Here is a 72,089-nt window from a genome sequence, read left to right on the forward strand (position 1 = left end):
AATCTGGAGATATCGTTCCGCAATCCTAACGTGCACGTGCAGCGGTTAAGCAACGGCCAGTTTCCCGAACCTCTCACCAAATATGGATGTTTCGGAAACAATGTGCCAGGCGAAGTTATCAAGGAGAAATTCACTACGGGTTCGTTCAGGACTGTAGAACATCATTGTCAACCAGTACCCCAAACAGCTGGAGTATGCCCTGTATTACAAAAATATCTGAACCTGGTTAACAGAAAACGAGCTCTTTTGTGTGTTAAACATCCAGTTTACTAGTATGTCAGTTGAATACCATATAAATATTGATATAATGCAATTATGAAGATAAATTAGAGAAATACTATTGGCAATCTAATAATCTATTTATATTATATTACATGATATATTATGAATATAATATAATATATAACATAAACAATTATTTTAAAAAACATAAAAGGCAAACAAATTGTTTCGACTATGTAATAGTTTATATATATTTTGATACAGTTATACATCCGGGAAGACTTAGATACTAAATTATATACATATATATACATACACATCTTATTGTTGCATATTTGGTGACCAGGGGCTATCTTGGACATGAAAGGGTTTCGATTGGCATGTGTTTGAGATGTAATGATGTGTCTTTCGATGGATATGGATTGCACTTACTTGCTTGTATCGTCCGTTAGAATGTTTTTCTTTTTTTCTTTTTTTTTAAATTTAAATTGATGCATGATTGAATAGTTAACGCTCACGCTCATAATACAAAGACAGTTGAATTAAGTTTTACAATCCAGCCGTCCTTTCACATGGAATTTCGTATATCTTTAAACCATTACGCTGAAGTCGCTTTATATATAAATGAACTGTTATTATATATGTACATCAGAAAATATATATCAGCTGAAACAATTTGTTGGTCTTTTATGGCTTTTTAATATAATTGTTTATGTTGCATAATATTATGTTAAATGGTATTAATATTATATTATGTAAGATAATATAAATAAATTATTGGATTGCCAATAGGATCTCTCTATTTATCTATGTATATATATATATATATATATATATATATATATATATATATATATATATATATATGTATATATATAGAGAGAGAGAGATTGATAGATAGATAGATAGATAGATAGATAGATAGATAGGTAGGTAGGTAGGTAGGTAGGTAGGTAGGTAGGTAGGTAGGTAGGTAGGTAGAAAGATGCTTGTATGTATGTCTATCTCTGTTTATGTATATGCATACCCAGAAACACGCTAATAGCTTAGGAGTGAAATTTAGGATTTCTCGTTTTTCTGTGAATCGATTTTGATAAAACTTTTCCTAGATAGTTTGCCCATTATGACAACATCATTTTAATGTTTTCATTATTCTGGTTGACGTCCTCTGTTTTTTTTTTAAATTCAGATTCTTCAGTTTACGGGTGAACCACGCTAGTATCGTTTGAATGAAAATAACCCGCCTCGACATACTCGTTCAGAAAATGAAGGCTAATGATACATATTAAGCATAGATTGGGTATGCATTTAACAGAAAACCCTAATAATATTACAACATTTCTTGACATAATGGATTATTTAGCCATATGAGCACCATTTTAACGGAAAACATCAAAACTTTATTAGTCATGGGATCTGTCAATTCCTTAATAGTAGTAGGCTGGACTGCCTCAGATGCAGCTTTGATGGTTGCACATAAGAATCTTTCGACGTAATCTGGCGTCCATCGGCATAAACATCTTGTTTAATGATGGACCAAAGATTTTCGATAGCGCTGAAATCCGAAGATGCCAGCAGCGAGACAAGCATACAGACACATGTATAGATATATACATGCATATAGACATGCATATAGATGTGCATATAAATAGAAATAAATTCAATCCCCTCTTTATACATATGCGCGAGTGCGCCGGTGTGCGTGTGTATGGACTTATATTTATAAATACGCGAGTATTATACTGAAAGTGCGTAGTTGTATCTGACAATCATTTATCATTTGAATGTGAGCATTTATTCCGCTACAGTAACTTCATTACGTCCCATTTGTAATATCACTACCCGCTTTTACGTCTACCACAGAAGTACGATTTTAATTGTAATGCCTCTAGTGAACATCAGAGAATAAAATAAATATGTCTCCGAATATAAATTATATAACATATCTTACAATCTATTTCTTTTCAGCATTTAATATATTTGCTAATCTCGTCACACATTAAACCGCTAAAGCGCAGCGATGGAGAAGAATTCAATGAATGCGTGTTTCGTTTACTTGATTGTCATGCAATTAAATCCGTACATTAGACTTTTTCCGTGACAGGATGAACATGTCAGCTCTATTTGCTATATGTACAATTAATGAATATGGAGTTGGCAAATAATATCATCACAATTTAATTGATTATGAGTCTGACTTTCTAGATTTAATACTTTGTGAACAGATGTGGCTGTGTGGTAAGTAGCTTGCTAACCAACCGCATGGTTCCGGGTTCAGTCCCACTGCGTGGCATCTTGGGCAAGTGTCTTCTACTATAGCCCCGGGCCGACCAATGCCTTGTGAGTGGATTTGGTAGACGGAAACTGAAAGAATCTTGTCGTATATATGTATATATATATATATATATATATATATATATATGTATGTGTGTGTGTGTGTGTGTGTGTGTGTGTGTGTGTCTGTGTTTGTCCTCCTAGCATTGCTTGACAACCGATGCTGGAGTGTTTACGTCCCCGTCACTTAGCGGTTCGGCAAAAAAGACCGATAGAATAAGTACTGGGCTTACAAAGAATAAGTACCGGGGTCGATTTGCTCGACTAAAGGCGGTGCTCCAGCATGGCCGCAGTCAAATGACTGAAACAAGTAAAAGAGAGTAAAGAGTAAAGAGAGATGTAGCTGTTTGGTTAGGAATTTTGCATGACAACTATGTTGATTTCCGATCGAATTCTACTGAACGAAAGCTTAGGCATGTATTTTCAACAGTAGACTTGGAAAGCCCAAAGCCTTTCAAATGAAATTTAAGGGAAGAAAATAGTTAATTATGCAGGGAAAATGTTCCAGTTCTTGGGGATGGATATAATCCTGTGCGTGTTTTAACACCTGCTATAATCTTGTGCATATTTTAACAGCCAACGTCTAGAGAAATCGCTCTTGTCTGACGAGAACATACTTCCATCCTCTCACCTGTCACCAAATCACTGATAAATAACGTGCGTGTTTGTATTGAATTGCGTGTCATTTTGCAGAAGCGGATCGTATGCACTGTACCTTACTCATAATCACAAATCGTAACCAATTATCCGGTTTAGAAAAACCGCTCATGTTCTCCCTATTCATTAAACAGTTTAATGTGACCTTACAAAATGTAATGTATGAACTCGTTATTCCTTTGATTATGCCATGAAAATGAGGAATTCTGAATTCGTTGGCTTTTTCGAATATTCATTGATGATCAAATTTTATATATTTTTAGCGTATTGTCCTCGGTAAATTCGTTAAAACTTTTCTGAATTTAAATTTCATCTTGAATAGATATATATATATATATATATATATATATATATATATATATATATATATATATATATATATATATATATATATATATATATATATATATATATATATATATATATATGTATATATATATGTATATATATATATATATATATATATATATATATATGTATATATATATATATATATATATATATATATTTGTGTATATATATATATATATATATATATATATATATATTTGTGTGTATATATATATATATATATATATATATATATATATAAAATAATATTAGAGACAAAACCACTATTTTGCAAAACAAACAAGGAAAGACTTAATCAATACATAAAATTTTAATAATAGTCAAAAAAACCGCCACTACAATCGTTTCTTGTCTTGATCGACAATCTTCAGGTGGACTTCCAATAATTCAATGTCATAATTTGACACTGAATTATTGGAAGTCCACCTGAAGATTGTCGATCAAGACAAGAAACGATTGTAGTGGCGGTTTTTTTGACTATTTATTAAAATTTTATGTATTGATTAAGTCTTTCCTTGTTTGTTTTGCAAAATAGTGGTTTTGTCTCTATATTTTATAATATAATATTTTACTATAAAATCGATTTAATCCTAAATCTGATTTTTTCCCTGTAAATTTGGATTTTTTCCCTAATATTTATTATTATATATATATATATATATATATATATATATATATATATATATACAATATGTTACATTACTCGGTAGTCAAGATAAAACTCTGAGTTTCAGATGCCGAAGTGGAAATCCACAACACCATCTCTTCGGTTATCTGGCTATTTGAAAACGTTATGAAAAAATACCGTTAAAAATGAAGGGAAATTACTCTGTTATAACTCTGCTTGCCTGCGTACTTATACATCGCTCGCATTTTTCGTCATAAAAATTATATAAAAATACATAAAAATATATAAAAATATATAAAAATATATAAAATCTTCTTGGGACATAACACAGAAAGCATGTTCTATCCATTTTCTTTAGGGGACCAAAAACGTAACAGAAATTTAGTCACATGTGGGCATGATCCGAAAAGCTCTGTCCTTGTATTTAGACATGTGGTAGGGTCTAAGCTGCTTTTCCAGATAAGCCATCTCTCCATGTCGCATAAACCGCACCTTCCGCTGCCGTTAGTATAGGGCTTACATCTGGCCAAAATCTTCCATTGTATGTTATAATCGACACCTTTATCTCTTAAAGACCAAATATGAGAGGCTAGAAATCCTCTTACTAATATTTTTAACTAAATGGGGGATGGCATGAACCTACATTAATATAACTTAGTCTATCATTGGGCTTCCTATACGGCTTATAAATATTATTATTAAGATCTAAGGAAACGTCTAAGAAATTGACAACCGTCAGGTTAGTGTCTATAGTTATACTAAGTCCGAAGTGTTTCATTAACTGGATAATATCCTTCCTAAAACGATCTTGTGCTGGACTTAGTATAACTATAGACACTAACCTGACGGTTGTCAATTTCTTAGACGTTTCCTTAGATCTTAATAATAATATTTATAAGCCTTATAGGAAGCCCAATGATAGACTAAGTTATATTAATGTAGGTTCATGCCATCCCCTTATTGTATTCAAAAATTTAGTTAAAAATATTAGTAAGAGGATTTCTAGCCTCTCATCTAATGAGGACATCTTCAATAGCGTTGCCCCAGTTTATAGTAAAGCTTTAAAAGATAGTGGTTTTAGCGAAAAAATAAAATATACACCTATCACCAGCCCAACAATAAGGAAAAGGAATAATAGAAATAGGAAGGTCATCTGGTTTACGCCCCCTTACTCACCCGAGGTGGCCTTCAATATAGGTAAATATTTCCTAGCACTGATAGATAGACATTTTCCAGTTAACCATGCTTATAGGAAACTCTTCAATAGACACAATTTAAAAATGAGTTTTAGTTCAACTACCAATTTTAAAAACATAATCAATCATAACATACAAAAAACACCAGAAGAAAACAGCTGTTCATGCAGGAATAAAGAATTGTGCCCGCTAAATGGAGCTTGCATGTCCAAGACCATCATATATGAAGCTACCGTAAACTCTATAACCACTAAAGACACCGTTTCGACGAAGAAATACGTGGGCCTGACAGAGGGCAATTTCAAGGCCAGGTTCAATAACCACACTTTGAGCTTTAGGCACTGGAACAAAAGAAAAGCGACACAATTATCCAATCATATTTGGTTTTTAAGAGATAAAGGTGTCGATTATAACATACAATGGAAGATTTTGGCCAGATGTAAGCCCTATACTAACGGCAGCGGAAGGTGCGGTTTATGCGACATGGAGAGATGGCTTATCTGGAAAAGCAGCTTAGACCCTACCACATGTCTAAATACAAGGACAGATCTTTTCGGATCATGCCCACATGTGACTAAATTTCTGTTACGTTTTTGGTCCCCAAAAGAAAATGGATAGAACATGCTTTCTGTGTTATGTCCCAAGAAGATTTTATATATTTTTATATATTTTTATATATTTTTATGTATTTTTATATAATTTTTATGACGAAAAATGCGAGCGATGTATAAGTACGCAGGCAAAGCAGAGTTATAACAGAGTAATTTCCCTTCATTTTTAACGGTATTTTTTCATAACGTTTTCAAATAGCCAGATAACCGAAGAGATGGTGTTGTGGATTTCCACTTCGGCATCTGAAACTCCGAGTTTTATCTTGACTACCGAGTAATGTAACATATTGTATAGATAAATTTCCTCTATTTACATAATATTGAGGTCTCTTTCTTTCTTTTGTTATCTTACCGTTTTATCAATATATATATATATATATATATTTGATGTATGAAATTTTTATTTCTAAAGTTTTATTTATGTAAACTAATTTTGTATCAGATTTATTTTATTGTCGGATTTTAAATGCTTAGTATAGCTTTTTTGTAAAAATATTATATACAATTTATATGAAATATAAATTCAATTTATATTTACTGCTGCATACACTGAAAACACATATGAAATGATATTCATTCATCATCAATATTAAGATTTAATCATTATTTTGCATATTCCATGAATTTATACATGAGACACCATAGGCAATTTCATTTTATTCTATGAAGTAAATTGCTGGATAGACATACAGGTTTTTACTTCGACAGTAACTCATATAGTAAAGGAAAAATATATTATTTTGCAAGAATTATAAGGTGAAACACATTATTGCATGTATATTTTCAAGTCAACGTAACTCATTTTATCATTGAAATCTTATGTGACATATTCCGAACAATATGAGGATTGTTTCTCGTCGAACATTTTTTTAAATTAATATTTTCCTTGTAGTCTCAATGGGCATTTTTGGCATAATATGAATGCATTACAGTGGAAAGGTTTCCACAATTAGAAATATATTTTCTGCAAATGGCTTCCATTTAAACGTGATCATTTGCTGAGAACTTATTTAGAGGAGTACACTCTTTCAATATTTTGTATGTGTTGGAGAAGGCATTATTGAACTCCCATTCTTCTCTTAAACATACATAACTACAAAGTTTAAAGAAAGTACATGACGTACTCCGTTTTGTATACAAAATTCCTACTTATACATAGCTGATCAGTACCCATTTATACATTTCAGCATGCATGGAGAAAGGGAAGCTTCCACCAGTCTTCAGCGTTCGTGCGTAACTTCCTAGTATCTACAATAAATACCAGTATAGATCAGATAACATTTAGATTGGTTACGTATATTTTCTCAATATTTATCTTCAACTAAATTAAAAGATTTTAAATCCCAAATCTCAATTTAGAGATATGGGACTTCATAATTCCTGATATTATAAATTTTGCACACATTATGATGGATTGCCACAAATATCAAATTAGAAACTATGCTACACAAAAGGCAGGAAGCTGCTTACTACACAGCTACTCCTGCACCTATATATATATATATATATATATATATATATATATAAAGAGAGAGAGAGAGAGAGAGAGAGAGAGAGAGAGAGATATGTATGTATGTATGTATGCATATATATATGTATGTATGATATATTTGCATACATACAATGTTATATACACATGTAATAAGTCTACATACATACACACATACATAACCCAGTTCATACATACATGAGTGTTTGGCGAATTTAACAAAAGTAAATAACCCCAGATGTGATCTTTTAGTAACTGAGTCGGCTCCACCTCTATGAATTAATCAGTATCGCTGTTTTCCTGTATACCAGGAATCAATGCTCTTTACAACATCTTGAACATATACAGGGAGATATCCAAAATGTCCCGTACTATTTCTGCAGTGCGCCAACTGATAGCAGCACACGGTTGCGTGCACAATGAGAGCTAGCTGTGATTATCATGAGGCAGGGCGCCGAGTGTAATTGCTGTGTTTACTCTGAAAGCTTTTAAATTTGCGTTTTTGTGATCACGTGTATGTTGCAGTTTGCGACATTTTCATGGACAGAAACAAAAGCCAGGTGAAATTTTGCTTTAAACTTTGGAAGTCTGCTATAGCAACATTGAGCGTGCTTTGGCAAACTTACAGCAATGAGGCAATGGGTCTTACGCAATATTTAGAGGGGCATGTGTGCTTCAAATGCAGAACATCCCTGGAGAAGATGGGCGATCTAAAGACCTGCCATGAGCGTTACTCCTGGAAATATTGGGTAAATTCATCAGCTTTTGCATGACTATCGTCGGGGGACAATCAACGTCATTGATGTTGTTGGTTTGTGGCATGGGCCCATGCAGGAGCGTGCCACTGATGACTCATTCTTCATGTAGAGGATCATCACCGGTGACCGGATTCAGGTCTATGGGTACGACCCTGAGACGAATCAGCAGTCGTCACAATGGATGAGGTTTTCATCTCCACGACCGAAGAAGTCATGGCAGAGCCACAGCTCAATCAGGACTATGCAAACGTTTTTTTTTTCGACATCGGCGGTATTGTGCATCGCAAATATGTACCCCAGACAGTGAATCAAGAGTTCTATTGTGACGTTTGGAAGCATTTCACGAGGACATACGGCGAAACGGATGGGATCTGTAGAGCGCGAAGGATTGGATTCTTCACGATGACAATACACCCATCACCGCGTTCTCCTCACTCGTGAGTTTCTCGCCCAAAACAACATGGTATCCGACTTCCACACCGGATTCCAAAATGGAAGGAACGCTGGGACCGATATATTGCAGTGCAAGGTAACTATTTCGAAGGAGATGTATTTAAAGCGTAGGTATATATCAAACATAACTGGTCTGAGAACCTTTTGATATCAACTCGTACCACTGGTAGCAGTTTCATTGGAATAGCTGTAACATGATTGCTTATGTTAGATGAAATATTCAGAATAGATATTCGCTTCATTCGGAAGAGTTTGAGCAAAGTCATAGGAGAAGAATATATTCTTCACGTTGTTACTTTAACCACCGTTAAGATTGCTGTCAAGATTTTGTTAGCACCAGTTGCAGAAGCTGGATGATATTTCATGTATGAAAGACAATAGAAACTCAAAATATTGCTCGTTAATGAGAAAATCCAAGCTACATATAAAAATAATCTGCACGTTGATCATTATTATATGCTTTTTAAGTTTTAAAAATGGATTATTTTTCTAGTAGAAGAATATATCAAAGCGTAAACAAACACATATTAGTACTAGTAGATCACGACTGAAGTGCAGCTCCCCAGTTAAGGTGCCAAAGAATAAATGAGAGGCCAATCTAAGCAAGTAGTAACTGGTTGTTTGTAATTTTTCGGTTAGACTCCTAAAAATATTGGAAATATATGTAAGGGTTCAGCTTTAAATGGCTGCCAGGTACTGCTCTCCCGATCTGTAACGGATGTAAAAGGCTTTAATGAACAATGAACAAATAAACCATAAACGCAAGTAGGGAAAATGGTGCGTTATATATTATTATCTTCGTTTTCGCTTAAAAAACAATACAATGTAATTAATAAATCGTTTTTTGCTGTCTACATGTGTGATACATTGAAATCAAGATAGCAACTAGAATGGATAAGTAAGGCATATATAGGTGAATGGAAATATTAATTACTTTATTGTTCGTACATTGAAAAAGGAATTTTAATTAAGCTCAAGAACAACTCTCTTCTTTGGAACAGAAATGAAGTACATATATACAGACATACGCACACGCGCACACACACAGACACACACACAAACACACACATACACACACACACACATATATATATATATATAAACTATATAGCTCACATTAAACAGAAAACAAAAGACGAAAACAGGGGAAAGAATAACAAGCAGGTGTAATAGTTTAACGCTCGGGAAGAATGGAAAAGTTCTTTACGTCTCAAGCCTACGCTCTTCAACAGAAAGGATTAAGGGGGGAAAAACTGAGTGAAAATGAAAACAGTGGAGAAAATGTGTGAAGCTTAACTATATAAACTGTACATACATGTGTGTATGTATGTGCACGCGCGCGTGTGTGTAACGGTAAAAATCATTTCAGTTGTATGTTATTTAATTTGGGATAAATCCTATCCACCAGACTTCGGCTGAAAGATATTTTAGCAGTGTTTATCACTTCGTAAACTGATATAGGTTTCTTTTTTTATTCTTTCGAAGGGTCTATGATATAATTCTTTTGAAAAGTCTATAATTACTGTTGAATGATGTGGTGGATTTATGGGAAGTAACTGTGTAATAATTTTTTCGAAAACTCTTTAATCTAAGTAAGAATAGGTAAACACCAAATCAGAGATACAAAAGACAATTTTCTGAAACCTAATTATAATTATTGTGTATCTAGTATTATTATATAGTAATATAAACATATCTGATTATATATTTAACAAGATAACTCCGGTGGATAATAGGGCATTCCGATGATATATGCATTATTCGCTTCAGGAGTGAATATATAAATATATAAATAAGATTAAATTTGACTTAAGATATGGCATTAATGTTTGGATAGATATATGTACTGAAATGTTTTCTCTCTGTGTTGAAATGAAATTACTGCTCAATGCATAAAAATGAAGATATTGAATTAGAATGTCCGGTTAACTAAATTAAAACTTGGTGGAATCTAACACCTGCAGGAGGTTAACGAGATTAAGTGGGATAGAGAACTGTTTCAGGTGAGCTTAATATTGTCCTTGGGTAGCTTATCCATATATATATATATATATATATATATATATATATATATATATATATATATATATATATATACTCTTGCCTGTAGCTAAATATATACATATATATATATAATTATTATTATTTGAGGGAATAAAATCCAAATTTACAAGGAAAAAAGTTCAATTTAGAAATACTAAATCAAATTTCTCACGATATAATATATCTATAAAAAATCAGAAAAAATTCACCTTTTATCAATTCAAAATGAACAATTAAATTACACCATCTAGAAAAGTACATATAATAGAAAAGTTAAAATTAAAATAACAATGAAATGTAAAGATTAAGTAAATTGCAAAGATAATAATAAAAACGTATATAATATATATATTTAGCTACAGGCATGCATACATATATACACGCATACATATATACACGCATACATATATACACGCATACATATATACACGCATACATACATACGTGCATACACAAATATAAATGAGTGTGTGTGTATGTGTGTGTATTGTTAGATGTAGTAAGATACATATATACTTATGCACATGTGCAAATACATATTCCAGCATATATATGAGAACAGGCATAAATGTATTTACAAACAGGCCCGCACTCAATTATGTATGTAGCATAGATGCTGCAAATTGTTAAATGTTAAGTATATTAGCATGTCGTACATGCACACAGAAAAATTTATAAATTATAGTGCACGCGTGTACACTCACACAAAATTATATAACTCTGTATGTGTTGTTTTGCACTTTCATGTTGGAATTACAGGGGTGCCCATTGGACATGTGGTTATGGAAATTTTACAACATGTAGAGCTCATATCTATTCCTGCATATCCACAGGCAATTCTTTCGACAGAAATGAACAGACACAAAGATTGAGGGAAATTATAATTCTTCTTTTTTTTCTTTTTGCCTCGGTCATACATATTTTCCGAAATATTCAACGACCATGTCGTACTTATTGCATCTCTGTTAAGAAAATGTAAGTGTTTTAAAGTTTCTGTCATTTCCAATTTACCCAGAAAACTCTCTGCCCCGGTCGACGCGGCAAGATTCTAGTCTACTGCATGCTGATGTACCGGCTACCAAGATAGAAGGGAACAAGTTAGACACGTCGAAATGGGGAAAGAACATTAAAATCAGGCAATCTGCGCCAAACTGAACAGCCTCACACGTACAAAACTCCGTTACATGGAATCTGATTTGAGACACACAAAGCTTCAGCTTCAAGGCCTGCTATATTCGGTCTGCATTTGTAGAGAACCTTTCGGCAATAATAATATTAATTCCTTCTGTCAATCATAATTACTGTCTGGTACTTAGTTTTATTAACTCAAGTGGGATGAAAGCAAATCTGATTTCGGTGACATTTGAATTTAGAATGTGAAGTGCCATAAACAGAATACTTCATGACATCTGTTCGACACTTAGAAGACTACAAATCAACCGTTCTTTATCAGAAAGACTGAGCTAGAGATTTCGGAAAATGGATTTAAATTGCCCCCAATCCTTGAGAAGAATTTTATTTTAGCTAATAAAGGCAGAGTTCATCTTGACAAAAGTCTCGCATGGAGCTTTATTCCCGTTGCTCTTCATACTCACCACAATTAATGCAATTGTGATAATACGGCAAGGGAACGGGGTATCATTCAAGCACAGCTTCCTGCCGAAATTATGATAACTGGACGATTTTTCCTTGCATATCACTCTCAGGAAGGCACAGAAAGAATACCAGAAAACACATGAAAACCTAGGGAGAATAATTCACTGGGCGTTATGTAAAGCTAGCATTTGACCATACTGATAAGGGTATGAATATGAACCCAGTAAAGTGCAAGAAAGTAAGAAATATAAGATATTGTGGGATTTTGACATTCAGACCTACAGAATATTTGACGCTAGAAGGCCTTATTTAGTAGTAGTACACAAATAGAATAAAAAGTACCATGTAATTGACTTTAAAGTCCAAAATGATGAAGTCAATATGAGAGGCATAGCGAAAAAAGCAAAGTACATATATCTATACAAACATTGAGTTACAAGACTATGGATACTGCGAATAAAATATATCCCTGTAGTTACATGTGCATTAGGAACTATCCCTAAAGATTTGAACAGATATATAAAGAAAAAAGGCATAAGGTCTGGTTTTATGCCTCTCTAGCGAACAGTATTATTAGGGACACCTAGGAATGTTCTTCGCATCTTAAGTTACTTGTAGCGATTTTTTCCAGTAATCTAAACTGATGTGCGTGTAAAACAACATCAATAACAACAAAAATAATGATCCTTTCTACAAAAGGAGCAAGAAGTGAAATTTGTAGGGAGAGGCTAGTTGATTACATCAACCCCAGTACTCAACTGATACTTCTTTCATCGACTCCGAAAAGATGAATGGTAAAGTAGAACTTGGCGAAATTTGAACTCAGAACTTAAAGACTTGAGAAATACCGCTAAGCATTTCTCCCGGCGAATCCGCCAGCTTGCTGCCTTAATCGTAATAATAATAGTAATGATAATAATAATAATAATGATAATAATAATAATAATAATAATAATAATAATAATAATAATAATAATAATAATATTAATATTAATAATTATAATGAGGAGGAGGAGGATAGTAATAACAGCAACAACAATAACATCAACAACAATAGCAACAACATAGCAGAAATGGTCAAAGAGACAAGAAATAAAATTAAGAAAAGAATGATAAAACTTAATAAATAAGAAATGTAGAGCAAAATCACTCAATGGTCAACACCCTGCAAGCCTTGACAGAGAAGTGATCCAAGCCAAAAATGGCTCAAAAGCTGTGGAGGAAAAGTTGAAACGGAAGGACTGTTTCTCACTGCACAAGACCAACGTCTGACTACGAACATGTATAAAAGCAAAATAATGAAAACAAAACCTAACACCAAATGCAGAATGTGTAACCAGCTCAATATGACAGTTGACCACATCTCTGGTTGCCCACTCATCTCTGGTTGTCCAGTCTGAATATATATATATACAGACACGACCGAGTAGTTATATCCACTAGTAGTTATATAACGACCGAGTAGTTATATGCCAAAAGCACATAAAAACTAACAATAAATTGTATAAACATTTGCCAAACAATGTACAAGACAATGATCAGGCCACAATCATCTGGGATATACCTGTTCAAATCGCTGAAAAAATAAAAGCTAATCCCAGACATAATAATCAAGGATTGGTAAAAAAATCAACTGCTTTATGATAGATATTGTAGTCCAGTCTGACCAAGATATTGCCCAAAATAAAGTGGGGAAATTCTGAAAGTTCAAAGGCCTTGAAACTGAAGTATTCAAAGTGTGGGGTTTGGAGGTGAAAAACAATACCAGTAATAATTGGAGCGCTGGGCATGATAAAAATGCATATGATCAAACACGTAGAATCTATATCTGAATACTCAACATGACACATTATCTAGAAAATATCCCTCCAAGGAACACCCCACATCCTACTCAAGACACTATCAATTGAATGGGACAACCTAAACAAAACAATCCACAAACTCAAGTCACTCTAGACAGGAAATATCCAATGAAATAAACTACCAACTGCAGGTTGGATATCCAAAGCTTGGCACACAGAACACACAATACAAACACTATATCAATCAAAACTTGCAATAAACCTAATATAATATAAAAAAAAAGAAACTGACGCAATAAATACCGGGTAGATTTTACACACTCACGACAACAAAAAATGAACACACAATGCTACACACATAGCATAGAAGTTTGGCAGGTGATGAGGTAGAAATTTGCCTGAAACTACCAAAAGTTGAATGACGACGATGATGATGATGATGATGATGATGATGATGATGATGATGATGATGATGATGATGATGATGATGATGATGGTGAGGATGATGATGATGATGATGATGATGATGATGATGATGATGATGATGATGATGCTGATGATGAAGACGGAAATGATGGTGATCATGATAATGATCAACAAGCAGGACATGGTGCTCAGCATATTCGCCATTATAGTATAAAACACCTTAGTGAATACTTAAAAATTTCTTCTCGTATCGACAGTGAAACTTCAGAGTTTATTATTCGACACATTAACATGTCAAGTCGAACAGCTGATTAAATATTCAATGGTGGGGAATTATAAAATAATTGGATAATTCTACTTTTTTTCAGTTTTACTTGTATACAGATGAATATAATATATCTAACATATGTACGAATAAGTAAAAAAAACGAATATTTTAACAGATTCAAAAGAATTTTAAAATCACATTTCACTTGCAAAGTTATCATTTGATTCATTTATACATTTGCAATATCAGGCGTAACTTACAATTTTGGTTTACTGTATTTAGACGCAGCTTCGCTATACAATACATAACGTATAACTGAAAATATTCAAAAATTCAACGATTACGCTTGAAATCACTGAATTGGCAATTGAAATAAGATGAAATAAGAAATAAGGAATGATGAAATATGAAATAAGAACGCAGTTAAAAAGTGTATTTATCAGATAAATGGGACAGTTAAAAAATGAAAGGATGAGATGCAGCAAAATTTGTTATACAATGTAGGAGACAAGGCTGTGTGTTTCAAAAAATTACTTACTAAACAGATTTACTTTAACGAAAATCCTTCGGGAATATAGGATTTATTTATATTTTAAGAAAGGCTTTCCGATTATTTATAGTTAATAACCGTATTTTTTATATATTTATTTGATAATTAGTATAAGTTAAGATAAGTATATTTATTCTATTAGTATTTATTATTATTTATTATCTTAGACCTGATGAGTGAATATATTTTTAAATAGAATTAATTTTAGTTCGGTTTCATTTTAAATCGAATTGATTTTATTATTAACTATTTGAAAATATAACCATGAAACGTGCGTACTGTTTTTACTACTTTTTACTATTTATTTTACTTTATTGATGTTTAGAATAAGGTTTTTTCTTTGAAAAAGAAAAGATATAACTCAAATGTCGTTACAATGATGTACGCCTATATATATAGGCATATATCATCTCAACGACATTGGCGTTAAGTCTTTTTTTTTCAATTTCCTCGTTATTTTTAACCAAATAGTGGAAATAAATGGTATGAATATGAAAATACGTGCAAACAATTTTAACAAATATTCACTTAATTTAAGTTATTTTTCGAGTTAACTCTAATCTCTTCGAGCCAACTGCCGACGTAATTTGAGATATACATTTATGTACTTATACATGTGTGTGCATGTGTGTGTGTGTGTGCATTTGTGTGTGTGTGCGTATATGTGTGTTTGCATTTGTGAGTGTATGTATGTGTGTATGAGCCTATGCGTGTATTTGTGCATATGTATATATGTGTGTATTTGTGCATATACCATATATATATATATATATATATATATATATGAAGCAAGAAGCCTAGAAATCTGGTATATTTAATCCCCATTATATACGTTTCATTACTTAATACGAATAAATAAATATGATATACTTGTAGAAAGACTTGTAAGAAATCTATTACTAATTTTTGAAAGAGAGAATTTAAATAATATCAAGATACATTTATTGAGCTATAATTCATTTTATGAATTATTAATCAGATGTCACACATAACATTATAGAAGAATATAAACAATACAGAAGTAATATTAATAAAGAGAGAGATATTGCACTTTAGAGATATATTGATACATACTCAAACTCACACACACGTAAATCCATATATATTTGAAATTCTTTGGGAAAAAGTGGTACATGGAGCACTCGGTCACTTATATTCAGTTATATATATATATATATATATATATTCATATATATATATATATATATATATATATATATATATATGTATGTATGCATGTATATGTATATATATATATATATATATATATATATATATATATATATATATATATATATATATATATATATATATATATATATATATATATAAATGGAGCTTAACGCAGGTATATTTCAAATACTTATATTTCCGACAGATGTTTCGAAGATTCCACTGATATTATTCCAAAGGAATAAATCGTGTACAACAATATAAACTTCTCTTCGGGGAAGAGAAGAAATGAAACACGCCAATGAGACATTTTAACAGAAAATGATGGATATGTATAGCGATTTACTGAACGCTATTAATATTGTTTAAAAATCCGTTATATGATATAACGTCAGAAGTAACCTAAAGAAAGAGGAGGGATATTTTTTAGTGAATGTTAAATATAAAAAGAAAATTAATGTCTAAATTATATATAATGATAGAGATTACTTATATGAACTAAAGTGTATATATATATATATATATATATATATATATATATATATATATATATATGTATTGATAGTAACGGCTACAATTTTAAAGACAGTAACATGAATAAATAAATAAATAATTTAAATGACCTCTGGTTAAGGTTGCACTTAGATCCTTTCTCTTAATGTATTTCCTTTTGACGATAGCTTTTGACCCCTCTACCCCTGACCTTGTTTATCTCTTTAAATTCTCTTTAGATTCATATCTGCTTTCATCCGTGTCAGGTTGATAGTAAATGGCTGTGTATTGGTAAAAAAAAAATTAATTTTTTCCTCATAGTTCCTGAATTCTTAAAGATTCAAGCTAACTAAATTATCTACAAATTCTTCTGTATTTGGTCACTTAAAAACCCCCTCCCGCTAAGTTGTCCCAGTATACTCTATATAGGCGCCTTTTCTTTTCTCCCTATCCCCCTTTTTTCCTTTTACTTTTCCTTTTCTTTTTTCTTTTTCTTTTTCTCTTTCTTTTTCTTTCCTATCCTTCTCCCCGTTTCTCTTTCTTTTTTCTTTTTCTTTTTCTTTTTCTTTTCCTTCTTTCTTCTTCTTCTCCTTTTTTCTTTTTTCCTTGTCTCCTTCCTTTTTCTTTTATTTTATTTTCTTTGCCCCACAAATAAATTCCTTCAGCCTTTAGAATTCTTAACATAGCAGTTTTGCACGGAGAGCAGTAATATGGCAAATTACCTTATCATATAGCATGAAATGATTGTGGATTAATAATGGTTAAATACATCGTCTGTGAGTATGAAATTCCTCCTATTACCACTGATGGATTAATTCACCTTTTCTGTGAAGCTAATAAGTCTTTAAAAACCTGTGATAAGTCTGTGCATCATCCTCCTCATATCTCTGGAAATTTAAATCTATACTATGGATTGATTCATCTTCTCTTCGAAACTAATAAGTTTTTAAAAATCTGTGATAAGACTGTGCATCATCATTAATGAACTTTGAAAACTGTTTACAACCTATATCTGCCTCTAATGGAATTATCTCCAATATTTCATGAGTATAACCTCACCCACTAAGATGTCTAGAGAACTCATATGTATTTTAGCTGATGAGTACGGGACACTTTAATCTGCTGCAATTTTTGCAACTTGTAATAAAGCCTGTCTTTGTATGAAACAATTGTACTAAAAACTAATCCATTCTTGTTGCTTCTTTCTCGTATATATATATATATATATATATATATATATTCTCTCTCTTCCTCTTACTTACAGAGGTTCCTCACAACTGGTAGACTTCCAACAAAGTTAAAGAGAGGCACAATATACCCTATTCATAAGGAAGGTAGTAGAGCAATTGCTAAACATTAAAGAGCTGTCTCTCGAACTTCCCATATCAGCAAAGTGGTAGAGTGCATGGTCAGGAAGGAACTAATTGCGTTCCTTGAAGATAACGACTTTCTGACATACAGCATGGTTTTCGCTCAGGAAGAAGCTAGCTTATACAGATTTTGTATCTATGACTTGGTATTGAAATTATTAATGAATCGCTCGGACGTGTATGTGATATATATTAACTTTGCAAATCCATTGATAAGGTTGAGCATGGGATATGTAACAAACTACGGACAGTCGGCATAACAAGAGAAAATCGGAGAGTGGTTGCATGACTTCTTAAAAGACAGAAGCCAGGCGGTAGCAGCGAACGGAGACCTCTCCAAGGAGACAGCAGTAGAAAGTGGAGTTCCTTAGAGAACAGTATTGCAGCTGCTACTTTCAGACATGCTATTAGCTATACAGATAGCTACAAATAATAGCTATGCCGATGATAATCTCCTAGAAAAAGATCTTGATGCCATATATAAAATGGCTGAGGACAAGATGCAATTTAATGCTGTCAAATTTCAAGCCCTCCGCTACAAGCTAAGTGGTGCTCAAAAGTCGCAACAACGATATTCTAGACCAAAAGGAGCGGCAATCCCAGAATCACATACGGTGCATGATCTTGAGATAGATACGAGCAAAGATGACTCGTTTCACGTGCATATCACCAAGATGGTTGCAGCGTGCAGGCGAATGGCCAGCTGGATTCTGAGAAACTTCAGAATGCGGGACCAGGAAACTAAGCTTGTCCTATGGAGGACATTTGTCCTTAGCCACCTGAACTACTGCTCTTAACTGTGGCCACCTTCCAGTTTTGGATTAGGCGGTTTAGCTATGCTGTAAAAGGAAGATTGCATCAATGTACCAGCTGAGTTACTGGGAGAGACTTAAGAGCTACTACTCTACCCTCTGGAGCGAAATGGAGAGGTATGCAGTGATATATAAATGGAATATACTGGAGGGGCTGGCACCAAACTTTGGAATTGAGAGTTATACTAGACCTGGAATTGGACGTCACTGCACTGTTCCAAAAGTCCCGGCCGTCCCCTCCAAGTTAAGGACCATGTACTGCATTAGTTTGGGATTCAAGCGACCACAGCTATCTAACACCTTACCAAAACATCTGATGGATCTCCATGGAGTGGTGGTAGGTGTTTTCAAATAATTTGACTTCTCACTATCCGAGATCCTAGATGAACCAATATTAAGGCAGGAAATTTAAAAGAGGGCAGCAGTGTCGAACTCCCACATTAACCAAAAGCAAATCACATAGAATTGGCCAATTGTAAGGTGATTACACTGGTGGTGCCCCAGCATGGCCACATGGAGCACTCAGTCACTTATATTAAAATTGCATGAATAGGCATTAACGCAGGCTTTTGTTTCCCTATTATGATGTAGCTGAAATTTTTCGCTCCGTTTAACACTAGCAAATAGTTCCTCCGTGGCTTTAGCCGAATTCACTCAGATTCAAACTATCAAATCTGACTGCCCCCAACCCTGAATTAAAGATATCCCTCGCCTTCTTCATTCCGATGTCCTGAAAATATATACACACTTGCTGGAACTCTTACGTCCTGATGAAGCAGTAATAAAATAAGCTGAGCGAGAAACAGAATACTTGTCTCCAAACAGAGAATAAACACATTTAGTTGGCAATCCATGCGTATGGGTTGCAAGTATACGGGTCATAGGAAGGTTTGGATGAGAGAATATTTGTCATAGATACGATTTAAAGAGTGTAACTTTTCTAATCCTATTGTATTCACTCTTCTATTTTCAGTTGCATTATTTCAATGATAAATATATTGTAAATGTGATTTAATATTGGCGACATTATTGAATGATTTTCGGTAAAATCATATTTGAATGTTACATCTTTGCAAAGACCATCCCTTGATAACAATTCATTATGCATAACATGAAAAAAGAAAGATCTTTCAAAGCAGCTTAAGGATTACATATGTTCAAGGTAAGTCGTGAGTTCAAGATGGTTCACATCAGTTAATTCCAAGTATGTTAGTACTAAGAAAAGCAACATATTTCAGAAATAAGGGTTAATGTTAAGATTACATACAGAATATTCATGTACAACCAATTGTACCAGATGTAATTCAACATAGATGAGAAATAACATAGGAGTCAATGAGGAGTCCGCTACATGGAAATAACAGCTAAGTCCCTCAAATCTCACATTTGTATCTTACATAGAGAACGGATACGTTAGATAGGATTAGGATCCGTGATTGTCATGGAAAAGCTGTAAATCAGTGGAGTTTTAAGCTGCCCTAATAAAAATTTAAAACATATTATATCTTTAATTTTTAGTTACGGTTCTGCCAGCACTTGCATTACATATTACGAGTAGTAAACCATCTTATCAGAGACCCATGTCCTTGTCTTGAAGTAAGTCTTGAGCAACCTGTAATTTAGCTTTGTACGAGTATATTGCAAAATCAATTCAGGAGTCCAAGAGCTAAGTACCAACGTAGTAGAATATATCGATTCTTGTGCATAACTCAGTATACCATATCGCTTATGAATATCGGCTGGTTAATTCTGGTTTTGATGTAATGTTCCCCAAATTCACGCAAGGTTTTCCGTCGACGAAGTGAAATATTTAGAGATAAACATACTTCGGGTGGCTTTGTATGTATATGCGTGCTTGTGTGTACGTATTTGTGTGTACGTGTGCGTGTGGGTGTGTACTGGTGTAAGCATATCGAAACAAAAAGCATAGACAAACTGTCAGCGGTTATCAACTGACTTGATATCTGACCATTATACACATACCATATCGATTTATACACATCATTTAGCTAATGATCATCTAAGCCGTCATTTCGTACCTGAATTCAAAGGTGAGGTTGAGGCTCAAATTCGATGTGAGCACTCACTGTATGTACCTATTATCTCATGGAATGTCTTATAACCTACAGCTTACATTCATTTATGTATGTGTGTGTGTGTCTGTCTTTGTTTGTGTATGCGTATGTGCGCTTGTGCGTGTATATATATATATATATATATATATATATATATAGATAGATAGATAGATAGATAGATAGATAGATATATACACATATACATATATATATATATATATATATATATATATTCATACATACATGCAGAGCGATGATCGGTTGAGCTGTATAAAGTGGATACCTATATCACATATTTCTTCAATGTTATGTGTCTGTATGTATGTTAGTACGTACGTACTTTGCGAGTATGCATGTATTTGTGCATGTTTGTATGTATGTATGTAGACACTGTAACAGCTCTAGCGAAATATCGCCGGTGATCAGATATGGTCAAAGTTTGTGAAATTGGTTTTCCGCAGCCCTTTTCTTTGACGGGTATGCAATCCTTACATAGCATGCCATGTGTTCCCAAACATATACCTATGAGCTTTTTCTTTCGAGTTTCCGTATTTTGGAGAGTTGCTAAGTCTTTTTAGAAAGAGAAACTCTAACAAAGAAGCTGCTTTTCTACAAGGAGATAAGAAAAAGACTCCAACTAGACATATCTGGGACATGAAGACTAACTATACATCACACACCATCAATTGGAATAAAGTACACACATCCACGCCATACATTAATGGAATACATAGATGTATGCTCTCATAGGTTGTACCATTTTTAGATCTGAGTCCCCTACTGACCTACTAAATTTTAGCGATGAAATTTTTATGATAAGTAAGAATCTGGATGAATTCCTTTTATTGAACTGGAAAAGACCACAATCTCCGTATTAAGCTGGCAGGTTCATAATGATTGACCTTTCCCTCCTTGAATTCATTTACAAAAACCATACTAATTCCGAACCGAATTGGCGAAAGGGATGCAAATATTAATATTTTCTTTATCCTCTGTCTCCACTATTTTTCTTTTACCTTCCTTCCGTCCTATTTAGTGGTTTCATTAAGAACAGCATCGTTTCCCGATCACTGATAAAAGACCATCTATATTTAATATTTGTGTCTAAATGGTTCTGAAGGTGTCCTCGGAAACATGCGGCGTGCTATAGAAACTTGTCTAACAATGGCTTTTTCAAAGTATGAAGCTAACAGTAGTTAGAATATAAAATCCTTTGTATATTAAATGGTACACACACACACATAGGCTTATGTGAAAATTCTCGTACAAAAGAAATCCGCACAACTCTATCATGCGGTTGATAAAGATGATGACGACGACGATGATGATGAGGAGGAGGAGGAAGAGGGGGAGGAGAAGGAATAAGAGGGGGAGAGAGTTGATGAGAAGGAGATAAAAAATGAAAGTGTGGGGTGCAAGTTTGACAGAGAACGAAAAAGGAAATTATATTAAAACGAAATGCGCCTAACGTATAATTAACGAACATGAAAAGAGGGAGAGCAATATGTATAGAAAAACGAAAGAAAGAATATAAAAATAACAACAGATAAATAGACAGTAGGGTGAATAGAAAAATATACCGTTCGGAATTTAGATTAATTCCTGCATCGCTCCATATAAGGGCAAATTTATATGGAAATATGTTGCGCCTCTGCAAAACATCATTATATATATATATATATATATCATTATAGGTGTATACAAAAACGTATTTTATATATGACTATATAGACAAGTATGCTTGAAGGTATACACACACGCACATAAATATATATATATATATATATCTACAGATATATATATATATATATGTACATATATATATGCATATATATATATAAATATATATATATACGTACATACATACACACATTTATATATATATATATATATATATATATATATATATATATATATATATATATATATATATATATATATATATATATATACATACATACATACATATATATATATATATTCATATATTGTGTATATATTAATAACGATTTAGAATGAGAAATTATTAACTCCGGATTGTTACATTCATATAATTTATATTTTTACACTGTCAAAACAAACGTTGCATATATCTTGGGTAATATTAAAATATCTATGGAAAAAACACACCTTTTACATTGGTAAACTGATATCATAGTCAATAAGTGTGTGTGTATATATATATATATGTATATATATATATGTATGTATGTATGTATGTATGTATATGCATGTATATATGCATATATATATATGTATGTATATATGTATGCATATATATATGCATGTATATTTGTATACATATATATATATATATATATATATATATATGTATGTATACTCGAGTGTGTGCGCGCGCATATATTTAGGCCCATGCATATGAAACATTAAACACAAATGTTCGAAATCCATGAGAGAGAAATATGAACAATACATATTATTAAATAAGAGAATGTAATGAAAACATTTTGAGTAATATGCCGCAGAAGGTAAAGAAACAAAAATTGCTAATATATTATAAGGACTAAAATCTGTTAAGAAAGCAAATTATTCTGGAAGCCAAGTATTAAGAAAACAAAATATAGTGACAATAATAAATCTCTGAGCGAGATATAAACAGTAACTGCTCTATAACATAAGGGGGATCAGCCATCTGAATGTGGCTAGGGTCAGGGGGGTAGTGGGGGTGTTACTGATGCATTTTCTACGCCAGTGACTGTGGTTACTGTGAAAATCCCTATATATCCAGCCTGTAGAGGAAGTCCCTCAACGAAGAACGGTACTTGCCATGCGTTGACAAGAGGCAATAACCTCGAAACCGGTCCGTATGTAGTATCCGTAACTTCGGGGAGGCTGATCTCCCTTTGCAGGCTGGCAAGGACACCGAGATGGTGTCAGCCCTTCTGGTGACGTTGATGATCGCCTGGGGCTAAATGCATCAGTAACACCCCCACTACCCCGCCCTGACCCTAGCCACATTCAGATGGCTGATACCCCTTATGTTGAAAATATAGTGATGTATGGTTTAAAAGAATTAATAAATTGACACGAACGTAATGTATGTGTTCCCTATACTAATTAATTACCTGTCTTGCATCTAATCTTTATGCATCGAAGTTTCTCAAGTTAGACATGTTTCATTTGCAAATATCGAATTTGAGATTGCTATTTTACGAACTTAAACATATATTAACACTATGTTCATTCGACATGTTGTGTTCCTCCAAATGCAGCAAAGCGGGCTTTTCTAATATGGTAAGAAACAAGTAAATTGTCCATATACAAGGTGTGGGAAATAAACTGTCGTCTAAATAACGCAAAATTGAGAATAACACTGACATCTCATTTTAACAGATATATTTACCAAAATTATATTAAAATATCTTGAAATACCAAACCGTAAATTTATTCAATAAAATCGCCATTGACGTCAACCACGGAATCTCTTGCAACTCTTCTGGGCGGTCTCCTTGACTAAGTTGGGAAATGCTGCCATAAACCTTGCCTTCAATTCATCTTTGGTATTACAATGAGTTTTATTAGTCTCTCGCTCAACTGTACCCCACACATAATAATAAAGGGGGTTGCAGTCTGGAGAGTTAGATGAGCAGATGTCATGGTAGTGTGGTCGCAGAAATTGTCTGACAGCCATTACTGTGTTCTCCTGTTTGTGTGGCATAGTGAAGAGTCCTGTTGTCAGACAAAGTGTCTTCTAGCACTCATCCTCTTTACCCAGGGCAGCACTACCTCGTCCAAACACGTAATGTAGGCCTCCAGGCCATGTAGGAAGATGAATGGAGGCATAATGTTGCCATCACTAGTGATCACTCCAAACAGAATGGTGTTGACTGGATATTTGATTTCTATCTCTCTCGGTTCGGCAAAAGAGACTGATAGAATCAGTAGAAAGCTTACAAGGAATAGTCCTAGTGCCAATTTGCTCGATTTAAGGCGGTGCTCCAGCATGACCAGAGTGAAAATTTCTGAAACAAGTAAAAGAATATATATATATATATATATATATACCTAAAAGTACATATATATTGTGAGGTAACGCTGAGTAAATGCTATGGGCAGCCCATAGTTAAACACCAGGTTCGATAATAATACGAATGAGGAGTCCATCGTGGGTCGTGTATTAGCATGGATATATATAATAATAATTAACACAACGAGAAAAATCCAAGGCTGTGAATAGTTTTCAGAATATTTATAAGGGGAAGGTCTTACAGATGTTTCCGGGATATTTTATATATCTCTTCATCAGAGACGGTGCGATAAAATGATTAAGTAATAATTATTGTAGAGAAGATATGAAATACAGAGGGAAGTGAAAGAATGAAAAGTGAAGGAATTGAGATACGTAAGGATATTGTATTTGCACATCCATTATCTCAGCAGAATGGTGTATACATAGGTTTCCTGTACCTTGTTTTCCGCCCTTAACTTTCTCTCATTGTTACGAATATAGAGGCGGCGCTCACTCTCAAATTTTTTAACCTTTTCTTTTTATATATACTTTTTCATTTTTTTTCTTTTTAGTTGTGTGAATGTGTACGTATGCGAGTATATTTATGTATATTTATGCATATTTTTTTATGTATATGAGTGTACGTATGTATATATGTGTATGCATATACGTATGTGTATGAGTGTAAGATTGTATCCGGTGCATACGTGCGACTTCCATGCACACATTGATATGGATATGCATATGTTTGTATATGGGCAGGTATAGGTGTGTGATAGGAGGATATATATATATATATATATATATGTGTGTGTGTGTGTGAGTGTGTGTGTGTATGAGGATGAAGTTGCCTGCACATACGCATATATATGTATATATATACATGTGTGCATGTGTGTATGTGGGGATGTGTGTGTATATATTAGTACGTAAATGCACATATATGTTTGTGTGTGTATGTGCATGTACATATGTATGCTTGTGTGAGTGGTGAACGTGTAAGTATATAGACTTTATGAACGCAGGAGGTTTTATGTCAATGCACTGTGAGAATATGGTCGCGTGTATTTTTTATATTTTTTCTTTGTTTTCTACCAATTAGAGTAACCTCCCTTTTATTCAACGGTTTTTCATAGCGTCTACGTCCATTAATAGCCGATGAGACAGCATCGTAGCTCTTCGCTCCGACATACGAAACCCCGAGTACTGTAATGACAATTATATAAACAATCTCCTATTTACCTGATATCGAGGTCTCAAATATATATGTACATTTATGTACATTTGTGTTTGTGTGTATATGTATTTCTGTATTGAATGCATGTATATATTTGTTTCACTGGCTTAGAACTAATTCAAACTGGTAAAATTAAACAAATCTTGGTTAAAACCAGCAATTTCTTTTAAAGCAGGAATTGAATGAGTGATACAACATATTATTCTTAACATAACTGCACTTTACTCATTCTTATTCACATTTTTGTGCATTTTACGTACATATAATACAATGCAAATATTGCGTTTGTATGTGTGCGCGTATGTGTGTGTTACCGCCATAAATTTGATGGCGATGCAGTCTCTATTGTTAGGAAAACTGTTTTGCAATGCATTTAGAAAGAAAATACAATTTATTAACGTTCTTAAAACAATTTTATTGTTATCCAAGGAAATCTATGTAGTTACTCACGACATATCTGCACAATTTTCGAAACATTTTTGTCCTCATTAAGGCACATAATTGTAGTTCATTGTCAGCCCGTTTCGTGCAGAACATTCATTGTATTGCACCTATAAATTTCCTATTTAATTTATCGTTTATGCGCTACTGAATATATTCATTTTGCTATTCTTGTCCTTTCATGGTTTTGCAGGCAAACTTATTATGTGTTATTTTCTCTTCACAAGTGTTATGTATTCTGTGTATTTTTATCTCATTCATAAAGTATACACGCAAATCACTATACGAGTGTTCATATCTGTATTTAATTATTATCTTTAAGAGTTTTCTTAGTGTCATTCTGCTTTCTCTCTGAATAGCTGGTACAACCTACATTTATATAGAATTTTGTTTCGCAATTTTAACATGGATGCTCCTGAGTGATTGTGTGAGGCCTTCATAAAACCGCTAATATCATCTACAGAATTCAATGTTTATTTATATTTTCAAAATATCGTTTTCTTTTATCAATAAACTACAAATAAATAACCACCTGTAGCTGAAGATGGTTCTAAGTTTAAAATTGTTGGAGCCCTTGCATAATTTTACACGAAACATTTATAATCAAGTACAGTCATAGCTGGTGATTTCTGTATGCTGCTAATAGTTTCCTGGCTTTTGTCTACGTTTATCAATTCACTAATTTTCCGGTTTATTTTGTTGAATATGTAATTTAACGCATTCTTCCCTATTATCTTATTTTTGTCATTGAGCTCTGAGTGTTAATATTAGCCTAACTCTTCTAATTTACACTTTCATTTCTGAGTGTGTTGTATTTTAGATATTTCATTTATTCCAGGCACTGGTGTCGCTAATATATATATATATTTTAACAAGCTAAATAGCTAGCTAATCGTAACAAAGTGCCTGGCCTGGCACTAAATGCTTAGCATTATTCTTCCGCCTCTTTACGTTCCGAATTCAAATACCCCAGAGGTCAGCTTTCCCTTTTATCCCTACGAGGTTGATAGAATAAAAAAAACAGCTGCCTCTGTGGCAAAATTTGAAGCTAATAGTATTATTGTTATTATTATTCATATATTCAAGACGGCGAGCTGTCAGAAACGTTAGCACGCCGGGCGAAATGCTTAGCAGTTTTTCGTCTGTCGCTACGTTCTGAGCTCTAATGCCGTCGAGGTCGACTTTGCCTTTAATCGTTTCGGGTCGATAGATTAAGTACTAGTTACGCACTGGGGTCGATTTAATCGACTTAATCCGTTTGTCTGTCCTTGTTTGTCCTCTCTATGTTTAGCCCCTTGTGGGTAGTAAATAAATAGTTATTTCCTCCGCATTTAAAAGAATATAAGGCGGTGAGCTGGCAGAATCGTTAGCACGCCGGGCAAAATGCTTTGTGGTATTTCGTCCGCTGCTACGTTCTGAGATCAAATTCTGCCGAGGTCGGCTTTGCCTTTTATCCTTTCGGAGTCGATAAATTAAGGACCAGTTACGCACTGGAGTAGATATAATCGACTTAGTCCGTTTGTTTGTCCTTGTTTGTCCTTTCTGTGTTTAGTCCCTTGTGGGTAGTAAAGAAATAGGTATTTCGTCTGTTTTTACGTTCGGAGTTCAAATTCCGCCGAGGTCAACTTTGCCTTTCATCCTTTCGGGGTCGATAAATTAAGTACCAGTTACGCACTGGGGTCGATGTAATCGATTTAATCCGTTTACCTGTCCTTGTTTGTCCTCTCTGTGGGTAGTAAAGAAATAGGTATTTCGTCTGCCGCGAAGTTTTGAGTTCAAATTTGCCTTTCATCCCTTTGTGGTCGATAGATTAAGTACCAGTTAAACACTGGGGTCTATATAGTTGTCTCATCCCCTCCCCCAAAATTGCTGCCCATGTGGCAAAATTTGAAACCATTATTATTGATGTATTCGATATTTTAATAAAAGAATAAACAAAATACAGTAGATTTGATTAAATATGTATCATATTTGATGATATCACCAGATACCTTGCTTAATTTATCTCATTGCTGATGGCTTAGTAGTATAACGGTAATATCCATTAATTTTTGGGATGTTTTCTTCTGCTTTGTAAATGAAATAGTCAATCTTAAGCAATGAATTTTCGGCTTCATATGAACAAAGACGTTGTGCCTGAAGGCTATTAACGTCGAATACCGTAGTTTATATTTAGGTTTTTTCATGGAGAATGGTTATACTTGCAGACTTACCATGCGATAGATATATGAAAGCTTCATATGATCACCGCATAAATACATTTATATAATAATGAAATACTTTATGCACGATTATACTTTGCGTTAAATATTATAGTTGAAATGAAAACCTACAAAATCCGAAAGAAAACGCTTAGACTGGGAAGTGAAATTTTCTTCTATTTTCATAAGTTTTCATAATATTACTGAAATAACACGTAAACAATTATTCTAAATATTGATAGATACTGGAAATGTCATACTCTAAGCTGAGGGGATTCGGCAGTAAAATCAATGACAAATGACAAAACATGTCTCTGAATAACTATTTAATGATATATCGATATGTGTATTGCTAATATTATAATAATAATGATAATAATAATGAAGATGATGAACCCTAATACAGGTGCAATATCTCATATTTTGACGACAGGAGTAATCGATTATATCGACTATAATCCTATAGAAGAATAAATGCAGAGCTTATCATGGCGAAAGAAAGAACTCAAATAGTACAAGAAAGGAAATAGATTCACATTCATTTATTTTCTCCAATACGCTAGCATCAAACGTAGGCGAAATATCAATTATTACATAAATTATAGTCACTTTTGTACACTCACACGTGACTTCAAGGATATTTAATCTTCGGAGGCAAAGACACTTATTACAGCAATCTATATAATTAACCTATGTACTACTGAAAGTTATAACGATTGCCGTGAAAATAGGTAAACAGCCGCTTTAGAACAAAAACAACCGACAGTGATAATTACGTCAATTCAAGTTTCAGCAGGGAGCCGTTGTCATTGTGCCAACACGTATACAACGAGTGGGTGCTTTTAAATATGTATTGTTCAGGAAATGTGATATATAAAGTTTAAAGACAATAAATGTATTTCTGCTACTACTACACATATTGAAGCCCAGTCGAATAACAGTGCTGTTTCTTTGAGTTTAACAGAGTGATGGCGTTATCATCACTTTTCATTAACCTACTTGATATATTCTTACGACCTTTAAACTCGATAATGAAATTAAATTTATTGCTGAGTTTAAACAACGAATATGTGGTTCCATGTAAACAATGAATTATTACGAGCATTACGAAAATACAAAAACAAAAGGAAATTAATATTTCTGTGAAACATCATTAAGAAAATATGGAGTCAACTCCCAGCGGGTTCTTATATATATATTTTTTTTCCGCTATATTTTTTAGTCTGCAAAAGCGAGCTTTGTCTAAATGTAAATATAAATTCATTGTTGAATCCTAGGTTACCCAACAATACATTTAATATTAAATTTAATTATTTGAATATTGTAAATTTTCATAAATGGACGTTGCTTTTCTATAGATGAATGTTCCACACATAGCGAGAATAGTATTTGAAACAAAAGAATTTACAAATCATTCTCTTTGACAAAGTTTGGTTTTTATAAATTTATACTTATATGTATTCCATCTTTTTATTACCTATATTTTGTGTACATTTCTCTTAAAAGTTATTTCTATGGAATTAATTATTACGCTGGATATATGAAATTATATATTCATTGAAATTTAATGAATTAGAGTTGGAAAATGAAGCCACAAAATTGTTTATTTTTTTTATTTTTGTTTAATCCCTTGATAAAGAAGATTCAGACAATTTGTTTTGATAGCTTAGATTATTTCTGGTTGATGTTTTATGGTTAAAAATATGTACAATAATAATCTGGCGAAAAGTTTTGAAGTCATAAATAGCAACATGCAGGAAGAAATTGTTACGCCGTTCTAATTATCAACTAAAACAATTTGCCTGAATTATTAAAATATTATTTGAATTATTTCAATGTTATGCTAATATACTTGAAAATTATTAAAAAATGGTATCAGCATATCTTTCAACTTCGTCGCCTTTTTAAAAAATATATTTTAACAGCGTGAGTTTAAATTCCATGCTTGCCATTATACAAATGAATTACAAAATATTGAGTATTGTGTGAGGAAAACATAATGGAGCAAATAAAGGTGGGCTTAAGAGAATTGGATTTGAAAACAGATAGTTTTATTATGGGGATAAAGAAACAATAAAGATGACGTTTATTTATTATGATTATTAATACAGGAACCTATTTTTGCAATGTTATGAATAGTGTATACGAAATTGGTTTTTATATAAAAATAAATGTATAGTTTGAGTCAAATAGCCTGCTTGTTTTGTGCTTTATATTTCCGATGTTTCAGCTATAAATTTCATGAATTATTCATTTTGTAGTGTTATTTTTTAAAATTGATCTGTACATATTCAGATATTTCATTATTTAGATCGTGCCATTATCGTTGGCGTCCATGTTATCGTTGTTGTTAGTGATGTTACTGCCGTTCTTGATACTGTTGTTCAATATTTGAAGTCAAATCTTTTGATCAGATCTCTAACTAATGCATTTGGCATTGTCCATCGTGGCATTTGCTTCAGTTATAATGTATTTACAACACATCATCCACAGTCTCTTTCTTTGTTTTACAATTATAGAACATATTGTTTGACTGCAAACCCAATCGGACCAAGTGAAGTAATTATTCACACCATCCTTGCAAAATATACAAATACCCACTAATACAAACGAAGCAGAAGCACTTCGTAGTTTAATATAAAGTGATGGGTTCATTGCAGTACTTTAATGACAGACTAGACAAAGAAATGAAACACACAACAATCAAAAATAGTTGGGATACCTAACAGTTTTATACGATAGCGGAAGTACTCTTCACTAATTCTGTATTGTGTGACACTATGCGCAACCTCTTGTACTTTTTCAGTGGGGACTGTGCATACAATAACTCCAAAACGTAAACGTGGATGGAGCCCGGATGTAAGAGTCAACTGCCTACGTAATTTTAGTTGAAATTTACGAAAGATTCAACAATAATTACTTAACTTTCTGTTTAGGTACTAAGTATTTATGAGCGTGTTCTATTCATCAATAAACAACTGGTCGTCAACTCCAACATCGTCCGCTTCTACCCCTAATTTATGCTTATATGTATGTCTTCGTTTTATTACAATCTCTTAATCCACAGGCAAATACAGTACCTTACGCCAAACAACCTACCACTAATTTAATGAATGCATCTCACGGTGAGTCATTGCAATCTAAATCCCTTCGTCAGTGCAATACAAGTACCATTTATATCAAGGTGATAGCATCCTATTACCACACTATTTAACCTTTAGCAGCGTTCTTCTTGATCCCATATTGCTAAACCACAAGTTTGGCCTCATTATGATTTAGAAAATTTCCTACCAAAAGTACTTAGGACTACATCCCCCAAATTTTACCCTTTATTTAAGGATTCATAAATACTACACTCCAACACTGACATTATACAAATCTTAGGTAAAGCCAATAATTAAGTTTGTTACATCTGTACGATGTTGCTGTTGGGCAAAGAGAACCTATAGTCATCCTCAGAAAGTTCACTAAGCACACTTGTTCCAGCCTCTTATTTACAGGTCTGTTGCCTTTTCTCGCTATATTTTCCATCGGAATATGATGACCTGGGTTCCTTGAAGCTTCTTGGCCTCGCTTAACTTTCACTCTATCTTGTTAATACTACTCGTTATCTTTACCATAAGGGATTCTTATTATTATTAAGCAATTTTATATGCAAACTCAGACTTTGGCCTATTAAGTTACCTTGGACAGTCGAACTTATTGTTCCTTAAGACATTTTCTAAAGCAATTTCTTATTTGTGGTTTGATGCGACATGAAGTAGCTGGTGCATCTACCTTGGTTTCTGAGTTTTAAAAATCTTCGTCTCACTATTCTTCCCAGGACATGGTTCTGCTTTTCTTTTGTAGACTTGCGGGATCAAATGTTATATCTGCACTGAACATCTGGCATTTTTGCCCACCATTATCGTATTTGATCTTCCTGTCAATGACTTGTGTGTTCCTCATTCACATCTATTGCAGAATCAGAAGAAGGGTAAGCGTGTCACGTAGTACTTGAACTTGTGCTTTCGTTTCATTCTGGTTTAGATATTATATATAAGGTTATGTGTCTTATATATAAGGGTATGTGTGTGGGTGGAGTGCGCATGATGTTGTATGGTATGTGTAGTGAGTTAAACAGTGCGTGTGGCTGCTCGTAATGCATATATATATATATATATATATATATATATATATATATATATATATATATATATATATATATATATATGTGTGTGTGTGTGTGTTATTTATATATGTATGTATATATATATATACGTAAAAATTCGGGATATAATCATTAGAATGATTATATCAGTGGATAGCATATAAAAACCACTATATCGATAGAATTAATTTTTAAGTATATAATTATAAAAATATAATTATAATTAAGGACGCTGGCGGGCCAATGCCAATACGCTTAAAATAGATGTCAAATATCTACAAACCACTCCAAATTTCTTCTCTTTTTAACACAAGGCTGAATGCGATGAATGGAAAAAACGATTTATAAAATTTCGGATAACTCTATATTTAAGAATTTATGTTCTGTAATAGAAATTACTTTACAATCTTCAGTAGAAGTACATCGACAATATATAAGTGAGAAATACATATATATTCGATAAATTTCTACTTACAGATACCAATATATACTAGCATTTACCGTGTATACATTATATCTAGTCGCCCATCTCAGCCATGTTATTAGTGCCAGAAATAGTGCTGGATTGAATATAGTACCGGAGCAAAACATAATGACTAGAGAACTCCAAATTATATATACGTATACATTTAGGGTATAATCATTAAAATTATTATATCAGTGGCTAGCGTATAAAAATTACCATATCGATAAAATTAATTTTATAGTCTATAATTATAAAAATATAATTATAATTAAGGATGCTGGAGTGTCAATAACAATACGCTAGAAGTAGATGTCAAATGTCTACAAACTTCTCGAAGTTCTCATTTCAACACAAGGCTGACACCAGTACTATATTCATTTCGGCAATATTTCTAGCATTAACCACATGGATGAGTTGGTCGACTAGATATAATGTATACGCGGGAAACGCATATATATATATATATATATATAATTTCAGTAAAATTTAGATTGAGATGAATATGGTACTTAAGTTAAAGGCACCAGAATTTAGTATGGTATTATCCATATAATTCAAAATAGGGAGATTATAATAAAAATAAGCAACAAGGATATCCAGAGGTAATGCAGTACGGTCGTTTCATGCGACTCCATATAATTGAACAATGCAAACATTACATCAATTTAAAATGTAGAGTAATCTTCACATTCATAAAATTACAGAATTTAGTTAAATCCGAATGATTCATTTGTATGGTTTTCTTTTTATCTAAAATCACAAAGAGGATATGTAGATACACAAAGAACATGTTTTATCAACAACATCACAGTTGTAACTGAGATTTGTTCAAAGGACGGCACTGCTTACCATTGATTATATTTGTTATTCAGATTTACTAGTGGGTGGTGGGGTAGTTATAATTTAGAGACTAGTTTTTTCAAGTCTAGTAGAAACTAGAATCTATCCTTTATGGATAGGGTAAGATAGGCAAATTAAGTGGCAGAGTCATTAATCAAGATTTCTTTGAAGTAAAAACCATTTGGTTCACTAAGAATATATTTCAGTTAAGTTTGCAGGCTAGTGCTAATGGGGTAGGGAGAGTAAAACATAGCATTAACTATTTTTCAACTATAAAAACAGTGATATTTATATATCCACAGATACATTTTAGCGTTGTTTCAACTAAATTCTATATTTTATGCAGCTCAAGATTGCTCTACATTTTAAATTGATGTAATGTTTGCATTGTTCAATTAAATGTAGTCGCATGAAACGATCGTACTGCATTTCCTTGTTGCCCTATTATTATATATATATATATATATATATATATATATATATATATATATATATATATATATATATATATATATCAGAAAAGGAGCTCTAATCTCTCTTTAAAAAATATATTTTGATAAGCATAACAAATGCGCAACCGGTAAACAGAACTTTCACCTAATTAAATTACTTAAATTATTTTGTCAGCATTTTCTTCATTTCCTTTTTATATATCACAACTCGTGTTCCACATCTCCTTTTATATATATATATTTATATATATTTTATATATATTTTATATATATTATATATATATATATATATATATATATATATATATATATATATATATATATATATATATATATATATATATATATATATATATATATGAGGAAAATAAGACAAGGTAGAAAATGGAAAAATAATTCTATCATGAAATGCATTTATGCATTTTGTAACGTTATATACCTCGGCACCCATAAGCACAATTTTTCAGATCTGCTACTACCTACCTCATCAGCCTTCAAAAGAAAAGAAAAGAAATGGAGAGAGAGAGAAAGAGAGAGACAGAGAGACAGACAGACAGACAGACAGACAGAAATTAGATAAATGTTTTACGTATTCGAAGGCTATGAAAATATTTATAAAACATCTCATTCAACTTTTTCGTCAATTTAATTGTTTTTCTTCTTAATCAATATCCATCCTTGTTTTACTTTTTGCCAAAAAAGTTGAAAAGACAAATACCAGTACTAACTGATATAAAATTATTTTAGCATTCTCTAGCTTGTATTTTCCTTATACATATCAACTCGTGTGTCAGTTCTTATTATTTTACACACACACACACACACACACATACACATATATATATATATATATATATATATATATATATATATATATATATGCATACACATATATGATTTTCAGCCTACCATTCCCTTTAACTTCCTTTCGCTCTCTCTCGAACTGTGTATATATATATATATATATATATGTATGTATGTATGTATGTATGTATGTATGTATATATACGAGGAGAAGTCAAAAATTATCCGCACTTCTGCCATAACATGTTATTATTGTCACACTGCCTTTTGCGCACGCATGCTTATATTTAGTACTATTTTGGTCATTTGGTGATCGAAGTTTGAGCCAGATAGCATCATCTTTCTTTCTGGCATTACAGTGTAAGCATGACCGCTCCACTAGCAATGCGCACCAAAGAACAAAGATCAGTGAAGCGTGAGATGGTAATGGTGAACCAGTTTACCATTACCATCTCTCAAGGTTCCTGAATCTTCTTGCCAGTGGTGGATGTTGACGGATCTCCAATTCCCTCTTCGTGCGTCACGCGCGTCAGTCCGCTGTTAAACTTCTCGATCCTCCGATGATTTTCAGCACCTGACAGACCTTCCGACCAGAGAAATCGGATCGGTGCTTTTTGTTTTTCTTTGGTGCATATTCCTAGTGGAGCGGCCATACTTATACTGTGAAGCCATTAAGACAAATTTCATGATGAGGATCACGTGATCACAATAGTACCAATTATAAAAACACATTTGCAGAAGGGAATGTGGCAATGATAAAGATATGTTATGGCGAGGGTGTGGATAATATTTTACTTACCCTCCTGTATATATGATTACATATAGGCATGCAAATATACCCACATGTAGATACATTTATAGACACATAAAGGGAAGGAGAGCACTATGGAGGGTACACATATAGCATCCGGGTGTTTCAGAGCAATTTCTGATCCACCCTCCTATCATTTACTCTCGACCTTCATTATGTGTTTAGGAAATCAAGCATGAAAATAAACATTGAAAATGAATATTAGAAGGAAGGAATGATCCAAAGTTTCATAAAGAAATGAATTTATAAATAAATACTTTAAACATATACTTTCTTGGAAATGGGTCTCAGAATATTATTTCTTACACTTGGCTGTGGTACATTTCTAAACTGATTACACAATTGCAATTAATTTTCCCTCCGTCATTATTCTGTTTGACATTAAAGCAATATTGTTGAGACATTTAACATGCGATATTATTGATTAGCATTGTTACAGATTCTTAGGATACAAAACACGAATAGAATTACATGTTTCGCTATTATGACAATTCATGTCATGTTGAAAATTTAGCTGAGATTAGATGCTTGTTTTTTTTTTTTTAAACATTTTCTCTTCATTTCATATTTTGGTTTCCTTCGCACGTTCTCAGTACATGCTGTGATTGCGTTTTCTGACCTCTTTCATATAGATTCTTACTTTCTGTCTCACTTTCTTTCTCCCCACTTTCTTTATATCTCACTTTCCCTCTTAATATTCTTCTGGTTCTCTCTCGTTCCTTTTTTCTTTTCATTCTGGTATTTCTCTTCTCCTGAAATATGTAATGAGGGAATTTTCAATAAATGTGTTCATACTGCCTAACAATCTTCCTATCAATCACCATCGTTCTCTTTCTATTGTTCCCACCATTGAACCATTGTAAATAATAGCATGTCACTCCGACTGTTTCTAAAACAAATAGCATCTGAAGCTTCTGATTATCTTACATGCAAATTATTTCCCCATTATCGTGCTGTTCGTTGTACATTTGCATTCTCTCTCCCTCAGCCAATCATCTCCATTTCGTTGTTTAGTTTTTCTCTGTAGTAATTGCTTCAATTCTATTTTCACACAGAAAACTTTGTTTCCATTCAAATTCAATAACGTCACGTAATATTTATTAGATCAGATTAGATTGCTCTTGTATCAATAACATTGAATCAATATTTGGAATAGGGGAGACGTAGAGAGGCACTAAGAAGAGGGTAGCAATTGGCTAAAATGGTAATACGATTTCGTTTACTAAAAGTTGGTTAGGAGAAAAAAACTGAACAATGGTAGTTGATTTATTCAATGACAAAAGTAACCCTCAAATACTAATTTTGCTTCTATCATCTATATCGGCAGTATCGAAATATGAGGCCTGCAGAAAAAAAAAAGATGGCAAGAGTCACAGGGAAATTCTCACTTTATATATTTTCCTGCATTGCTTTGATTTCAGATGTGAGCTTTGATAAATTTTGTTTCACATTCCGTATTAATACTAACGGGCATATATATATATATACATACATACATACATACATACATACATACATACATACTCACACACACACACACATATATATATACATACATACATACACAACTACATACATACATACATACGACAGGCTTCTTTAAGTTTCCGTCTACCAAATCCACTCGCAAGGCTTTGGCCGGCCCGAGGTTATAGTAGAAGGCACTCACCTAAGGTGCCACGCAGTGGGATTGAACACGGACCATTATGGTTGGTAAACAAGTTACTTACTACATAGCTACTCTTGTGCCTAAATGTCTACATATCTGTCGATACATATATATATATATATATATATATATATATATATATATATATATATATATATACATATATATACATATATACATATATACATATATATACATATATATATGTATATGTATATATATATATATATATATATATATATATATATATATATATATACATATATATATATATATACATATATACATATATACATATATACATATATATATGTATATGTATATATATATATATATATATATATATATATATACATATATATATATATACATATATATACATATATACATATATACATATATATATATACATATATATGTAGATGTATATATATATATATATATATACATGTATATGTATATCTATATATATTCACTCCCTTTTTAGTCACTACTGTATGTAACACACCAACTATATGTGAGTTAGCTGTGCCCATGAAACTCTGAGTGGTATTAGTTTTCGTTGTGTACAACGTTTACTACTTGTTGCCTCACCTCACTACCCTTTTATAGTGGTATAATGCCATGAATTCCTAGCAATGAAGTTATTCTGCTCAATATATATATATATATATATATATATATATATATATATATATATATAGGGCAATGATAAAATACAAAAGATATGAAAATTCGAGAAAACAGTTTATGAGTGAAAATTGTTCGTGGTACGTACGCAGTTTATCACTTTGGGAAAAGGTAACACTTAATATCCTAGCTATCATTTATATAAATGTAATTTTTGTACTCTAGGATTGAGTTCTAATGTCGAGATTCAAAGAAAAAAGAAGTTGCTTAGCTTTTAAGCATTGAAACGAAATACAGGTTTAAATGAAAACACTGCCTTATAGTTATTGTCTAAAATGCATACGCGTGTGTGAGTTTGAATGAGTATAGATGGATAGATAGATAGATAAACATGCGTATATATGTATATATGTATATATATATATGCGTCTGTGTGTGTGTGTCACGTGATCACGTGCCCGACCAGGTTATCAGATGTTGCTACACATTGCTGATCACAATGCGCTTCGCATTGTTTTAGCCTTCAAATGACGTCACTCCGCTGGCTAGGTGAGCAGCCCAACAGAAAAAAGAGTGAGAGTAATTTGCGGCGAAAGAGTACAGCAGGGACCCCGCCCCCCACTGCCAGAGCATCGTGGAGCTTTAGGTGTTTTCGCTTAATAAACACTAGCAACGGCCCGGTCTGGGAATAGAAACCGTGATCCTACGACCGCGAGTCTGCTGCCCTAACCATTGGGCCACACATACACACACACACATATACATATATACATATATATATATATATATATATATATATATATATGTGTGTGTTTGTGTGTGTGTGTGTATGCATATGTGTATAAAATATATGCTTATATATGTATAGAAATATATTTGTGTATTTGTGCGCACGTGTGTGTGCCCATGTGTATGTGCGTACGTGTGTTTCAGACAGTGTAGGTATACATAACTATATACATACAAACACGTATATGCACGTGTGTGTATAAGCAGAGACGCGCAAGAGCGTCTATACCTGTATGCGTGTACATGTCTTTGCACATAAAAATATATTTGTTCTAATTTGAAGAAATACTTTGTCATCTGCTTTCAGACAAAAAGTGTCAAGATAATACTGAGTGTGAAAAGTAACTCCTGTTGTGTCTTTTAGTAAACTTCTGTAAATCTTGCTGTGAGTATATGTTTTATGGCGTCGTTTCTCACAATAAATGTATTTTGCTCTTGTAATTAAATAGAAGATCAAAAAGATACTGGTTGAAGTATTTTATGAAAAAAGAAATACGCGAATTACACGAAACGGATTTACTACATAAAGGAAAGAAGCTCTCCTGCTTATGGAACATACATTTTATATAAATGCTCGAGCAAATTTTTACCTCAAGAAAACTACCAAAAATAAAAACACGCATTCGTGCATTATAAAATAATGTAGATACCTAATTGAAAAGATGTATCTCTTCACAGAATACATACGAAGATAAGATACTTATTGAGAAAACGATCAAATCTGTTTAGATGTTTTAGTGCATTATCCATAGAATTGTTCATATATAAAGAAGAAACATACATTCATGTTTTTTTTTTATAGTTTTACTGTCAATATGTAATTCCAAGTTTCTGCAAAGTATTCTCTACTTCCTGTATTATGCGCCTATCTAATACAATACTTAAAGTGGTAAAGTGGTAATTCCATATTTCTCTGTTCTTTTCTCTTGCTTTCAATTAATCTATTACATGTATATATAAATATTACATGCGTAAATATCATATATACATATATATATATATATATATATATATAGATGTATGTATATACATATATATATATATATATATACATATATATGGATGTATATATATATGTATATATATATATATTTATTTATGTATATATATATATAAGAGCGTAGTGCGTGTGTGTGTGTAAAATATGCATACATATGTATATACATATATAAAATGAAAAATAAATGTATGTATACAGACACAAATTATGGAAAGTACTTGTAGTTTAGTTTACCGTAGGAATGCTTATAAATGACGGCCAAAAGTCTATCGGATATTGGAATTCTCCCTTTCACCTACGTATGTGTATAATCATATATATATATATATATATATATGTGTGTGTGTGTGTGTGTATGTGTACACGTATATGTACATATGTGTGTATGTGTGTGTATGTGTGTGTGTGTGTATTCGTGCATGTGAAGTTTGCATCATCTCACATGAAACTTTGAAGTATGTTTTGGCAACCATGAATAATATCATAAGTAAATATGAAATAAAATATGATAATTATGAGTGAACTTTTATCTAATTTTGCCTTCCTCTTTATTTGTTTCGCACGGTAATCTTCGTTCCTTTACTTGCTTATTATATACTTGTTAATGAAATTTTGCAAATATTCATTCATTCGTTTTCTGTGGTATACATTATGATTCTGTAACTGACATTAAATTAATTCTAAGAAGACTTTTAGACGTTTTAACATTTTATGATTTTGTTTCCTTATAATCCTTGTTAAAATGAATACTTTTAAATAACATTTCGCAGAAATAAATTCCCGAGAATGTATATGAAATAATGTTGATGTTTCAAACACATAAACTGTAATGAAGGCCAAAAAATATTAAAGTTACATAGGTACTAATGAAATTCAGGATGCACTAGATGACGGTCGAATACGCCTAATTTATTTAAGTTTTCCCTTAATCTTTTTATCTTCCACGCTTATTATTTATATATATATGATAGATCGTTAGCCACTACACACATACTTTTTTCTCACCTTGTTTTTTCTGTGTACCTTTCTGTAGAAGAGCGTAGGCTCGAAATGTAAAAGACTTTTTTCTATTCCTGAGCGCTATACTAATACATCTGTTTGTTTTGTACACCACCTGTATTCCTCTTTTGTTTATTTTCGTAAAATTTCCTTATATATATATATATATATATATGATATGTGTATATCATAAACCCAAACACATTCACATAAACGCGCACTTAGACAAATATATCTGTATCTAATATAGAACAGTTCTTTCAAAGATCATACGTCGCTCTAGTTTTAAGTTCTTTTCCTATAGATCTTCATTTCCCTAATAACTTTCTATTTTGGATTTCAGGTAATCTGTCCACTTAATCTTTAGTTCGTAAAGCTATTACTCGAACATTGTAATAGTTTCTTAGTGTCATTATTTGAAAAAAATAGTTGAGTGTTCGCGCATTGCATCAGTCGCAAAAGATCATGTATATGCCATTATAACTGAAAGAATCATAAACTACGAATTTCAAACAAATTCAGTAAATTTCCTTAATTTTTAAATCTCTGTTGATTTTACATGTGCTACGCCAATATGTTGTATACTTTTTTTGTAATCTGCTGCTGATAAATCTTTCATTTTTATTTCCTTGTGTTGTAGCCAACGGGTGTGTAACGCTTAGTGAGTTTGAGTTTACATCCATATGCATGTGAGGAGTAGATTCGGTGGGTTCAGCATAATCAAAATTCATGGTTCAATGCAGAGGAAGGCAGCTGAGTCAATGCATTTTTGTGTGCAGGGAGCAAGATGAGGCGAGCAAAACATCTTAGACAACCACTTCATCCCTTTCCAGCCCCAGATATCTTGACTTAACGGAGCCGCTGAATTGAAGATGTTTGGAGAAAAAAAAGTGGGGCTGGCAGTGCGCAGCTCAGGTTCACTTTAAACAAAATCACTCTGCATCATTTGTATCATCTCCAGAAAGACTTGATAATCATAATCATCGTCAATCCGACAGTCGAACATGATTGAGTATGGCGCTGCCTATAAATGTTTGTCTTACAAATTCTAATTTTTTATGTTATATGTACTGCACTGGCACTAAATGTAACTAGCTTCTTCGAGAAGTTTCCAAATGATCTCTTCACAAATTTTGCATGACAAATGTCCTATGGCTTGCAAGTTTTATACTTTTCCGTTGAAAAATGATATTTTTGTACTATATACAAAATTAGAATTCGTGGTGAGGTATGATAGACGGTGTACTAGTTTTCTGAGATGGGCAACCAGATTACACTTTTTTCTTTGCTTTTGCATATCTTCGTGCTTTGTGTATTTGTACTGGCTACTTCGTCTGCTGTAACTATGTTCATTGACCTGTATCGATAGTGTACTACACAACCTCAAGTAATGTAATGCAAAACTCGTTAAAATGTAATTTTATAACTTATACTGTACCTCAGGGGAGATGGTCATCATCGCAGTGAATGAACAGGAATTTATGTGTTTTTTGATGGCATTCTTTATGCCCTTGATTTATTTTTAAGAATGGGGTGATAAACTAGTCTGAATTTATTATTGTGCTTGACATTAACGATTTACGAATAGCAAAGGAGATGAGAAAATTTATTAATAAGACACAAATTATGGAAAGTACTTGTAGTTTAGTTTACCGTAGGAATGCTTATAAATGACGGCCAAAAGTCTATCGGATATTGGAATTCTCCCTTTCACCTACGTATGTGTATAATCATATATATATATATATATATATATATATATATATATATATGTGTGTGTGTGTGTGTGTGTATGTGTACACGTATATGTACATATGTGTGTATGTGTGTGTATGTGTGTGTGTGTGTATTCGTGCATGTGAAGTTTGCATCATCTCACATGAAACTTTGAAGTATGTTTTGGCAACCATGAATAATATCATAAGTAAATATGAAATAAAATATGATAATTATGAGTGAACTTTTATCTAATTTTGCCTTCCTCTTTATTTGTTTCGCACGGTAATCTTCGTTCCTTTACTTGCTTATTATATACTTGTTAATGAAATTTTGCAAATATTCATTCATTCGTTTTCTGTGGTATACATTATGATTCTGTAACTGACATTAAATTAATTCTAAGAAGACTTTTAGACGTTTTAACATTTTATGATTTTGTTTCCTTATAATCCTTGTTAAAATGAATACTTTTAAATAACATTTCGCAGAAATAAATTCCCGAGAATGTATATGAAATAATGTTGATGTTTCAAACACATAAACTGTAATGAAGGCCAAAAAATATTAAAGTTACATAGGTACTAATGAAATTCAGGATGCACTAGATGACGGTCGAATACGCCTAATTTATTTAAGTTTTCCCTTAATCTTTTTATCTTCCACGCTTATTATTTATATATATATGATAGATCGTTAGCCACTACACACATACTTTTTTCTCACCTTGTTTTTTCTGTGTACCTTTCTGTAGAAGAGCGTAGGCTCGAAATGTAAAAGACTTTTTTCTATTCCTGAGCGCTATACTAATACATCTGTTTGTTTTGTACACCACCTGTATTCCTCTTTTGTTTATTTTCGTAAAATTTCCTTATATATATATATATATATATATATATATATATAAATGAGTAACAAAGATGCACATGTGTCAATTCATAACAGCCGTCTCAAGCGACACCTTTAATTGATTAATGCAAATCATTACCTCATTTGAATAAACCCTTCTCTTCAGATGATCGCATAACTTCAAACATAAAGGATACAAACATTTCCTTAACATATTCACACAAATAATGGATCTAAAAATATTTACAATCTTTCTTTTGTTATATTATGCCACAGAAAAGACAAAAGGAACAAGAAAATACTTGTATCCTTTAAGTTTGAAGTCTATGCGGTCATCTGAATTGAAGGAGTCGCTTGAAACGGCCGTAATGATTTGATACCTGTAAAAAAAGGTTCGGATCAACTTCCAAATGTTCTTTCAGTTCAGGACACGATTTATATCATCCGTGATCAAGTGAGGCACAAATTTTGCTGCAGCGCTTTTCATTCGCAATTCCTCGCTCAAAATTCTCAGACAGGAGCTCCAGCACACATCAGTTTGTCAATAATTTGGCGACGATCCTCACAGATCAGTTCACGAATTTTCGGGAAGTCGACAGTCACGCTCAACGACGTTGGACTTCAAGCGACAAGTGACAAGCTGTTTGAAGCATGAGAATTGTTTCGGCGGCTGTTATCTCCAGCTGAAAACAGAACTTCACGGAAGCACGCTGTCGTTTCCTATCAGCCATTTAAAAATCCGATGAACAGAGGAGAAGCACAAAGACGTGGCAGTAAACTCCTAACGATGACGCCAACCGGCAGATTGATAGTTGAGGGATGCATCAAGTGGCTTCTAGCGGCAGAAATCTGAACTACAAAGGGCTTGTCCCACAGAGAATGTTTCCGGTTACTTATGGTTACCCCCTCGTGTAAAGATAGATAGATAGATAGATAGATAGATAGATAGATAGATAGATAAATAGATAGATAGATAGATAGATAGATAGATAGATAGATAGATAGATAGACAGATAGATAGATAGATAGATAGATAGATAGATAGATAGATAGATAGATAGATATAAACAATAACACAGAAGTAGTGAGGTTCACAAACAGCTGTTTCAGACCTGTAACACTTTGGAATCATTTAAAAGGGATAGGAGCTTTTTTCTTTTTTTTTTCTTTATCCTTTTTCTCCCCGTTATTTGTCTTTATTTTTCTTCTACTTAAGTCCCTTAAACATGTTGATTAATTTATTACCGTGCATATTTAACATTGAAATAGCACTTCGTATTTGCTCTCTCAGCTGTAACCGTGATAAGGGGTTCACTACTCAATATATACATTTTGTGTGAAAAATCCTAAATTTTACACTTAATTCACCTGAAGAAAACGATGTTTACTTCTTACATGATATTGTTTCGTTCATTAATATAGAATATATCTAAAACAGTCTGTAGTCAACCTCAGCCCATCTGTGTTATTAATTATGCTTCACCACACTCGAATGCCTCTCAGTGTTGCCTCTTGGGCCTATGGTGAACTGTGGAATTGTATTGTATTGGCATCCTTTCTGTCTCGGGAGACAATGGAGTTGCGCATGTTTGTCTTTTTTTTTTCTTTTTTTGTAGTCTAGAACGGCTTTTATAATTCATGTACTGATACATTCCCTGCTGTGGCTGTGTAGTCCTATCCTGGACAAACACTCCCTCTGGCAGGTACCGCAAATGTAGCGAAGACTGTTCCTGGCTGGTTGTAGTGCCATAGTCTCTTGTTTACGTCTCTTCCTTTCTTTCCATTTCTCCTCTCTCTCTCTCTCTCTCTCTGTCACTCTTTTGTATTCCCTCTTTTACTGTACGTCGAACTGTGGAATTATACTTCTATGTGACATTCCGTTGTGTATTTGGTCAATACTTGTGAATGTATGCTTAAATACAAGGACAAATCCGTATTTATTTTTGTAAGAACAGGAGTGTCTGGACACATTGTTAGTGCACAGGTACGCTACACTGGTGCCATTGTCATTTAAATACCTTGATTCCACCGGATCCTGGATATTTTATAATATATGCATACATTCACACACACACACATACACACACACACACGCACTTTTTCATTTCCTCTGTTACACACACAAATACGTATTTAGTTAGAAAAGAAAATAGTATGTGAGAGTTAATTAGTGTGTTCGTGTGTTCGTGTGTGCCTATACGCGCGCATGTGTGTGTATATGTGAACTTCCATTCACCACAGTATTTTTGGTTTCGCTTTTATTAACTTTTTTGCATAAAAAGTAGAAATAAGGAGAAAATATATTCTTCTCAATATTGTCAATACTCTTAAATGCATATGTATCTATATTAATTAGATGTTTTAAATTCTTAATCGTCAAGTACACTAACACATATGTTTGAATTCACTGTGACATGCATGTATTTGTCCGCCGGATATATCCTTTTATTAACACCTCGTTCTTCTATTCCTAATCCGCTGTCTCCTTGATTTTCTCTCCGTGTCTGCATAGCGTTCTTTTAATCTTAGACTAACAGGAAGCCGTAATCATGTGCGTCTTATGTCGAGTCTCCATTCAAACTTCTCTTTCAGTACTATATAAAGCGTGACTTGTTAAATCATTCAGCCATCATAAACATAAATTCATCGATATATATATATATATATATATATATATATATATATATATATATATATATATATCGTTGTTATTATGAAAAAGTGTCGTAAGTCCAAATCAGTGATTTTTCAGAAAATGAAAATTTAGTTCCACATTTCCTTAGAAATTCGTTGTAATATACTTGGACAAGTTTGGATATCTTGGTTTCTGAGGTAGCTGGAGATACGACAGTATAACCAAAATAACTGGCTATTGCAAGCAAAGATAATATTGAGAGAAAAAACACGCATTTGGCCGAATTTGATCCCAATTTTTATTTTGCTACGTATGGGAGCAACTGTCTTCGGAGATTCATGTTGTCGTTTAATACTCAAGATGTGAAGTAGGTAGAAAGCAGACATCTGATGAAGGGCCATTCTTTATGTTACTTGTCTTGTTTTCCATTTGTTTCTCTCACTGCTTTCGTATTGAACGCATTTGTTTTCTTATGTCATGTTGTTTACTGTTGGTGAAGTCCTGTACGCATATATGCATATATATGTACATCACCCCTAATATCTGGCTACCTAATTCCCCAGACTCCAACCCCGCTTGATTAATATGTGTGGGACACAGTTGAGCGGGAGACCAACAAAATTTCTTGTAACACCAAAGACGAGCTAAAGACAAGGAGTATGGCTGCATTCACCAACCTAAACAAGGAGACCGGTGCCTTTGTTGAGTAGTATATTTTTATTTATTAATATATTAGCTTTAGGCGTGAAAGTGCTTGTTTTACCACAGAAATAATTAAAACCGAAAAAATATATGAATACCTATCGGCCGCAATAAGCCGCAATATACTGAGGAACCTCCTTTTTAAATTTACATATAATAGCCAGAAAAATCTGCGATGTACTGAGAGCGCGATAACTTGTTTAATGCAGAAAGAGTGTTACTCCTGCCGCACTCTGTATATATATATATATATATATATATATATATATATATATATATATATATATATATATATATATATATATATATATACAGAGTGCAAATACAGATATGAAATGCGATCTGAGGATCGGCAATGTGGCACCATCATGACCATAGATTTAAAGATTCAAATACCGGAATGAGCAGAGCATTCTCTCTTCATTAGCCGCATGGGGCTAAGACTACACTCACATATAGTAGCTGAAGGTACATAGGTGGCATATGTGCGAGGACTGCTAGATCAAGTGATTTCAATGCACAGCGGCAATCTTCACTGATGTCGGGAATAGGCTGCAGGCTATTTAATGAATAAATGTCAGCGACAGTGTCGGTATTACTACCGAAATACAATCCCCATATCCTACATCATGTAGACATATTTTACTATGCTAAATATTGCGGAATTCGTCATCGTGCTGCATCAACTTTAAGTAGGGCATAAAAACTGTCAATTTTTGTATATATCAATATAAATATAAAGATATATCTACGAATATATAGCACATAGATGCATGTACATTATATATATATATATATATATATATATATATAGAGAGAGAGAGAGAGAGAGAGAGAGAGAGAGAGAGAGAGAGAGAGAGAGAGAGAGAGAGAGACAGAGACAGAGAAGAGAGAGAGATACAGAGAGAGAGACAGAGAGAGACAGAGAGAGAAAGATAGATAGATAGATAGATAGATAGATAGATAGATAGATAGATAGATATACATGCATACTTTTATATATGAATATGTGTGTGTGTTTGTCTATCTGTGTGACCGACATTGTGCGTGTGATTTTTTAAGTGTTTATATAACATAAAATTATAATTATTATCATATTTTCTTAAAATGGCGAAATTTTTACGAGATATGTATGCAAATTATCAATTTATATATCTCTTCTTTATACAACGTGTTATCAATCTATGTATCAATTAATTTTGAACTGCTCTTTTCTCTGGCAATCGTGTAAACAATTTGAATACTAAAGTGAATATGAACCTATATAATTGGACTAGTGTTGGTTAAGTGGAAGCAGATGATAGCGTATTATTATTCTCACACCGACTCAGCCACATTGCGTCATGCATATTCATAAGAATATTAAAACTTATTCATGTGATTATATATATCCGTGTTTATAGATATATGTATATCACTAAATGTGTGTGTATACATACGTATATACATACATACATATATATATATATATATATATATATATATATATATATATATATATATATATGCGGATATGCCTATGTAAATGCAAACACGTACGTACTTACATATACATGTTCATATAGAAATATTTATACATATATATGATCAAGTATATGTGTCAATGTAGACATATGTATATATGCATGTATTTATATATATATATATATATATATATATATATATATATATATATATATATATATATATGTATATATAGATAGAGAGAGAGAGAGAGAGAGAGATCAGGAGGTGTATGTTCGTCGTATGTATGTGAGCTACCTAGCGTCGCATAAAAATTTAATCATGCTTTATTATTTCCAATTATCCTTCACGTACATCAAACTTAGAAGATTTATGTTACTACATCCTGTTATTAATGTCAATATAAAAAAAGTTTCAGCGTTTATTTACATATGTTTTTATGCACAGTATATATACCTTAACTTGTTGTAGACTTTTAGTGGCTATTTGTCTGTCTTTGTGGTATTATTTTAGACTACCTATTCAGTTTATTGCAGTTCACACGCTCTCCCTCTTACGTGTTTCTGGACGTTGACCACTAACCAATTTTCTTCGCCTCATTATCAACAAAATTATTTTTAAGCTGTTTACCACCTCTTTGCTCTTGTTATTATGTTCGTGTTTCGTAGATACAAAATTGTTTCCTCAGTACTACCGACAACTCTTGGAATTGTTCTCCCCAAAAATTTATATTAACCAGAACGCCCTTGGTTGAAGATATATGAACGCACTTAGTTTACGATACAAGCTAAGGACGTCTGTGCATTATGATATTAACTTCCTCCTATAATAAAATTATCTCACATTAAACGATTCATCAATCTTCCATGTTCGAAACAAGCTTACAAATGACAAAGTTTTTGTAATAGATTCATTATATTCAAAATTAATTCAAAAAGGCAGTGCATTTCAACAGAAACAGGATAATAGTAATATTGCATCTCCACTTAGAGCTCTCATCCGGAAATTACGGGAGTAAATTTGTAAACTTTTATCATAATTATACTCAACCATTTGAATAGATTCAAAGTACCCAAAAAATATTTGGAATATTCAATTTGCATTATTCATTTTCGGATATAGGTACATAGTTGTAGCATGTGATAAACTACCTAAATTTTAAGCAACAAATAACTGCGTATTTTGTTCCAAATACAATTTGAATAAATGATGTTTTTCTTTTACCTTATGCATTTTGAATTTAAGTTGAGAAATCATTGATAATTTTATGGCTTTGTCAGCTATTGTTCCATGCACTGCATATCTATTTCATGCAATATTTTAATATAGTCTTTATTATGCTTGTATAATGGAGACTATAGATTATATGCAGTCGAACAACTTAAAATGTACGACGGATTTGTCATTTCCAACAGTAGTGAAACCATTACTTATTTATTAACAGTGCTTCACTTCATCATATTAACATCATAGCAAATAAGTACATACAAACAAGTAAATTTACATATATAAATGTCTTTCAGTTTATATATCTATCTCTATGTGTGCAATTACACGCTCACACACACATATAAGAATGAATGTATATATATATATATATATATATATATATATATATATATATATATATATATATATATATATATATATATATATATATATGTACTGCTGGTGCAAGAATAGGTGCACTTTTCAATGTAATTCAGCATTGAAACAATCATCAAAGTATAAATTGTATGTAATTATAATGATTAAAATCTACATATGCTTACCATGAAGAAGAAATCTACTTCTTACGATAGGAGGGGATTCTTTATTCCTGAGATCGATAAACTTTTCAATGCTATTCGAAGCTGTTGCTTGTTTACAGAGTTCTGTATTTTGCAACGGTTAAATGAGACGCCTCGGAAAGAAAATTCGTAAGGTATTTTACTTCGTTATGAATCTCAGCAGTTCTCCATAGCACCACATTTATAATGTGACATATTTTTGCTGACCATCCTGTCGTCAAACGATTGCTTGATAGTGTTTTCCGTTGTCCTGTATTACATTTATAACACATAACTTAAATTCGGCCGACCATTTTTGCATCTAACTCCATGGCTGAACGCTTCCATTCTTGTTTTGTATTTAATTCACAGGCACAAAAGATGTATATGTATCTATATATATATTCTTTTTATTCTTTTTTCTTTTATTTGTTTCAGTAATTTGACTGCAGCAATGCTGGATCATCGCCTTTAGTCGAACAAATCGACCCCAAGAATTATTCTTTGTAAGCCTAGTATTTATTCTATCCGTCTCTTTTGACGAACCGCAAAGTTTCGGGGACGTAAACACACCAACATCGGTTGTCAAGCTATGGTGGAGGGACAAACACAGATACACAAACATACACACACACACACGCATATATACGACGGGCCTCTTGCATTTTCCGTCTACCAAATCCACTTACAAAGATTTGGTCGGCCCTAAGCTATAGTAGAAGACACTTGCCCAAGGTTCCACGCAATGGGACCGAACCCAGAACAATCTGATTGGCAATCAAGCTATTTAGCACACAGCAACTCCTGTGACTGTGAAGTTATAAGTCTGAATGGATAGGGGAGTAAAGACTGTGTTACAACTGCTCAATTCGGAGAGTGTGGTATTTTCCAATTGACCAGCAGGTACATTTCAGCTTTGGCATTCAACGGTGCAGTGGAGTTCGTAGATCTGTAAAGGATCTGTGAACTTGGTATCATGCGATGAAAATAATTCAGAAATCATTTTATAACACGTTCGGTGCATTCAAGCTATCTTCAAGCTTTACCTACTTGACATAACAATCTATAACAGGACGCTAGAATATGAAAAAAATACTAGAAAAGGGGATAAGAATGTAGATATTAAAGGTGGAAGGTTGAAAATACCCAAAAATGAAATGGTAAAAAGAAAAAGTGAAAAAAGGAAAAAATTGATTTATGTCCCCTTTGACTGTAAAATAAGTCTGAATAGATAAGGAACTATAGTCTGCGTTACAACTACTCAAGTCGGAGAGTGTGGTATTTTCTTATTTCATGTTTAGAGTTCAACAGTGAGTGCAAACATAGACACAAAGGCACAGAAACGCAAACACACGCACACACACACACACACACACACACACACACACACACACACACACACACACACAGAGAAATATATATGAATGTATTTGTCTTTGTGTCTATGCTTGTCACCACCTCCTCTTGAGAAACGGTGTTAGTATGTTTACATCCTTATAATGTAGTGGTTGGTTTGGCAAAAGCGACCAGTAGATAAGTATCAAGTTTTAAAAAAAATTACTTGGGTGGATTTGGTTAAAGAAAATTCTTCAATATGTTGCCTCAGCATGGCCGCGGTCTAATGACTGAAAAAAAAGGAAAAGATGAGACATTTACATATTTGCATAATTACTTATGGAAGATGTACCCTCATGAATAACTACTTTCCTCAGTTTCTGATACGGTCTCACGTTTGTAACAACACAAAAGTCGCGTAGTAGTTATCACACACACACATACACACACACAGTACACACGCGTGCGAGCAGATATGCAGGCATACAATGAGTAATTTTCGTCTTCGCGTATTTTCTTACATGTGAACGCAATTTAAGATTTTGTCCTTGTCATACAAAGAATGGATGAATAATAAAATCCATATCATGCCGGCTGCAATTAGTACACATGCATTTGTAAAGTGACATGAAACACATCGTCTTTGAAGTCAGCTAAGAGCCTGTAGTCTAGCATTTGGTTTGCAGATGCTCTTTCATTATAGCCGATTCTATACACGCTCACAAGTATATGTAAAGAGAGAGAAAAACATGCATACGTATATGCATATATACATATATACATAGATGTCTACACACATATATATAAGTACGTTTATATAAATATGTGCGTATATATAATTATATATATATATATATATGTATGTGTGTGTATATATATATACACACATACATATATACATGTATACATAAATATATACATACATACAAACACATATATATATATTTGTATGTGTGTATATATTTGTATAGGTATGTATATAACACACATTCATAGGAAAATGGAGAGAGCCGGTGATGTGATTCTTTGTATTTTCTTATATGCATGGCATTTCTTGAGAGGAACCTATTTGTAGAGTAGTTTCATATAGGAATTTCTATTATCATCCGTATTTCTTTGATCTTTGACCGTGGATGCATTGTTACATCCTCATAACTGAAGAGATGATTTTAGATGCCTTTGGTCATTGAGCCTTCACAGTATCAGCATCATTGTTGATTTAGGAGCCACATCTTACAACCTGTGTGTTTATAGTGTGTATTCTACTCGTGAGTGTCCAAATTATGACTGCTAGGAAAGAAAACGATGTATTTAAACGTTCATTCATATCTAGAGAGTGGTAATATTATCATTATCTCCGCATTATATTTCTATTATTCAGTATCCTGCAGCCGATATGACGTCTTGCTGTTCATAGACAGTCTGAAAAATCGCTGGTTCGCTTTCCAACAAACAGTACCACAATCTTTATGGCTATTTCCAACTGATTTGCCTCCGTGCACTTTCCATTCTATATTACCTACCCACCTTAGAATCTGCCTGGAATTGTACATAAAATCAGCAATAGTAGTTTTTGAACAATTAAAAATACACGTCAAGTTACCCTTTCGTGACCTGTGTCTGTTCGTTGCTTCTTGGAATAGAAGTTGCTCATAAGCGTATTTCATCGCAGCGTGTAGTGTCCGAATTCGTAATGAGTTCCAGTCTGAAGATCTTATGATGATGGTGTCATATTCATAAAGTCACTTTTAGATTAGCTTTCACCCTCTGGTCAACATATGCACTTTCTTCTTTCTCTGTCGCTACTAAGGCTACAATCATGGCTGTTATTCCTCGCTGGTTTCATGCGAAATCGCCTCAAAATTGTTTTCGCTTCAACGTCTCTCATCACATTCGTCTTGTCCAAAATTCGTCCAAAATTCCACTGAAGTGTTTCCCACCGGTACGGAATTGCAAAAGTTCAATAGGAACATTATTGGGCACTAATCACTCTAGCCTAGGAGGGCCAACATGAGAAACAGACACTGTTCCGTCAGCTAGATACATCAAGTGAAATATATACCATTCTTTGCGTCCGCTCACGTAGTCTACTGCCTCTTAGACACTTAAATCATATATATGTATATATATATTTCTTTCATAGTCCATCTTTCTGCACATGATAACAAAGCATATATCACCTATACATAACAAGAAAATCATATCATAGCACATCTCTACACACAAATAAATTATGTAATATTGCGATACGATTTTAGGCTTAATAATTTCTGGTTATCTCAGATAATCTTTCGTGACAACTTCTCATAAATAGCATTACGAAAGGCAACTCTAAAAACTAAAATGAATTCTTGTTCATTACCATAATTTACGTCAGGCCTGATCAGAATTCTATCCTCCACAGCGTGCAGTATTGCCCATCGTTGATGTAATCGTATCACGTATCTAGTAAAGGACCGCGACGTACACAAACATCCTAAAATTCATATAAAAGATCCTTCCACTGACTGGCAAGATGTAATTTTCGAAAGGCCTGCGGCTGCTATTGCTGCTCCTGTTGCTGCTACTACTACTACTACTACTACTACTACTACTACTACTACTACTACTACTACTACTACTACTACTACTACTACTACCGCTGCTGCTGTTAATACAAATTGTATACAAATACTACTAATACTACTACAATTGTTTCCGCAACATCATCTACTGATGCTACCACAGCTACTGCTACTATTGCTGCTACTGCACTTTTTACTACTACTACTACTACTACTACTACTACAACAACAAATAGTACTATAACTACAGCGCTCTGACTGTTGCTGTTACTGCTGTTGGTACTACTATTACCACTGCTGCTACTGTTGCTATCTCCTGAGCTCAATATTTCTCTTTTCCTTTCTTTGGGCAGCGGTTTAAGCAGAGAGTGATGTTGTTATACCCATGAAACCCTAGAGCTGCATAAGAGGTGAGAGGAAATCGAGACAGGAATAACAACACTTCGCTTAACGCGGAATGAAATAAAGCCTCAAGTCAACGAGATTTTCTCTGGTTCGAACAAATTGGTTCTTTTAACACACTCCATATATTCTTGCATTGTAGACTGCCTTCTAAACTCGTCTGCACTCCTCCATCGTACTGCTTACTGTTTCATCTTAAGTCAATTCCTGTAGACAGTTGAATTTAAAATAAAATGGTAAAAGTGTATACCGAGTGCAAAGATAAGAAATGTAGCGTTTATGACAAAGGAACAGCAGTATTTTCTAGGGATGCAGTATGCAAGAACAAAATATTGTTTAATAGGATCTATATGTGAAATAAAAATTTGAGATTACTTGACATTCGTAAAACTGCCTAAGTCAATGTTTCTATCCACTCGCTAAGCTTTGATCGGATCGAGTCTATAATAGAAGACACTTGCTCAAGGTGCCTCGCGATGGGACTGAACCCAGAGATATGTGATTGACAAGCAAGCTTCTTACCACACTGCAACTATTCTCTTTTTGCTATATATATATATATATATATATATATATATAATATATATATATATATATATATATATATATATATATATATATATATATATATATATATATATATATATATATATATATATATATATATATATATATATATATATATATATATATATATATATATATATATATATATATATATATATATATATATATATATATATATATATATATATATATATATATATATATATATAAATAAATATATATATATATATATCCTTCAATTTTGCAGCGTGGCTATAATTATAGATTATCGCAATAATATATTCTACAGTACTATTGCATTTATTGTTCGTGATGTTGCTAGAATATTTGTTGGAAATCTACCTCGTGGATGTTGTATAGATCGCTAAAAACCTAGCTACAATGAAATGTGACTTCAATGGCTTCTGTTGATGGATTTTTCTACTCACCGTACTCAATCGCATTTTTATTTAATTTTCATTTAAAAAAAACTATTGATGTATTTCTCGAACTGTGAATAATAAAGGCAATAATAGTAGTTATAGCACTACTACTACTACTACTACTACTACTACTACTACTGCTGCTGCTGCTGCTGCTGTTACTGCAACTACTACTACTAATGCCACTGCTGGTGCAACAAGAGTTATATTCACCAATAATGATAATAACACTAACGATGATGATAATAATAATAACAATAATTATTATTATCATTATTCTGACCGGAATGCTGGCAGAATCATTTGCGCCCCGGGCCAAATGCTTAACGGCATTTCACCCGTCCCTATGTTCAAATTCCGCCGCTTCCGACTCTGCTTTTCATTCTTTCGGCGTCGATAATCTAAGTACCAGTCAAGCACTGGGTTTGATGTAATAGACTTCAAAATTTCAGGCGTTGTGCCTATTGTAGAGAGGGTTTTCATTATTATTATTATTATCATTATTATTATTATTATTATTCTATGTTTGACTTTTGCTTTATATTTGTACAAGTTGGCTCCAAGTCTCACCCAGAGACCTCAAGAGACAACAGGGTTGGAAGTTCATGTTGTTGTTATGCCTAGTGTGCCATATATTTGGGGGGTGGGGATGTTGTACTAATGAATGTCTAAAAAAAAATTTTTTTTTTTTTTTTTTTTTTTTTAAACCGAAAATTATGGTTGTTTTAAACCTTGAGGTTACATAGAGAGTATTTTGCGTAGGATATGAGCAGTTCCCATGAGCACTATCTTTTGAACTTCTGCCATTTTTGGGTTTCCTGGTATCTGAGTTAGGTAGCTATCAGCCCCTTTTGCTATCATTCCCAGGGCACCTATGACAACAAGTATTGTTTTAGTCTTTGCTGATTTCTATTTCAAGATCTTTATATTTGCTCAGTTTTTGGTAGGTCCTGACAGATACGTTTATATCGATTGGGACAGTCATATCAATGAGGAGGCATGTTCTTTGTTTGAAGTCTTTCAATATGATGTCTGGCCTATTTGCATCTATCTTCCTGTCAGTTTGAATGGTGAAGTTCCAGAGGAGTGAGATGTGGTCATTTTCAAGCACTGGGGGTGGTTTGTGTTCCCACCAGTTTTTTTCATGGGGCAAATCCAGGTTTTTACAGATTACCCAGTGAATATATTGTGCAGCTCTATCGTGCCTGTTGAGATACTCTGTAGGCGCTAGAAGACTGCACTTGGAGACCACATGGTCAATGGTTTCATTTTGTTGCTTGCATACACGACACGTTGGACTGCTTCTGATCTTTAATATGTTGGCCTGGTAGTTTCTTGTTGGTAGGCATTGATCTTGAGCTGCTATGATAAACCCCTCTGTTTCAGATTTTAAGCCAGAGGCCATTAGCCATTGATTATTATTATTATTATTATTATTATTATTATTATTATTATTGTTGTTGTTGTTGTTGTTGTTGTTGTTGTTGTTGTTGTTATCATCATTATTATTATTATTATTATTATTATTATTATTATTATTATTATTATTATTAGTATTATTGTTATTATTATTATTATTATTAATATTATTATTGTTGTTGTTGTTGTTGTTGCTGCTCTTGTGTTGTTGTTATCGTTATGGTATTTCTTCGTAACACAGTGTAGGTAAAAATGCAGCGGAGTCTTTAGTTATCCGTCAAGTCATAACAAGGATCTCAGAGAGATAATACTTTCCTTAAGATGCACGCTTAGCCAAATAAGACTGCTTTTTGCAAGACATCAATCTTGCATGGTATTTCCAGTTGCCTTAAGAAGTGCTCCGATGACTACTGGTATCACTTCTACATTACCCCCTCGCATTCCATACACTCTTGCCATTTTCACTTTCAATTCGGAGTACTTGGTGATGTTTTCAACTTCTTTACTCACAACATTCATGTCATTTGGTATGGCTACAACAATGATCTGACAGCATTTGTCTCTCTTACTCAATATGACAATATTCCGCCGATGGTTTTCTATTACACGATCCGTCTGAAAATCATAGTCCCAGAGTATCGCTACTTTTCCATCCTCCTGCATAACTTTACTTGGTACATGCCCATACCAGTACTCAGTTACTTCATATTGGTATTCACGGCATAAGATCCAATGAAGATACACACTTTTTATAGTGACGGCTCTCTTATTCCTTTTTGCACATGGCTCTCACATCCACTTAACCAAGTGGGTTACATTTTCCACACTATTTCCACTTTTCCACAGAGTCTGCATTTCTGAGTAGAAGAAGTTTTATAGATGTTATAATTCACTGAATTGGTTGCGAGAGTTTGATCTTGTGCTGCAATAATCAGGCTTTCGGTGGTACGCTTCAAATCACCTCACTCAAGCCATGTTTACCATACTGTATTCATTTCAAAGTGTCTATGCACTCTCATTTCAAGGTCTTCTTTTCTCTTCTCCAGCCATCATTACATAGTTCATTAGAAATGTGTCTAAAACTAGATTATTTAATGCATCGTTCTATTATTGGAGAGAAAGTGAGACAGGGAGAGAGAGTTAAGATAGTGAGAGAGAGAGAGTGCTATCTGAAAGAGTTTTTCTCCTTGTGAAGTAGGTGGAGCAGATGGTAGAAACGCTCTCGTTGGTCATATGTATGAGAGTATATTAGCTCGGTGCCTCTTTTGCTAGATGGAACCAAGATTGTTACAAGTTCAAAAGCAAGGACATTGCGTTCGGTGCTATTTAAAAGTCAAGGAAGTACCAGCAAATGGTATAAAAGAGCAAGGCTTCAGTAGATACATATTGACAGAAGCTGTGCAGAGTAGAAAGAGAGAGAGAGAGAGAGAGAGAGAGAGAGAGAGAGAGAGAGAGAGAAAGAAAGGGAACGAGAGAAACGATAATACTAATATCATAATAGGTTATAATACATTATGTTGAGTAAATTTTATAATCCAACTTGATTGTGTAAAATTTTCTGTGAAACATATCTTTGGATGAAGTTCGATTTGCATCACACTATTCTTGTTCGATTTGCAGAGCTTTCTCTGATTGAAGGTAATCATTAATATTACTTTGCAGTACTTTTCTCCGTCATGACATATATACACACATTAAAATTTCATTGACGTTGTCGTAGACACAGTTAAATGCGGGTTTCATGAAAGAGACTATCAAGATTTCCACTTGCATACTTAAAACTCATCAACTATGATATCCATAACACTGAAAATAGAGGATAAGACAGGTCTGGACACATTGATTGGTTCAATCATTTATAAGTTGTTATAAGTGAGAAAATGTTTTAAGAGTTGTCAGAAAGAGGTTTACTCCAAATAATCGATATTGTATACCACAAGTATACAATATACATATTAGAAATTATTACTATTATTAATAGATTACACGAAATGATTGGAAGTATCACTAGAAGATCGGACAAAAAGATCTGCGGTAATTAGTTATTCTATTTCAGTTCTGAGTTTATATCACACTGAGGTTCACTATGACGTTCTTCTTTCTGTAACTGGTGAAAAATGTACCAGCGTGCTACTGAAGAGAACGTCTGCTTCACAAGACTAAATCATTGTGTGCATTTGTTTTCAAATATCATTTTAAATTCTCATTGCGTTTGGGGCAAATCTTGTCCTTAAGAACGTTGCAGCGGATCGTTAATGCAATAATTATGCACAACATAGTTCTCTACACAGACGCGAGTATGGCTGTGTATATAGGCTCAAGCAGGGCAGTGTATAGAGACAAGAGTATTATTGCATGGTTAAAAAGCTCACTTTGCATCCGTCTATTTTCGGGTTCAGCTCCACTGTGCGGCACATTGGGATAGTGTTTTCTACGCATTTAATGTCCTGAGAGTAAATCTGGAAACCAAAATCTCTGTAGATGCCCGGATTCTATGTGTGTTTTTGTGTCTTTATTTGCCTCCCTCACAACTGACGTTCGGTATTGCTTTATTTTCGTCCTCGAAACAGACTGGTTCTGCAAAAGCGACTAATAGATTAAGTGCCAGATTTACAAATAAATAATTGTATCGATCTGTTTGATTAGAACCTTCAAGGCAGATTTCCTAAAATATATGCTGTTTAATGACTGAAACATAAAAAAAGGAATATATTTTTGTTGCCTTGGATATCTTATTTCATTAGAATTAACTGTGAATACAAGTGGAAATCTAGAGAGTTTGTGCCTTAAACACTAGCACTTAGATGTTCTTCATGTCAGTCAAATTTCACTGTTGAAACCGCATTGCGTAAACACGAGCAACAAGGCGCAGCGTTTGTTTAAAGCCCAGTGTTAGTTTGAAGGCAAAGTGCTCTTAAGTTTTCAAAACTGTCACTAGTTTCCAAATGCGGTGTTAACTTTCTCAGTAAATGTAGATTACAGTACACTATCGAATTAATTTGCTAAATAAATGCTACATAATGAAGATATATTAGGTCGCATGACGACTCATATCATTACCACATCGAAAATGTAAAATAGTTAGTAATCATGTAAAAATAAATGAATTAAAATATTCTTCGGATATTCCATGAATTATAGAAACGTTGCAAGAATTCAACTGAGAAATGTAAAGAGAGATATAATTGTGTTAAAGATGTTAGACATTGATCATAGAAGGTAAATACAAGAAAACTATTATTTATACACACATTAGTTTACATCGTGATCTACAGCGTTTTCATTTTTCTGTTATCAAACTTCTGCTATTGAATTAGGCTCTATTCAACTAAATATAAAATGAGACCAAAGACTCTTATGAAAGCAATCCAACGTTCTTCCAGTAAGACAGCTTCCTTTGATCATAATTCTTGTCTTTTTTTTTCTTTTGCTTTGAATTATTATGTCTCAATACTATCAGCACGTCTCCTTGAATCGAAACCTTTCGTATGTGTTCAAATGATATCTCATATCTACTTCTCAGTAAACACGTATTTATCCAATTTATGAATCTCCTTTTATCTGATTTGTAAGACGAGTCTATAGGCATGATTCAACCCATTTGGTTATCTTTATCCCGATATTCAATTCATGTGCATGTACATAGATATTGCATATCAATACATACATACATACATATATACATATATATACATATATATACATATATGCACACCGACATTCACACAGATATATATCGGCTAATCTACATATATGTCCCCACACAACAAAGATTTGTGTATATATATATATATATATATATATATATATATACGCATATATGTATACATATATATATATATACACTTACGTATATATATTTATTTATACGCACACATATATATATACACATACATATATATATACACATACATATATATATATATATACACATACGCATATATATATGCGTGAGTGCGTACGCTTTATATGTAAGTATTCAAACGTGTATGCAAGTGTGCGTATTCATGTATGCATGTACGTTATGTATGTTCTTTATGTAAACACTTCTTAATACGTGAACATAATAAGAAAGAGTACTTGTCATTGCATTAACTTCTACGAACTTAAAGATTTATAGTTGTAGCTTTGTAGCAAAGCTCACATGATGATTCTGGTCGGTGTTGGCATGAACACATTGGCGTATTTAATGACATTCGCTTTCAAAATTGATATATTTAGCTTGACCTTCTTGTCAAGTGTCACTGAGTGTTGAAAATATCATAAATGAAAAATAGCATAAGAGTTACCGTCACTTTTATAAATGTTTCCGTACACTCTGCATAAAGTAGGCTAAATGATGCCGCTATTCATTTTCATTCCAACTGTCTTTCGTCTGTAAGAACGCCTCCCGATGACCATTTATCTTCTAAACGTTTATACAGTGTAAAGAATTAGGCCAACATCTTTGTACATTAAATTAAATTATATGATGACACTATTACTGCTCCGTGTCACAGAAACTGTGGGGTAGTAAACATTTTAGTTTAAGAATACTTTCAACTGATTTCCTTTTCATGCAGTTATTAGTAAACATTATTTTCAATATGTTTCTCATTTTCTTTACAGAAAATTAAAACTGCTCTCGTTATTAGATTACGTGTAAACATGAGTTACAAACAAATGTCATGCAAGGACATTAAATTATGTCGAAATTCTAAAAAAAAAAAGATATTTAAACTTTTCATTATTATTAGTTTCTGCTTGCAAATCTGAGGCAGGCTTTATTATTAAAGTTTCAAGAAGACAACCATTAGAGATGAATAAATCCCATGATTTACAATAACGTTCGCCTTTGGGACTCGCGTCTTTGTTTTCTAGCATACACAGAGGAAAACTGTTCCACTGTGTTTATTTCTATATTGTTGGGTGCTATCCTTTGAAAGTTGTAATTCAAGTCTAACAATTTTATGCTCTGACATTATTTTAACGTTTATAAAAAGAAAGAACTTAATTTATTTTTCTATTTGTTTGGCCTGCTATTTGATATGAAACGTTATTTCGATCAGATTGTATTTTATTTTTGAAGGGTCATACTATATGAACTGTCTAAGAAACAAGCTATAATAATTATATATTTCAAAACTATTTTTATGTTTCGTATTGTCAGAAATTCTGCAAATATAATTGTTCAGGTTGTATACTCTTCAAACATACATTTGCTTCATTGGGATGAAGACATACATAAAAGAAAGTTTGAAACAGATTAATTTAATATGGTTCAGCTTCAATATTAGCTACGTTTTTATCAAACCGCGTCTTATATTAGCAAGTAATCATTCATTAAATATTTACTAAGCTTAATCAAATTACATCAATTTGATTACTTAAGTTGGACAAAAGAAAACGCTTTTAATGTATTGCAGTATACATTAAGAAAACTGAACATGAAAAATATCAAAGATTTACTTACACTTATACTTAGTAAACGATATTATCGGATGTAAATTCGAAACTCTGGGATTCCATTTTGCATCGTAAACCTCGTATCAAATTTTTCTTTGCCGATGTTTATATGAAATAGTGAACCTACAGACAGTCGTAATCAATTTAATCCCTTATACTTGAGGAATTCATAAATTATTTGTCGTTTGATATAAGAAAATTATTTTCCATTTATATTCCTTGAGACAATAACCTTTCAATTATTGCTGGTTTTTCTTTTTTTTTTGGCAACATTTAAAAGTAGAGCAATTGGTTAGTAACAGCTACTGGGGAAATATTTTTTGTCTATACTGTGGATGAGGTCGTATAACTAAAAGTAATTATGAATGTATTACGTTATACTCTGTCTACATGAGTTTGCTTCCAGTTCAATATTTAAAACATGAGGAATTATGTACATTATTTACATTTGAAAGATAATTGTCCTCATCTTGTTTGTTGTTAACACAACGTTTCAGCTTATATATCCTCCAGCCTTCATCATATATGTTGGAGTAATTTCGAACCTGGGTTCTCATTCCTAAGGTATTTTTAGATGTTGTTATTATTATTATTATTATTATTATTATTATATTATCGAACTAGGAATCTTGGAATTAATAGCCCGCGCTCTTAACCACTACGCCATATGACCACGGGCATATGGTGTAGTGGTTTGAAATAGATTAATTTGAGGACAAATATCCGTCAAATGTAAATTATGTAAATAATGTAAATAATGAGTTTGCTTGTTAGTTCAAAATCATATGTATTGCATGTTATAATTTGCGATTTTGAAGAGGTATCAAATATATCCGTTCATGGAACCTTGTCATATATTTTGCATAACTGACTTTATGGAACTAAAATGGAAGTATTTGGACTTGACGTAACCTACGAGGTATGATATTGTTAATTCGTTTTTTATACATCGAATACCTTTGATGATTAACATGCCTTAAATAATGAACAAGACTAATAATTGTAGGTTATGAATTACTGACAATATATTAATATTCTACTACTCACAACAACAAAGTTAGAATTCCTTATCAAATATATACACGATCAAAACTTAATCCTGAGATTTGCTGGGAGTTTTCTTGAATGTACTATTAAAATAACAAGTCCGCGTATATTCATCAGATAGAAAATGTTCCGAATCTGCAAATCAATGTTTTAGAACTTCAAAAACTTTTACTTCAACACATCCACGGAATTCAGAGTGGAAATCTACTATCCAACAGCCTCTTATGCATCATTTGATTGCATTGTACTTATGCTTTTCTCTGTGTTTCTAACAAACTGTCTATACAATAAGAAATATTGAATTTCTAAATCTCTCGTAGAGACATGTACGGTGGTAGGGCGATAGAATGGTTGTATACTGTCAATCTAACAAGAACGTGACAGTAGGGGGTACACCACCGCTGTATAGCCCTAGGAAGCATCGAACGCCTCCTGATAGCTTTGACACATTTTTTCCCTGTGTCCTTATATAGATATACGAAGGGGTGACAAACACCCCCGGCTGCCGGAACTGCATCTAGGGACACCGTGTTTCAGGATCATTGTCCTTCATCGGCCTAGAGTAGCAGACGAGAGATTTAGAAATTCAATATTTCTTATTTTGATAATCAGTGAATAAACTTCACTGAATATAGATATATAGAATTACGAAGTCGAGGCAAATATCACCAGCTGACCGGTATCTGCTACTCTAGGCCGATGAAGGACAATGATCCTGAAACACGGTGTCCCTAGATGCAGTTCCGGCAGCCGGGGGGTGTTTGTCTCCTCTTCGTATATCTATATAAGGATACAGGGAAAAAATGTGTCAAAGCTATCAGGAGGCGTTCGATGCTTCCTAGGGCTATACAGCGGTGCTGTACCCCCTACTGTCACGTTCTTGTTAGAATGACAGTATACAACCATTCTGTCTATACAATTTTGTCTAACAATCATTTTTCATTCTCTCATTTCACGTTGTGTCTCGTACTTTCTTTTCTCAACTTCTCCACTTTATTCCTTATGGGTAAGTCAAAACTTTCTAAGGGATAGATTTTCAGCAGAAAAACGTCATGTATATCAGAGAACGATTTTGAGCTTACTTTGTTTCGAACGTATATATACTAATTGCTGTTGCATTTCATCATTCGTGAACGAATTGCTTATCGATGGGTGCCGATGTCTGTCGAGAATCAATACGTATTTCATTGTTTTCAACGGTGAACAAGGGTATCGTTTTGGTGATAACAATAAGCGCCTGCAATTAACGTTTTTGCTGAATTCGAAAAATTGACCGACTGTTCAATGCAATCAACTCGCCATTTAATGAAACTGAATCATTTGTTTGATAAACTAACATCGGTTGTCAATTAAAAAAATTTCGATCAATTATAATTCTGTAGCTATTCCATCAATGGACAACTTGATAAATTTCGATCTACTGACCATTTTCTTGCGTTAGCTTATATATTTTAAGTTCTGTTGGCTGATATCTATATTACTTTTGAATATTAAACAATAGATTTAGCCTATAATAACGCTAATATATTTTATCATAAAAGTTATTATAGGCTAAATCTATATACATATTTTATCATACTGGAATTCGATCAAATGTTCTGATTATATTTTATGAAATTCTATCACCTGACAGTTTAAAGGGGAGTTGGATCAACAATTCCGATAACTTCACCTACACGTCGTGGTATCAAAATGTTCCAGGACTAGTCCTGTAGCACGCTAACAGGTGACGGCACACTGTTGCATGCGCAGTGAGAAGTAGTAGTGGCCATCGTACGGCAATGTGCCGAATGGCCTTGCTGTGTTTACTTCGCAATTTGTGAAATTTTTATTTTATTGATCATGTTAATGTTATAGTCTGCGATTTTGTCATGGAGAGGAACAAAGAACCAACTTGAAGTTTTGTGGGGGAAGTGGGGACTTCTGCTACAGAGACAATGAGCACATTTCGGCAAGATTACGGCGGTGAGGCAATGGCTCGTATGCAATGATTCGAGTGATACGGGCGTTACAAAAGCGGAGGAACATTCCTGAAAGACGATGAGCGATCTGGAAGACCTCTCACGTGTGTCACCCCCGGAAATGTGATATTTTGCATCTATTATTCTTCCCACTTCGGCCAGACCGTCAGTGGAGAGTTCCACTGTAACGTTCTGAAGCATTTAAGGGAGGACATTCAATGAAAGCGACCGGATCTGTGGTGCACAAAGAATTGTATTCTTCACCGAGCTCTCTTCATTCGTGAGCTTCTCGCAAAAAAGAACATGTTATCGCTTCTGCATCCACCCTATTTGCCAGATTCAGCATCTGGTGACTTCCATCTTTTTCCGAAGATAAAAACGCAGCCCATAGATCACCGTTTTAAAAACGTTGTCGTGATGGAGAGCGAATAGCAAAAATTCTCGACTCGCCTACGGAAAACGAATTCCAAAACGTATTCTAAAAATGGCAGGAACAGTGGAACCGGTGTATTGCAGCGCAAGATGTCTATTTCGAAAGATATGGTGTAAAAGCCTAGGAAAATAAGTAATTTTTTTATTAAACATAAGTAGTCCTGAAATCTTTTCATGCCACCTCGTATATTTTAGAATGTGGTATACTTACGAGAGGCTGTGCGAAGACACAGTTTGCGATAATGATGCTGCCATAACATCGTCTGCAGTGAGAACATTTCTCGATATGATGAAGTGATATGAATATAAATTATCGAACATGGGAGAAACAAAAGAGTGAAGGTAAAAGAAAGGGAAAACAAGAGAAAATAAATTAAGGGGGGGAGTGGAAAGAGGAAGTTGAATTAGATGCGTAGTAGGATAAGGTTGAACATGAGAAGAAAGGGTATCGTGTAGATCTCAGGATAGGAATTTGAAGTATCTTGCATTGTCTTTTGGGTATCCATGTGTTTTACTGTTTCGAATGTTAAATAAACCTAAAACGGGACGTATCATGAGTCTTATATTTTGTACATAAGAAGAGAACAGAAGGTTTTCTATATTCTTTGAAGAATTCAGATTTTGACACAAGGCCAGTAATTTCGATGGAAGGGTAAATCGATTACGTCGACCCCAGTGGTAAAAGGTAATTGTTTTATCGATATGAAAGGATGAAATGGAATGTGGACCTCGGCAGAATTATCAACTGAGAAAGTAAAGACCCACGAAATGCCGCTAAACATTTTGCCCGGTGTGCTATTTTGTCAGCTCGACACCCTAATTCTTTTATCAATATTGCCAGGAAGAATCCCTGCTTTCGTTTAGCAGTGACGTGACACGCAAGTTATATTTGCGTTCAATATGAATATACCTTTAATGATATTCTTTAGCACCTATACACCTATACATGCGAGGTCTACAATTCCTCGATATTTCAGGTCTCAGATATATTTCGACAATGCAATTTTGCTTATTTCTGTTTCTGAACAAATACACGATCAGACTAAATTTGGCTTTAAATGTATCCCCATATAGTATTGTATTATTTATCTCCTAATATGATAATGAACATTGTGTTTTATATATCTTTATATATCTTTATATATATATATATATATATATATATATATATATATATTTGTCCAAATTCACGGAGAGAGAGGATGGAGTAGGAGAAAGAGTAGTATAAGTGAAGGGGGGAAAGAGAAAATAGTATTTCAGTGAAGGAGAAGTAGTGAGAGTTGAAGCCCTGACAGAGAGAGAGTGAGAGAAAATAAGAATGAGAGAAAGGAAGTGGCAAAGAGCGCATCGTGTATCTTCTATTTTCCCCCGTCACAACATATGAATGAGAAAGGAAGCAGTGATAGATGAATATGGATGGAAAGGGTGAAAAATAATCAGCATTTCAAATATGTACGGGTGTGCATGTTAAAAGGAGGTATGTGAATGTTTGTTTATCTCTGTGTGTGTGTGTGCTGTATGTGTGTGTGTGTGTGTGCTGTATGTGTGTGTGTGTGTGCTGTATGTGTGTGTGTGTGTGTGTGTGTGTGAATGGAAATTAGATGGCGAACGTTCAACGCTGAAAAGAAAAATCAAGCAGCATTTCAACTTTGAGTATATGCGTGTATAATCAATCATGTACACGGAAGGTATGTGAATGTTTGTATCTGTGATTATTATGTACCTTATTTATATATAAAGTATTGCAGTTAGCCATCATTCTTGACGGTACAGGGTTGGCTAGTTTCATAATAAAATAGATAAGTCTAATTTTTTTTTACAGATTTGCTTAGGGCGGTAATACAAAATAGAGTTATTATATTTTTGCTTATATACACATTGAACCACTTTCAGGGTAATTGAACTAATTATTCATGAACAGGTTGTTACATTCTTTTTTAATACATGTCGTTCTTTCACTTCATTTGGAGGTCTGAATTTGGTATATTCAAAATAATTTGCTATTCCATTATCATCATCGTAAAGTTTTAACATCAATGTCATGAGTTTATAAACCTTTTCAATATAAATCTCAAAATATAAATTGCTTGATAGGTAGAATCAATTTGGCAGTTTAACTAGAATATACAGAATGGTTGAATGGAAAGCAGCTTGCAAATACCATATATAATGTATTCCGATCATTAAATAAACAATAAGCAATTCTGTATATGACTTTCCTTTCTTATCCTAACATAATATACTTAATATAAATATATAACGTAACATAAGTTTAACTAAATCAATGATCACAGAATAAATCCTTTTTTTTTTGTCTAAATTTAAAGAGCTACGATACACAAAGCTATTTTTATTTTGAATATTGCAAGTAACAATACAGATATATTAAGCCCAGGTATATGATAAATAAGCTTTTGTATTTGCCATATATTTTATAATTTCTAACATTGCCGTTTAGATCATAAAATCAGTATAATTATATATACTCATATAGTAATATACTTAGCTGTTGTAGCTGTTGTAGCTGTTGTTTGGGTTGATTTTCATGTTGGTCCTGATAGAATGGATCTTCGTCGTTTTCTATGGTGTGTGTTCTGTTCACGATTAAAACGTCAAGGTTGACAATGCTAAAACAGTTTTATAAAAAAAAAACATTTCAGTACCAGTTTCAGTCATTGAGATGTTTTCTACCGTAAGTATGGAAAACAATTAAATTTTGGAAAAATTAAATGTAAAGATTTTAAAAGAATGCTTGCATAGTATTCAAATACAAGGGTCATTTTCCTTGTTTCTGTCTGTCTCTGTCTCTCTTGTTTACTCTTGTGGATTCAAGGTCGTTGTTAATTCTTGGCAGATAAGAAGAAGCAGAAGAAGAAGAAGAAGAAGAAGAAGAAGAAGAAGAAGAAGAAGAAGAAGAAGAAGAAGGATGCGGGAGTGCTAGTGAAGGATTTACAACTAAAAGCCCTACCATGCAACTCCACACACAGCCCTCTTAACAATGAAGCCTTCGATACCATCCTTCAAAACCTTCCCCTGCTAAAAAAAGGAAAAGAGAATGAACTTAATCCTCCAAACACACATCATCATAAAAAGCAAGAGACAACCCAAATGAAAAATCTCCTAACACAAGCCCGAATACGCTCAACAATAATACTGAAGCCATCAGTAAAAAAATGCGAAAAACCCAACTGTGGGATATGCGACAATTTAATTGAGTGATCAGAGTTCTCCTTCAAAGAGGGACAAAGTTTCACAGTGAAAAGTAGCTTCACATTTGCTGATCCTGGAGTTCACAGTGCACATAAAGGCAACATAGCGGAATAGGAGCAACCTTAGGTTCTCTGAGGCTATCCTCATACACCAACAGAAACCCAAAATCAATAATAGAAGGGAATTACAGAAAGTTAACTGGTTGCTGTAGCAATACCTTTATGCGCATGTCCACTCTACAAACACTCACACACACACACATCGGCAACATTCGCCAATTTCTTGAAAATTGGGTTATAACTCCGAAATATTGAATACAAGGTAAGTCCACATTAATTCACATATTTGATTTCTTGTAATTTACATTGCATTTACTTCGCATTGCTTTGACCTTATTCTACACAATGGTTCACAGTAAATATTCCATCATAAGATATATATATATATATATATATATATATATATATATATATATATATATTGCATACACACGCATATTTTATGCAAATGTGCATATATAAATATTCATATATAAATACGTATGTACTCATACATATGTATATATATATACATGTGTGTGTGTGTGTGTGTGTGTGTATAAATCATTGGAAGAATCAATTTATTAGACGGAGTCCAATAAATGTCATCAAATGAATGGACACAGGCTGTGATGGTAATGTGGATTATTTATTTAATTTAACCAGACAGCTGTTTCTGTCGCAAAAGCCCATATTTCAGGCATACAATTGAAGAATATGTATTTCAACAAAAGTAATACGCATTATTATATTAACCCAATTGGTACTCATCAGTGGATAATAATAAAATATTTTAATATTCAAAGTTAGTACGTTTAGTTTTCTTATTTGTGGTCATTATATTGATTTCGTTTTCTAAATATTTTCTTACTTACACTCGCCAAGTCAAATTCTAAACTGAAGGTTACAAGTGTAACTCTGTTAGTATTCAGTTCCTTTCATTCATATTATTATCTACTCGTTATTTCCTCCCTATATAGTTAATTAAAACTTCGCTCTCGATTCCGCCTTTTTTGCTGGTCAAAAACGCATGCATATGTACATCTTGAAACATCATATAAGGGATTATATATATATATATTTTAAAATCGTAATGAACATTTTAGTAACTGTCATCTATCATATTTTATATAGATTTTTAACCTCGTGTTTAGTTATAAAGAACAATGTAAGATGAATCGATAGCTTAAGCTGTTCTTTATTTAAAGAATTCAATAAATTCATACCACTGTTATTTAAATTATGTTAACTATATTTAAATTAACTTTAAACATCTTTGATATACTTATTAAAAGATATCGGCCATCTAGTCATGATATTTACGTAAATTTATATATTTACTCTTATACTATGATTCTAAGCCTACTTTTCGGATAAGTATATTCCTTTCGTAATTGACACAAAGCAAATGTACTTATTTACCGTGTTATTATACACCCTTACATAAAATGATGTACTTCTTCAATTTCTTATTAAATTATATTAATGCCCAAGTATTAATATTATGTATTATTAAAAAGATATGTTTTAAACCAATATATTAATCCTTTCTTGAATATTATCATTTACAATATAAGGGGAGATAACATTTCATATTTATAGTGAAATAGAATATACTGTTAATTCCAGTTATCTTTAGTAGTTCAAGCCTCCTATTAGAGGTGTTTTTAAGGATAAATAACGCATCGTCTCTATAAAGGCCTAATCTCTGGGAATCCGTCGTATAAATAAGATAATAGGTAAATACCCACTAAATCAGATTCCTGTGCTGAATCCGGGGGCCCCATTGTGATGTCGAAATCATTGGGGTGTCGTTCCTTACCCACAGCGTGTTATCGAATTGTATTACAGATTTCCTAGTTTGTATGATTACCTTAAGTTCATCCATTGTCAATTTGGGTTGTCTTCTTAGCGAAAAATCAGAGCGCTATGTAGAACTGTAGGATTAATTGATGAGTAATAGTTCTCTATGTCTATTTGTAGGAACTTATAACTAGTTTTATTCTGTATATTGGAGAACCAATTAAGGACGTTGTGTGTATTTGGCCATAATGCTAGACTTATCTTGTTTTTTTATAGTAGGAATATATTTAAGATTAATTTACTTAGGATTTATTGGGGCAGATTAGTCTAGTTTTCTTATCTGTTAAGAAATATTATTTGTGGTCTTTAATTGTTATGCGGGGTCTCGAAGGTGCGAAAAGTTCACATTTCTCATCTAAGTTGTAGTTGGACATAATCTTCTTGGCGGATAAGTTCAAAGATCTTAAAGTGTTATTAAACACTATTTTATATTTATTCGTTATTTCTTTATGCAACAGCCATTGGTATAAATTAACGTCTAAAT

The sequence above is a fragment of the Octopus sinensis genome, linkage group LG9 (assembly GCF_006345805.1).
Source record: "Octopus sinensis linkage group LG9, ASM634580v1, whole genome shotgun sequence".
Taxonomy (NCBI): Eukaryota; Metazoa; Mollusca; class Cephalopoda; order Octopoda; family Octopodidae; genus Octopus; species Octopus sinensis.